Raw genomic sequence first — 60,948 nt, forward strand, 5'->3', positions numbered from 1 at the left:
TTAATTCTATACTCATTTTACCTATTTTCAGTCGACAGCATTCTAAAGCCCACTGACGGCTGATGTCACTCAGCTGGTCCAGGCTCTGGATCAATCCCAACTTTACAATTGAGATCCACCCAGATGCCTGTACTGGCAGCTGGCTCAGCCTCTCAGCAAGCCACTGAGAGCCTGAGCCAGCCCTTCCTGCCCCCTCCACAGCCTGGTGCTCCAGTGAGCACCGGAGGAGCAGAGCAGAGAGCTTATGACTGACAGTCACCACTCTCTGCTAACTGAACACTGAGAACCAAATGATCATCGGTCTTTGATCACTCAGTTCTCAGTCTAAGAAGCAGCAGGGAACAGCTGCAGCATTGGACTGATGCTGCATCCACCTAAGTGCGTATGATTGCTTTTTTTTTTTTTTTTTTAAAACAAACCCTATTTAATTTATTAAAAAGCTGAATTCTCTGCATATTTGCAAGACATAATTAATGCAGCTTTGTTGTGATTAATAGATCATCAGCTGTTTTTTTTTAAATGCTAGTATCTGAATTTCACTTAGGGTTCCTGTAGCATAGAGTTGGAGTATGAGAGGAAAATGCAGAAACAAGCTGCTTATCCTTTCACGGTCCAATGACCGTCTGGGGAGCATCCAATACCCCTTGGGCTCAGTGCAGATGGGTTCAATGATACTTGCCATCAAACTGATGAAATCTAGTGGAAGAAGAAAAGTACTGCAGCAAAAAACGTTTGATCAAAGTTGAATAATGCAGCAAAAGCTTGTTTATTTTATCTTTTAATAAGCTATTCAGTGTTATCTTGTATGTTTAGAGAAGTATAGAATTCTTTTTTTTCCTTTGCACATGATTGGGAGTTCAAAATGAACAGAGGTTCTCTCGGATATGTGAAAAATGTCCTTCTTTAGGCAGTTGCAAACTCCAACACTACTCAGAAGTGTCAGAGCTTTGTCTGTGATTCATCTGTAAAACAGGGTACTAGATGCCGATGCACTTCTTGGTGTCTGCACTTTACACATGCAGCAGTTTTTTTTCAATCAAAGAGCCTTCTTATTCTTAAGTATATTCTTACACATGGAATTTGCCTTTAATGTACAATCTTTTTACTATATTGTAAGCCAATAAAACAAATACTAATAAATGTATAATACTTCTAATCAGGGGCGGACTGACCATTTGGAAACTTGGGCACTGCCCAAGGGCCCGGGGTCAGTAGGGGGCTCCATGAGATGCCCCTGGTACCTTTTTCATAGGCTTTTTTGAGTTTGGGCAAGGACATAGGGGCCCCATGATCCCCTATTGCCCAGGGGCCCCATGAGTTGTCAGTCCACCCCTGCTTCCAATGTCTTTTTCACACATTGTAACACAATTTATTTTTTCATTTACCATGGCTCATTCAAACAATTGAAGCTCTAAACATCACTGCAAAGGGCCAAGGGGCAAATTAGTTTTTCTTAGAAGGACTGTAGGAGGTGCTGACTTGAAATGCTGTGTTAAAAAAAGGAAAACAGGGTTCAAAGATTTTCATGCAATATCTCTCTCCCTATGCCAAGGATATCACTTTATCTATACCTACACAACGTAGAAATAACATTGCCCACTAGAGGTCCTCATTGTATAATTGTAGAATGCAAATGTTCAGTAGATCTAAACATTACAGATTGTGTCAACTCTTATTCCTATATTTTTATAGGTAAATGTGCTTTGTAGGAAATTCACTTTTACATTGCAAATACAGCATAAAAAAGGAATACTTAGCTCAGCTGTGTATGAGCATACTAAAAGATGGTGTACATTTTAAATTATTGTATTTAATTATTTTTACATAGTTACATAGTCTGGCTGAAAAAAGACAAAAGTCCATCCAGTTCAATCATTAAAAAAAAAAAAAATTATAATCCTACACCCACAGTTGATTCAGAGGAAGGCAAAAAAAATTCAGGAAAGCACGATCCAATTTGCTCCTGCTGGGAAAAAAACCCAATCCTGATCCCCTGAGAGGTAATTGGATATTCTCTGGATCAACTTTATCTATAAATGTTAGTATCCAGTTACAGTTGCAAGAAAAAGTATGTGAACCCCTTGGGATTACGTGGAGTTTTGCATGAATTGGGCATAAAATGTGCTCTGAGCGTCATCTAAGTCACAACAATAGAAGAACACAGTCTGCTGAACATAATACTACACAAACATTAGATGTTGCCATGGTTTAATTGCACATAACATGTAAACATTCACAGTGCAGGGAGGAAAAAGTATGTGAACCTTTGGACTTAATAACTGGTCGACCCTCCTTTGGCAGCAATAACCTCAACCAAACGTTTCCTGTAGTTGCAGATCAGACCTGCACAATGATCCTGGAGTAATTTTGGACCACTCCTCCTCACAAAACTGTTTCAGTGTAGCAATATTCTTGGGATGTCTGGTGTGAATCGCTCTCTTAAGGTCATGCCACAGCATTTCAATCAGGTTGAGGTCAGGACTCTGACTGGGCCACTCCAGAAGGCATATTCTGTGCTGTTGCCGCCATTGTTTTGTTGAATTACTTGTATGCTTTGGGTCATTGTCCTGTTGCATCACCCATCCTCTGCGGAGCTTCAGTTGGCAGATAGATGGTCGTACGTTTTCCTGCAAAATGTCTTGATAAACTCTGGAATTCATCTTCCCATCAATGACAACAATCCGTCCAGGCCCTGAGGCAGCAAAGCAGCCCCAAACCATGATGCTCCCTCCGCCATGTTTTACAGTGGGGATGAGGTTTTGATGTTGGTGTGCTGTGCCTTTTTTTCTCCACACATAGTGTTGTGTGTTCTTCCCAAACAGCTCAATCTTGGTTTCATCTGTCCACAGTATATTTTGCCAGTAGTGCTGTGGAACATCCAGGTGCTCTTTTGCAAACTTCAAACGTGCTGCAATATTCTTTTTGGACAGCAATGGCTTCTTCCGTGGTGTCCTCCCATGTACTCCATTCTTGTTTAATGTTTTCCTTATTGTAGATGTGTCAACAAAAATGTTAGCATGTGCCAGAGATTTCTGTAGGTCTTTAGCTGACACTCTGGGATTCTTCTTTACCTCATGCAGCATTCTGCGCTGTGTTCTTGCAGTCATTTTTACAGGACGACCACGCCTAGGGAGAGTAGCAACAGTGCTAAACTTTCTCCATTTGTAGACAGTCTGTCTTACCGTGGACACATGAACATCAAGGCTTTTGGAGATACTTTTGTAACCCTTTCCAGCTTCATGCAAGTCAACAATTCTTGATCGTAGGTCTTCTGAGAGCTCTTTTCTGCGAGGCATGGTTTACATCAGACAGTGCTTCTTGAAACCAGTAAACCCAAAACAGGTGTGTGTTTTTTAAGGGCAGGACAGCTGTCAGCAACACATCCAATATCATCACAATGATTGGAGTCAAGGTTGGCTCACTCCTGGCTCCAATTAGCTCTGGGAGAAGTCATTAAGCTAGGGCCTCACATACTTTTTCCTCCCTGCTCTGTGAATGTTTACATGTTATGTGCAATTAAACCATGGCAACATCTAATGTTTGTGTAGTATTATGTTCAGCAGACTGTGTTCTTCTATTGTTGTGACTTAGATGACGTTCAGAGCACATTTTATGCCCAATTCATGCAAAACTCCACGTAATCCCAAGGGGTTCACATACTTTTTCTTGCAACTGTATATTCTGTGTTTCAAGGAAAGAATCCAGGCCTTTTTTAAAGCAATCCACTGAGCTGGCCAGAACCAACTCTTGAGAGAGTCTATTCCACATTTTCACAGCTCTTACTGTGAAGAAACCTTTCCCTGTTTAGAGATTACATTTCTTTTCCTCCAGATGTAAAGAGTGCTCCCTTGTCCTCTGTGATGATCTCAGGGTGAATAACTCTATACCGAGTTCACTATATGAACCACTGATGTATTTATACAGGTTGATCATATCCCCCCTTAATCTCCTCTTCTCAAGAAAGAATACATTCAGTTCCTGTAATCTTTCCTCATAGCTGATCTCCACCATGCCTCTAATCAGTTTGGTTGCCCTTCTTTGTACTTTCTCCACTTCCCCAATGTTCTTTTTGTGAATTGGTGCCCAAAACCGAACTGCATATTCCAGATGAGGTGTTACTAATGATTTGTACAGGGGTAGAATGATATCTCTCTCTCTGGAGTCTATACCTCTTTTAATACAAGAGAGGATTTTGCTCGCTTTAGAAACCGCAGCTTGGCATTGCATGCCGTTATTAAGCTTGTGATCCCAGACCCTAAATTGTTTATAAATATATTAAAAAGTAAGGGTCCCAACACTGAACCTTGGGGTACACCGTTGACAACCCTAGACCATTCAGAGTATGAATCATTAACCACTACTCTCTAAATACGATCTTTTAGCCAGTTTTCTATCCATTTACATACAGATATTTCCAAGCCTGTAGACTTTACCTTACACATTAGCCGTGTGTGGGGAACTGTGTCAAACGCTTTTGCAAAATCCAAGGTTTTGCTCACCTCCTCAAAAAAAGAAATCAGATTTGTTTGACAACTTCTGTCTTTCATGAATCCATGCTGTCTGTTGATTTTTTCCAGCAAAAACTCATCTATGTGGTCTTTTATTAAGCTCTCCATCAGGGGCGGACTGACAACTCATGGGGACCCCGGGCAATAGGGGTTCATGGGGCCCCTGTGTCCTTGCTCAAACTCAAAAAAGCCTATGAAAAAGGTACCAGGGGCATCTCATGGGGCCCCCTACTGACCCCGGGCCCTCGGGCAATGCCCGAGTTTCCAAATGGTCAGCCCACCCCTGCTCTCCATTATCTTCCCAACTATAGAAGTTAAACTAACAGGTCTATAATTACTTGGTAAAGATTTTGACCCATTTTTAAATATTGGCACCACATTGGCCTTATGCCAATCCAGTGGTACTATGCCAGTCATTAAAGATTAAAAATTAGAAACAATGGCTTTGAAATGACAGAGCTCAATTCTTTAAGGACCCGTGGGTGTATGCCATCCAGTCCAGGTGCTTTATTCACCTTTATTCTGTCTAAATATTTTTGGAACATATCAGTTGTGAGCCAATGTGTATCGTCTGGGGCTGTGGCAATACCATGCCCATTGTGGACAAGAGCTCCCCCATACTCCTTTGTATACACAGAGCTGAAGAAGGTATTAAATAAATTTGCCTTCTCTTTGCCCCCAGTCACCCACCCTAGATTATTTTGTAAAGAGCCTACATGCTCGGACCGGATCTTTTTACTATTAATATATTTGAAGAATTTTTGGGGGTTGGTCCTGCTATCTTTTGCAATCTGTCACTCGTTTTCAATTTTGCAGCCTTTATTTAATTTTTGCATATTCTGTTATATTCTTTGTAATGCTTAAACGATGATAGCGTTCCTTAATTTTTATATTTAATAAAAGCTCTTTTCTTATTATCTATAGCTTTTTTAACTTTGACCGCAAGTCACATAGGTTTGATTTTTAGCCTTTTAAACTTGTTGCCCATGGGAATATATTTTGCAGTGTGTTCACATACAGTCTTTTTTAAGAACTCCCATTTGTGTGTTGTGTTCATTGATCTCCAAGCCTAAGTCTTGGAGAGTAGCTCTCAGCCTTGAAAAATTAGTTCTCTTAAAGTTGAACGTTTTTATTTTTCCAGCATGTGCTTGCTGTTTACAGCTAACAATAAATGAAATCATGTTATGGTCATTGCTACCCAGATGTTCTTTTATATGGACATTTGTAATAAGCTCAGCATGGTTTGTTAAATAGAGTTTGTGGTGTTGGGTTGCTGTCTAGTAAGTGATTTTTCTTCACTTTTAACTGCATTACTTGGTTTTAAGTTGTTGGGAGAAATTGGCATAGTACATTGAATTAGGCACACACAACAGATCCAATGCAGTAACCGGCTATTGCCAAGTTAGAAATATAGGGCATTGTCAACAGCTTTTAAATACTGTTAAATTTGGGGAATGTAATATATATGTGGATAGTTCCATAAGTAATGTGGTTGAAAAAAGAAAAAAGTCCATACAGTTCAACCCACAATAAAACACACACTCCTATATCCACAGTTGATCCAGAGAAAGGAAAAAAACATAAAGCATGATCCAATTTGCTGTAGTGGAGAAAAAAATCCTTCCTGATCCCCTGTATCAACTTTAATATTAGAATCCAGGTATATTTTGTAAATTTAGGAAAGATTCCAAGCCTTTAAAAAAAAACAAAACTACTGAGATGGCCAGAACCAGCTCTTCAGTCTATTCTATATTTTCACAGCTCTTACTGAGAAGAAGCCTTTCCATATTTGGAGATTAAATCTCTTTTCCTCCAGATGTAAAGAGTGACCCCTTGTCCTCTGTGATGACCTTAAAGTGAATAGTTCTAAACCAAGTTCACTTTATAGACCATGTATTTTTTTATACATGTGGATCATATTCCCCCTTAATCTCCTCTTCTCAAGAGATAATAAATTCAGTTCCTCTAATCTTTCCTCATAGCTGAGCTCCTCTATGCCTCTTATCAGTTTGGTTAAAAGCAGCCAATGAAGTTCATGAAGTAACATAATTACTTGTGTGGAACTGCAAGCCCCATAAAGAGTCTCTCTTTCTCTTTGCCTCCCTCCCTCTCTTACTCTCTGCACTCTTACTTTCTAACACTCTCTCTTTTCTCTTTCTCTCCTTCCTTCTCTCTCTTTCTTCATTCCTCTCTCTTTCTCTTCTCTCTCTCTCTCCCCCCTCCTTTTTGTTTTTTCTGTCTCTCCCCTCTTTCTCTCTTTTTATTTTTCTCCTTTTTGCTTATCTTTCTCCCTCTCTCTCCACTCTTTCCTTTTCTCTATTTCCCGTTCTCTCTCTATCTCTCTCCCTCTTTCTCTCTCCCCCCTCCCTCTTTCTCCTTCTCTCTCTCTATCTCTCCACCTCTCTCCTTCTCTCTCATTCTCTCTCTCTCCTCCCCCCTCTTCTCTCTCTCCCTCTCTCTCCTTTTCTCTATTTCCTGTTCTCTCTCTCTATCTCTCTCCCTCTTTCTCTCACCCCCCCCTTTCTCCTTCCCACTCTCTCTTTCCACCTCTCTCCCTCTCTTTCTCATTCTTTCTCTCACCCCCTCTCTCATGCTGCAATCTAAAGAAATTCAAGAACAGATGAGAAACTAAGTAATTGACATGTATCAGTCTGGAAAGGGTTACAAAGCCATTTCTAAGGCTTTGGGACTCCAGCGTACCATGGTGAGGACCATTATCCACAAATGGAGAAAACCTGGAATAATGGTGAACCTTCGCAGGAGTGGCCGGCCTACCAAAATTATTCCAAGAACACAACGACGACTCATCCAGGATGTCATCAAAGAACCCAGAACATTATCTAAAGAACTGCAGGCCTTGCTTTCCTCAGTTAAGGTCAGTGTTCATGGTTCAGCAATAAGAGACTGAGCACAAATTTAATTCATGGGAGAGTGCCAAAGCTAAATCCACTGCTGACCAAAAAGAATACAAAGGATCATCTCACATTTGCCAAAAAAAATCTTAATTATCCCCAAGCATTTTTCTGTGATGAGACAAAAATTTAACTTTTTGGAAGGTGTGCATCCTGTTACATCTGGCGTAAAACTAACACAGTATTTCATAAAAAGAAGATCATACCAATAGTCAAACATGGTGGTGGCAGTGTGTTGGACTGGGACTGCTGCTCCATAATTGGTGGAACCATGAATTCTGCGCTCTACCAGAAAATATTGAGGGAGAATGTCTGGCCATCAGTTTGTGATCTCAAGCTCAAGTGCAGTTGGGTTATACAGCAGGACAATGATCCGAAACACACCAGCAAGTCTACCTCTGAATGGCTCACAAAAAAACAAAATTAAGATTTTGGAGTGGCCTACTAAAAGCCATGACTTAAATCCGATTGAGATGCTGTGGCAGGACCTTAAATAGGACATTCATGCTTGAAAATCCTCCAGTGTGGCTGAATTAAAACAATTCCTTAAGAAGATAGGACCAAAATGCCTCCACAGTGATGTGAAAGACTCATTGCCAGTTATCGCAAACGCTTGATTGCAGTTGTTGCTGCCAAGGGTTTAGACTAGGTTTAGAGGGCAAATACTTTTTCACACAGGGTCAGGTAGGTTTGGATAGCTGTGTTCCCTTGATAAACGAAATCATCATTTAAAATTTTAATTTTATATTTAATTGGGTTATCTTTGTGTAATATTACAATTTTGTTTGATGATCAGAGTCATTTAAGTATGACAAATATATAAAATATTAAAAAGTCTGGAAGGGGGCAAATACTTTTTCACAGCACTGTATGTCCTGAACACCAGCCACTTTCGGATTACTTATTGCAGATGTGGTAAAACTTATTTGTAAAAGGCATGTACAGGATTGCATTGTCTGTGTCAGCCAAGGGTTCCTCCTGAAGTTTCTAGGGGTTCCTTGAGCAATGAGCAACTTCTGTCTTTTAGATGAGAAACCATGGACACCAAATTATCTTTTTTAGCTATCTGTAAGGAGGATTTCTTTCCAATGACCTCAAATATATGAAGCATTCTCCCCAATGACCATTGCACTTTGAGCTGTAGATATAGAAATAGAAGCAGGGGTTCCCTGAACTCAGAAGGTTGTTTCAAGGGTTCTTTCATGCTAAAAAGGTTGAGAAAGGCTGGTCTATGTAGTGGTTGCTTGTCATTGTTACATTATTAGCGTGCAGGCCCTATATTGTCTACCATATAAGCTCATTACTATGTAAAGATGTGGTAGAAGAGTCTTTCTTCTATATCCCTAGGTTCTTATTGTTACATGCAAAAAAAAGGGATAAAACATTTCCTTTGTATCCCCACTTGGTAAGACATCCCACAATGGGAGTGTGCAAGGGTTTCTTTTTTACATAGTAGCCTTTTCAGTGTATTGCGACACATGTATTAATGCATGAGTAAGGTGGAATATTACATACCTTAGCCCATAGTTGAGCATACAGTCCCCAAAACACAGAACTTTGTATGTGTTTAAAAAAAAAAAATCAAAGCTCATATTAAAGTGGAACTACTCTGCATCTGAGCACCACAAAGAAAAAAACACTATTTAATTCATTTTTAATATTTAAAGCAAACTCACCCATCCACACATCTCCCCGTGCTTTATTTTGCTGAGATATCACTTTGAAAAACACTCCCCTGTCATTTCTGGCTGTGGTCAATTTGAGTAAGGGCAGATGATTAATGTAGCATCTACTTCCTGCAATCCATCTGCCCGTAGCTCAGGCAGAAGGGTGTGCTAAGCTGAGAAAGCTCTTCCTCCTCTCCTGAAGCCTCCTGGGATGTATGACATCATTTGCCTAAGCAAGAAATCAGGAAGTAAGAGTAGAAATTTTAAAAAGAAAGTTCAAAACAAGTAAATACACTGTACTTTCCTATCTATTTACTAATGCTAGGAGCATAAGGATGAAAAATATTTAATATTGATTGAGAGAGTGAAGTTCCACTTTAACTATGTTTCTAGATGAAAATTGGCTAAATCACTCAGATACTGCTAAAGTGGGTTGTGTAATATTAGCCATGTAGGTTTGAGGTGTATCAGTAAAAAGGAACTTTGTCATACACATCTAACATCTTAAAGGCATCTGTGACTGCCTAGATCTTTTGTTTTGTGGATGACTCAGCTGTGCACACATACCCTCTAGATCAGAATCTGTAAAGAACAGGTGAAGTGGTGTCACAATGAAGATAATCCATGCTTTACTTCTAGAAATGTTATTCTGGGGTATGGTCTCTAATCATTGGCAAATTAGAAGGTTATATCACAATGTAACTGCAGAAATAATTTGACATTGTGTGTTTTTATAGATTTTACCACAGGTCAAACAGTGACCCAATCGACAAATGATTTACTTAGTAAAGAAGGAGAATCAGTGACCTTCAATTGCACTTACAGTGGGGGGTATCCATCTCTTATGTGGTACCTCCAAGAGCCAGGCAAATCCATTATATTTATACAACATGACCAGTCTACGCCTGATGACTTGATGCCTAGGTTCAGACATCGATTCCTCGCAACTTTCTTACGACAGGAAAGATTATTCTCCCTAACAATATCACCAGTTACAGCAGAAGACTCAGGCGTTTATTACTGTGTCCTAAGACACACAGTGTTCAAATGCAATGAAACAGGTGTACAAGAACCTTAGATAGGAAGGCCAGTCACTGACACAGATGTTATTTAGCAGTGAATTGTAGGCAGGTAGGGACAGGCTTAGTCTGCTGTGTTGAGTGTTCCGTATGCAATCCTATGTCTGTTATTTCAAATGTAGATAAGGTAGTTTATACTGCAAAGAAAGTGGTTTAGATTTTAAAACCTATGTGTTAAAGGGAAGCTGTGGTTACTGACTTATTTGTGGCTGTGAAAAGTCGAGTACCGACATCCTCATCCTTGCTTCACTACTTATTGGAACATCAACCCAAAACAAGTATACTGGTCAGGGGTTGTGGGTAGTTGTGCTTATTAATAACTTCAGTCCCAGAGCTTTTGTGTCAATTTTGGGCCAATTAGCTTTTCACTGTTATAGTCCAGCGGTGTCCCCATCAACATGGGAACAAGGTGCTTTGGGGGGGAGCCCCCTCCACTCCAAAGCACCCCCCCCCACATTTTGAGGACATGTGGTGTGGTATGGTTCAGGAGGGGGGGCTCGCACGTCCCCCCCTTTCCTGATGTCACATACCTGGTTGGGGAGCCTGACGTGGAGAGAAGGCGTCCTCTTATGACTCCCGCTCGGAGCCCCTGATAGTGGGAACAGAGGGCGCAGAGCCAGGTGTGGCACGAGTGCCGGGTAGATCTGGAGCTAGCTAGGTGCAGCAGCAGGTAAGTATGGCGGTGACCAGGATGCAGGCCAGGTGCAGGACCGTGGGTGCAGCAGCAGGTAAGTATGGCAGTGACCAGGATGCAGGCCAGATGCAGGACCGTGGGTGCAGCAGCAAGTAAGTATGGCAGCCGACAGGATGCAAGCCAGGTGCAGGTACAGGTAAGTAGGTGCAGTAGAGTCAGACAAGCCGGGTCAGTATTAAGCGAGCAGATCAAGTACAAGGAAGCAGGCAAACGGATGGTCAGGGATAGCTAGGGTCGGTGCAGGCGGAGTTCTTTCTTAGTCAGGTCAGATCAGGATACAGGCAACAGAATCAGGTTATAAGTGCAGGGACGTTGTAGACCAGAAGGCATTGATTTTACTGTTCTTCAGGTTTAAATAGCCCACCTAGCGGTGACGTGTACGCTACTGCGCATGCGCGCACTTCCGCGCTTTTGCGCATGCGCTCCCGCACGCTCCCGCGCATGCGCACTCGCACCGCCATGGACCGAGGGGACCGTCGCACGGTGACAGGACCCCTGACACCTGTCCTGCCGGACTGCATGCTCAGATAAGGGTTTTGGATGGATTTTGGGGGGACCCCCACACCATTTTTTTTTAATTTTGGTGTGGGGGTTCCCCTCGAAATCCATACCAGACCCAAAGGGCTTGGTATGGATGAAGGGAAGACCCCACACAGTTTTTTAAATAATTTTTTTTAATTGCCAGCAATTCTTTCTTTTACATTCAGCTGTCAGTGGGAAACTCCGCTGAGAGCTGAAACATTAACGCATGGTTCTCACTACTAAAATACTGCATGACTTGATAAAATAACTCATGCGGTATTTTAGTAGTTTTTTTTGGTGAATTCAAACGTTTTTTTTTTTAACCACTAGCCTACAAGGAACTTAAACCCCCTTCCTGCCCAGGGCAATTTTCTGCTTTCAGCCCTGTCGTACTTTGAATTGAACGGTCATGCAACATTGTACTCATATGAAATTTTTACCATTTTTATGAGACAGAGATTTCTTTTGGTGGTATTTAATCACCTCTGGGTTTTTTATTTTTTGCTAAACAAACCAAAAACAACTGAAAATTTTGAAAAAAAAATGTTTTTTCTTAGTTTTTGTTTTAAAACCTAAAATAAACTGTAAATAAGTGATTTTTCTCTTTCACTGATGTGCGCTAATGAGGCTGCAGTGATGGGCACTGATAGACTGCACTGATGGGCACTGATAGGTGGCACTGATAGGCACTGATGAGGAGGCACTGGTAGGTGGCACTGGTAGGTGGCACTGATGGGCATTGACAGGCATCACTGATGGGCACTGAAAGGCAGCACTCATATATGGCACTGATAGGCAGCACTGATAAGTGGCACTGATAGGCGATACTGACTGCCACTGATAGGCGGCACTGACTGGCACTGATAGGTGGCACTGACTGGCACTGATAGGTGACACTTAAAGGCAGCTCAGATGGGCACTGATATGTGGCATTGATGTGCACTGGTAGGCACTGATATGTGGCATTGATGCGGCACTGATGGGCACTGACAGGTGGAACTGATGAGCACTGACAGCTGGCATTGATGGACACTGACAGGTGGCACTGATGGGGCTACACTGATCATCAGGACACACTGATCATCAGTGCCCTGATGATCAGTGTACATGTCCCCTCTGAGGAATGCCGATTACCGGCTCTCCTCTCCTCTCAAGCTGTCAGCATGACAGCTCGTGAGGAGAGAAATGCTGATAACCGGCATTTCCCTATTTACATGTGATCAGCTGTGATTGGACACAGCTGATCACATGACCGAGCCGACTGATCAATGCTCTTTCTGTTGATCAGTGATCCGCTGTGTCCGAGGGACACAGCTCACCACTGATCGCAGCACTGAGCGCTCCCAGAGCCGCGCACACGCAGTTAGAGTGGGAGGACGTCATATGACATCCTCCGAGAACAAGAGAACCGCCTTGTGCCCATCATTACCTTATATGGTGATCAGGAGGCGGTTAAATGCTATGTAGTATCCTACCTCATATTCGGATGTGGTAAGATACTGCTTAGTGAATTGTGCCTAATGAGCCTCTCACCAGGCCCCCTACTGACCTCGGGCCCTCGGGCAATGCCCGAATGGTCAGTTCGCCCCTGGTCCAGCCTAACTTATAATAATGAGTAGAACAAACTAAAATGCTTTGTATAAGTGTAATTCAACACTTCATAGCTGCATATACTCCTGAGGAGAATTTTCTGTGCAAAATGCTTTCAGGAGTTTGCAAATGCCTAAAATCCTCCTCCTATATTAAGGGAGGTGTAGCATATGACTAAAGAGCGCAAGAACCAGGTTTGACAGGTGTTGTGGGAAAAACCTTAGAGTGCAACAGGTGAGGTGCAGTGTTGAGATGCAGAAGTTACTGTGGTTGGCCAGAAATAGCTAGAATACAATTATAAAAGAGTTATGGCCCCCATACTTGTGAGCACCATGGAAAGGTGCTTTAATGATCCATAAACTGTTGAAGCAGATCCAGGCCATACCTTTCTATCACATTCATCATAAAACAGGAAGCATAAATGTCATTCCCAGTGACTTAGTTTTCTTCTAGTTCTGCCAAAGTCTCAACCTGTACCTTTAACCACTTGCCCTCCAGAGGATTTACCCCCCTTCCTGACCAGGCCATTTTTTGCGATACGGTGCTGCGTTATTTTAACTAACAATTGCGTGGTCATGCAACCCTGTACATAAATGAAATTTATGTCATTTTTTCCAACAAATAAAGCTTTCTTTCTGTGGTATTTAATTACCTGTGCCTTTTTTATTTTTTGCTCTATAAACAAAAAACACCGACAATTTTGAAAAAAAAAATATTTTTTACTTTTTGCTATAAAACTTATCCAGTAAAAAATTTAAAAAATCAATGTCTTTGCTAAAAAAATCCCAATACATGTAAATTAATTGGTTTACGTGAAAGTTATATCAACTACAAAAGGCGGTATATATACTGGAATATTTTTTTTATATACTACTAATGGCGATGATCAATGAGTTATACTGGGACTGTGGGACTACAGTGGGCATTCTGACACTGGGAGGGAACTGACTAACTGCCACTGACATCCCCAGTGACACCAATACAGTGATCAGTGCTAATAAAAAGCACTGACGCTGTACTAATGACACTGAGCAGGAGGGGTTAACATTTGGGGCAATCAAATGGTTAACTGTGTGCTGTTTTACTGTGTGTGCTGTGTGTGTTTTACATGGGAAACATGCTCCTTTGTATTTCTCTGCTGCTCCCATTCACATCCAAACTCCTCGAGCACTTAGTCTATACTCGCCTAAGCTCTCACCTCAATGACAACAACCTCCTCGATCCCCTACAGTCCGGCTTCCGTCCCATACACTCTACCGAAAATTGCCTTACTCAAACTCTTCAACGACCTTCTAACCACCAAAGCTAATGGCCACTATTCAGTGCTCCTACTCCTTGACCTCTCCGTGGCCTTCGACACAGTCGACCACCCCCTCCTCCTCAAAAAACTACACTCCCTCGGCCTCAGAGATTCCGCTCTCTCCTGGCTCTCATCCTACCTGTCACAACACTCTTTCAGTGTTACCTATAACGCTACCACCTCCCCCTCACTCCCCCTCTCTGTTGGGGTCCCTCAAGGCTCCGTCCTCGGGCCCCTTCTCTTCTCCATCTACACCTCCTCCCTTGGCCAACTCATACACTCTCACGGCTTAAACTACCACCTCTATGCCGACGACATGCAAATCTATCTCTCAACCCCCCACCTCACCCCCTCAGTCTCCGCCCGAATCACAAAGCTACTGAACGACATATCAGACTGGATGTCGCTCCACTTCCTTAAACTGAACCTCTCCAAAACCTAGCTCCTAGTCTTCTCCCCAGCCCGCACACCACCCCCCATTGACTTCTCCACCATGTCCAACAATGCCACTATCAGACCCGCCCCGCAGGGCAGAGTACTTGGTGTCATTCTGGACTCCAACCTATCCTTCCAGCCCCAAGTCCAATCATTAACAAACTCATGCAGACTCCACCTCCGCAACATCGCCAAAATCTGCACGTTCCTAACCCCAGAAACCACTAAACAGCTCATCCACTCCCTCATCATATCTCGACTCGATTACTGCAACTCCCTCCTCACTGGCCTGCCTCGCCACAGGCTATCCCCGCTTCAGTCGATCCTGAATATGGCAGCCAGACTCATTCACCTTTCCAACTGCTCCATTTCCTCCACCCCCCTCTGCCAATCCCTCCACTGGCTTCCGATTGCGCAACAGATCAAATTCAAAATCCTAACACTGACATACAAAGCTGTCCACCATACTGCCCCAAATTACATCACCGACCTAATATCCAAGTACCACCCAACACGCACACTCCGCTCCTCACAAGACCTACTTCTCTCTAGTTCCCTGGTCTCCTCCTCCCATGCCCGCCTCCAGGACTTCTCCAGGGTGTCACCCATCCTCTGGAACTCCCTTCCCCAACCCATCAGATTATCACCTACTCTCCTCTCCTTTAGGCGCACCCTGAAAACCCATCTCTTCAGGGAAGCCTACCTCACCCCCTGCTAACTTGCTGACCTCCTCCACTCTTCCTACCACTCCATCCCCCACAGCTATCTCCTCCTGTACCACTATCCCCTCCCTCCTAGATTGTAAGCTCGAAAAAGCAGGGCCCTCGAACCCCTCGTGTTTTGCATTGTATTGTTACTGTACTGTCGCATGTTCTGTCCCCCTTTGTAATGTACAGCGCTGAGTGAACTGTTGGCGCTTTATAAATACTGTATAATAATAATAATAATACTAATAATGTTATTGGTGGCAGGAGAGAGACCTGTGCTGTTTACACACAGGTCTCCCCCCTGTCACTGTTTCTCGGTGATCGCCGGGTGCCGGCGGGGAATCTCTGGCCGAAACCCGGTGATTGACATCTGTAGCCGCCGATGGCGGCATGGGTAGGGCTGAACGCGCGCGCCCCCTACCCGGAATTGGAAATCACGTATATATATGTGATTTTGTGCAGCCCTGCTGCCCCGTAGCAGTACTTCTGCAATCGGGCAGAGGGGAAGCGGTTAAAGAAGAACTCCAGTCAAAAATAAATAAAAAACATCATAAAGATAAAATAAAAGAGCAGCTTATGCTGCAGTAATCCTTTAATCCTGAGCTTTCCTCAGCGGTAAGCCTTTCCTGCCTCAAGATGATCTCAGTCTTCCAAGTTGAATGATGGAAAGTATCATTTACCCACTTCCTCCAGGCTGTCTTGAATCCACCCCCAACTTGTGACTGGACAGTGAAAGGAGAAGCAGCACTGTAATTAACTCATCTCTCTTTAACTCTGTTTTCTCTTCCTATTAGCATGCTATATGTTAATACATAAGCTGGTTGGCTTCCTGTGCTGCTTCTTCTTTTCCCACTCTGATCTTTACAGTACAGAGACTGTACAAGACTGATTCCATATCAGTTTCAAGTACTTACACTACTTCTGTTTTAAAAATACATTTAATAATGTACTATTGAATACAAAGCTTTAGTAATTTGTCTCTGTTATGTGGGCCTAGCATTCAGTTTGAATCCCTTCATGACCAGAGGTAAAACAAACCTCAATGCCCAGACCCAATTTTGCAACTTTGACATGCGTTAGTAAACTGTGCATAGAATCGCAACTACTTTGTGTATCCAGGTGGATACCTTGCCTTTTTAAGGACAAATTGTGCTTTCTATGGAAGGTAAATGGTAATGGATATCTCCTTTTTTTTATTATCAAAGGATAACTGACCCAAAATAGTAACTTTATTTTTAATTTAGCTGTATTTTTCTTGCTATTATCATAACTTACTACCAAAGAACTCAGAACAGATTCTCCTTCTCCTGATGATCATAGTGGTGCTACATATTCTAGTTGTTTGTACCTGTAGTAGGGCCCAGAAACAAAGCATTTTGCTTTTATATCCTACCTAAAACACACTGACACTGACACTAACTTAGACTGGTACTAATTTTTAAAATTTATTTTTTAAAATATTACCTAAAATATGCTGACCCTGTGTCAAGGTCCTACCTTTTCCCTGAGGTTATGTTACTCCATGTGCTGGCGTCCATCTTGGATTCTGCTGTGCATGATGGGAATCCTTTTTATGCCTTCAGGTCTCTGAGGTCCACCCCCCAGAGGGGCGTGGCTGATGACATATAAGCCTGTGGCCCGCACATGCTCTTTGCACTTGTGTCTTGTGTCTTTGTGTTACTATTACTCTGTTCTGACTCTCGTGACTCTCCTGGTATTCTGATTCGGCTTGTGACTTGACTATTCTTTGTATTCTCCTTTGATCTGACCCTCTGTTGCTGAACCCGGCTTGTGACCTGTGATTCTCGTCTGCTGTCCTGTACTGTTTTGTCCTGTTGTTGTTGACCCCGGCTTGTCTGACTACTCTTTTGTTTCTTCCACCAGCTACACGCCATTGGCGGCGGCCATTACCGCAGCTGAGGTGTCTCGGGGGCCGCGACCTGGTTCCTGGCTGCGTCAAGTCCATCCCCACCATCAGGGGCCCTGGTAAAGGGCAGCCTGGGACTTAGACTGCGCGGCCTGAGGGACTTCGGTCTGTGGGTGGTGGTTGTCGTCAGCCAGTGCGTTACATTGTTAGGCCTGCCTGTCCATTCCTCGGCTCCTGCCCTGACACCCTGACCTTTGTCCCATACCTTGACATTTGACCCTAGCCTTCACCATAACCAAACCCTGACACTGACCTAGATCAAACCTTGATCTAGCTATTTTTTTCTTTATTTTTTGCTTTATTATTTACACACTTTTGATTGTTTCTCTCCTGCAGGGACAGAAAGATACAATGTATCTTTCTCTCTATTCAGAAGAGAAAGAAAAAGCACGTGTGGGCTGCACAGTGACTGATGATTTATCAGATCCTGCTCTATAAGTTTACAAAGGACTGTGCGTATGAATCATTTGTTTTCTTGCATTGACTGTATATATTATTCATGAAGGAGTATCCTTTACTATAGAAACTTCTGTCTGTAAGTGCTATCATAGGGATCTGCTAATGAAGCTGCATAATATATAGTATCTGTAATCCTTTTGAGGTTTATAATAATCATTAAAAATCTGCTTCAACCAATCATGGTGTAAATAATAAATATAGTAGAACTATTAAAAGATAGCATTTCAATTGAAATTAAAATCAGTCTAGATTTTCTGCTGCTTTGTTTTGGAATTCTGGTATATCCTGGAAATGGTGTTATGTATGTGATAGTAATGTATATGGGCTTCAATCGGCCTTGTTTGAATAAAACAGGAAAAAAATAACTGCAGTCTATGTATGGAACTTAGCCTACAAAAATGTTATTATTGTAATGCAGGGAATGCAAATTGATCAACACCTGATGAATCAGTGCAAAACATGTCCCTTCACTGACAGTATTTACCCACTTGTCAAACACATCATACATCACTTATACACACTGCTTATAAGCTGTATTTGTGATCCTCATGTAGCCTCATCAGTATATTCTTGTTATCATCCATTATACTGAATCTTTCTGCTCAGAGATTCAGAAATTACTATTCTGCATCTTCACAGACAGAGGAAGGCTGGCATTTGAAAACTGCTGTCTCAGATCCATAGCTCCCAACTGTCTCTAATTTCGAGGGACTATCCTTGATTTGGAACAAAGTCCCTCTGTCCCACTTTCCTCCTCATTTGTCCCTCATTTTGGTCTGATCTATAAAGTTGTATATAAAATACACTGGTTATCTTTCAGAAAGTGTTTCCCAATGCTAAACCATTCATCCAGTTTTTAAATTTCTGCATTGGTAAATTTCAAATCCAGTATAAAGGAACAGCAGTGGTAAAAAAAAATCATTTGTGGGTTTAACTAATAATTTTTTTTGTATAATTCTCCTTTAAGGGGGCGAGACAGGGGGTGTGTCCTATGCATACATATTTTTGCTAACAGGTGTTCCTTGTTCCTATCGCAAAACATTGGGAGATATGCAGATCTAGGCCTGATGGATATTTGGCTCTTTTCTACAAAAAATTATCAGAAGTCCTTTCCCTGTATCTGTCAACAGTCTTTAATAATATAAAATAGGGAAAGGGTTTGGGGGCAGAGATCTTACAGGCCAATGTGGTATTGTTACTCAAGCCCAGTAAGAACCCATAAGTATAAGCAAACTTTCGCCCAGTATCTCCTTTAAACATAGATGTCAAGCTCCCAGCCAAAATTCTTGCTGCACGCCTTAACGCTTAATCAGGGGCAGACTGACAACTCATGGGGCCCCCGGGCAATAGGGGATCATGGGGCCCCTGTGTCCTTGCCCAAACTCAAAAAAGCCTATGAAAAAGGTACCAGGGGCATCTCATGGGGCCCCCTACTGACTCCGGGCCCTCGGGCAGTGCCCGAGTTTCCAAATGGTCAGTCCGCCCCTGCACTTAATACATTGGAACCAAGAGTTATTCATGTGAAATCATCAAACGGGCGATAATGTATGCATAACATGACAGTAATTAGTTCTTGGAGTCAGGAACACCAGGGCATCCTTATTCTTTAAACATTATCAGTCTCTGACACAAATTAGATTCAAGTCTATCTCTGTCTGGACAAATTCTATACTCCCCCTAGACATGATAAATACAGGAATGCATCTCCTATATACAACCTTTCAGCTGAATCCCAAACAGCCTGTATCAGTAGAAAGATAGAACACTGCAGAACTTCTTAACAATTACTCTTTTTATTGATCAAATCATAAATCCTAGTAGTAGGGATTGAGGATGTACATACTTTAGCAACAATTAAGTTTCTCCCCCTCTCCCTTCCTTCAGCTTTCTGCCGCAGGAGGGAGAGACAGACTTGGCTGGATTGATGGGGTTCCCTGTTGTTCCTGAGCTCCTTTCCTCACCCTCCTAGACAGATTACTAGGTAATAGGAAAATGTAGTTTTTGGCTGGACGGTAGTCAGTACAAAAAATGGCCACTGCCCCAGTCTATAACTGGCCTTCACAGCTCCAGTTATAGACTGGGGCAGTGGCCATTTTTTGTACTGTTGAATTGTTGGTCAAGGGGGCACACTGGACACTTTAACTGCCATTGTGCTACATGCTGGGTGTCCAGTGCACTCCTGTAACTTTAAGGAGGGGTGGGCTCCCTCAGGTCCATCTGCCCTTGGTCTATCCATTAAATACATGTGCCTCTATTATGGGGGCTCTTCAAATTGGAGAGTTAGGAACTACAGAATACTGGGGTGCCGTGATGAGGCTCTGTAGCTTATGCATGTATTTGCAAATGTGTGCTAACTAAACCCCTGTTTTTAACGCATACTGTTAGAGAGGTTAGTTCGGTTTGTTTGCAGGCTGGATGGCAAAGTTAGAGCTGGGAATTTTTATTTTTTGTTGTCTGGATGGTAGTCAGCCTAGTTTTGATTTATATAGTTGTGCACCTGGTTTCTCCCTAAGCTCAGTGGGTTGTAATCTCTCACTGTAGGTGTCACTGGCTATAGTATGGGATTATCCTGCCAGGCTGATTTATAAACATTTATACTTCCCCCAGCTATCCCAGTAGGAGTATGAAGCCACTGGGACATAATGAGTTAGGGTATAAATATTTGGGGAAACCATGTGCTAGCTTTCTTGCCTCTTCTCAGGCTGAGGCCTGAGACGTTGCTACTGGACGGTCTATGCACAGGGCTGTGTCTACCGCGAGGCAAACAAGGCATTTGCCTAGGGTGACAAATTTTAGGGGAGTGTGTATCTCTCCCCCGAGCAGCTGAAAGCTTGTTTCTCTCCCTCTCCCTCCCTTCGGCTTCCTGCTGCTGGAGGGAGAGACAGACTTGGCTGGATTGATGGGGTGCCTTGTTGTTCCTGAATGGCCACTCTCCACTGAGCTCCTTTCCCTGCCTGCACTCAGAGCTTGGACCAGGGGAAAGCCTGGAGCAGGGAGGAGAAGTGGCGGGCGGAGAGGAAAGAGCCAGGAGGAGGTGAGCTGTGTTGTGTTCTCTGGGCTCTCTCTCCTGTCGTCCATCCAGCACATGATACATGATCACTGATAGATCAGAAAGAGAAATAGAAGAAAGGGAAAATAGAGATAAGAGAGAGAGAAGAGAGAGAGGGGGAAGAGAGAGAGAAAGAGAAGAGAAAGAGGGGGAGAGTGAGATACGGAAGAGAGAGAGGGAAGAGAGAGTGAAAAGTGAGAGAGAATCATATTTTCACACACACACTCATTGAACTCTTTCATTCATTTCAATTTTTGTGTTGCCTAGGGCAGCACAAAACCTAAATACACCACTGTCTATGCTGCTAGGCCAAAAACCAATTAGGTGCCTAGCATGTGCTGGTATACAACCCTACACATCTGGCCTAGGAGATTTATCAGCTGGGGAAGCTGCCATCTCTGAAGACCTTTTTTCTGATCTAAATTGATGCTCATCAGGGTCTCAGCTGTGACAGAGCACGGGGGCCCATATCTGCAACTGCAAAGACACCCTTGAGGATCCATTCTACTAACACTCCATTAGAAGTCAACAGGAAGCTACAGTTGTGCATGTGGTGCACATATGCTGTTGTAAGGATATAAGGGTCAGTGTAGCATTGCAGGGTACAGCCCTTACAGTGTCCACTGATTTAGCCATTCCTTTGAGTCTCAAGGGTCAAGAAGTGCAACCTACAAGACAGTGAAGTTAGTGTCTTCTTCTTTAGAAGTTGCGCCTATTGAAGTATCCCATGCCCTATACCAATCAGCTTCTAACTTCAGCTTGCTCAATTAAACTTTGACAAAAAAAATGGAAGCTGATTGATTTCTAGGCACATCTGCACCCGATTTTGCACTCTCCAGTTTTAGTAAATCAACCCCATAGAATCAATAGGAATGACCCAAATGCTCAGGAGGACTCAGAATTCCTAACACTGCAAAATGCTATATGACTGTTCAGATAGCCTCTTTAACCTGCCTATAGATGGCAGAAGGGAAGCAGCGCTGATGCAGGCTACTGTACCTGTACGTCAGCCCGCATCAGAGGCTCTCTTGTGGCTCACAGAGCACACACCCGGGAGCCTGGTGATCCGTGTGTCACCCGGACACAGCGGATAACATTATCACTGTGTCCAGGTGGTCACATGGTATTGTACCATGTGATTGCTGTGTCCAATCATAGCAATCACATAGTAAACAATACGAAGTAAAAGTAAGCATCAGTTATGTCTGCTCTCAGTGTGAGAGAAGCAATGCTGCAGCTTGTGAGTGTACAGCAGCCTGTCAGGCTTAGTGTCCTGATCACTGCCATAATGTCCCTAATCACTGCCCCATATTAAAAAATGCATCTGTCACCTGTCCCAGTGCTCACAAAAACACTGCCATACAGAATAGCATGTCCTGATCACCACCATACCAGTATCCTGATCACCATCATACCCATACCAGCTCCATGATCACCCCAATACCAGCATTCTGATCACCCCATGTGTTATATCAGTGTCCGGATCACTGCCATATACCATACCATCGTCCTGATCAAGGCTATACCCCATGCAAGCGTCCTGATCACCACCATACCAGCATCCTGATCACCACCATACCTCATGCCAATGTCCTGATCACCGCCATACCAGTATCCTGATCACCATCATACCCATACCAGCACCATGATCACCGAAATACCCAATACCAGCATTCTGATCACCCCATGTGTTATACCAGTGTCCGGATCACTGCTATATACCATACCATCATCCTGATCAAGGCCATACCCCATGCCAGTGTCCTGATTGTCACGATCGCATGGTCGCCCCCACCAACATGCGACAATCGCACGACTGCGACTAACAGTAATACGTCACGCCCATGGCGTCAGACCCCAGACCTTCTCACCAAACTCGTGACCGAAGGACCGGCCGATCTAAAACCACGGTGTAACAAGGCCCCACCCAGCTGCACCCTGCACAGCGATTGTCCAGCTAATGGGCTACAATCGGTGCCTGCAACCTGAATGCGCTTGTTACTGGGTTGGGTTAATTACGCAACTAACCCTTCATACTGCCACCACCGTCCTTTTATTGTACAGAGAAGACGGACTCTGTAGGAATACACTATAACGATTGAAAAGTCACCTGTCCAATATGGTCAATTGGGCAGGGAGTAAACAAACACAGTAGCGTCTCTTCAAAAGCAGGAATTTGTGAATTGCAGGTAAGCGCTTAAAAACAGTTCAACACTTTCAGAAAGAAAGATTTATTACTAAAAGAGTCAAACAGGTGCAATAAAATATTTACAAAGAGATGTCACAAATATATGTATATATGTATATAAAGACACAGCAAAGATAATAGGAAGGAAATTACAGGGTTAAGTTACTTGCCCTTGGCTTGGTTTGCAGATCCAAGTTGCAGAGCAGGATGATTCTTTGCTCTCCTCGTTCCGGTGTTAAGCTGAGGAGATCCGTTAAAACTCAACTTCCAGGCTTGCTAGCCTGTCTCTACTTTTAAAATCCCCCACTGAGGGGAGGGGGGCTCTGACTACACATTTTGGGAGTGGTCAGTAGGAAACTCTGAATTAAACTAATAGCTTCATACCCCATGAAATGAAACATACAGTTGACCTGAGGAATGTTCAATTCTCTTTCAAGTCCAGGAGAGAGCTATCTTATCTTGATTACGATGGGGGAGAAAGTACACTTTCACAGACGGCTGGCACCAAACTAGGGATGCTTAACCTGGGCTGACCCACACCACCTGTCAGGAGATAACGTTTGCCTCTCAGGACTGGAGGGGGTAGGGTGTGTGAGGAATACTTTCCCTAAAAGAAAAGAAAAAGGGGAACTCCGCGTCCAACTCTGATGAGCTAGTTTGCTACACTGATCACCGCCATACCAGCATCCTGATCAGCACCATACCTCATACCTCATGCCAATGTCCTGATCACCGTCATACGCCATGCCAATGTCCTGATCACTGCCATACGTCATACCAGCGTACGGCAATTGTCATTCAAAGTGCAATAGTGTTCTAAGCTGAAAATTGGCCTGGACTGGAAGGGAATGAAAGTGTCCAGACTTGAAGTAGTTAACTCTTTTAGACATAGTGGATAGGCATCGAACTAACATTCACATTTACTCACATCGCTATTGTAGATCCCATGGGCCCCACATCCACATTTACTATCCCCGATACTCCAACACCCTTTGAAAATCTGGATGTAAGTATGGTATTCCAGTAATGTTATGTCTTAATATCTACCCTTAGAAGATCTGATGGGATGTTGCTCTTACCCGTGGCATATGATGATCCTCAATCATTTCAGTAGGAATATTAAGGGTCTGACTACCTTTATGTCAATCTTGTCAAGTGACTTGATTATTTCCTTTTCGCCCTTAAAGTGTTACTAAACCCACAACAGTAAAATCAGTCTGTATATGCAGTAAAGCCTGCTTATTATACTCACTGTGAAAGCTAAGGGGTTAATCCTCTGCATTGTGTAAAAAGGCTGTTTGATCCTGACTTCTCTGATCCTCCCCTTCTTCCAATGTTCTCCTCTTATCTCCTGATAAGACATATAGTGTGGAGTCATTCTGTACATGCTCAGTTTGGTGTGTATTTCTAGAGAGGTTTTTTTTTTTTGTCTTGGGAGGATGCATTTGATCAGCACAGGGCCAATCAGCACTGTCCAGACAGAGGTCAGGGGTTCTGCATCCTCCTAGAGCAGAATAAAAACTCCTCCTACAAGCTTTAACGTGCTCTGCTGGATACTAATAGAAGTCACAATGCTCTAACTGCTGATGAGAAAAGGTATTTATTAGATTATATTTACTAAAGTAATTGCACTTCTATGTTCTGTGTACTGTGGGAGACCAGATATAGTGAATGCAGGGTCCTGGGTTTAGTAACACTTTAAGTGAATTCTATAAAGCTCTAGCAGGTGATATTTTTAGATATCTTCATTTAAAACATTAAATCTCCTTGATTCCTAATCTGAAATAAATCCAATCACCATTTCTACTACCTTTGAATGCTCCTGGCAGCAAACCCCTCATGGGCGTGTCCTTATCTCGCAGTTGTACCAGTCTCTGCACAATGTCTCACAATCCAATAAGCTTATTTACTGTACATGTTAAGATGGGAGGAGGAAATGAGTTAGACTTTATCACTGGAGAATTGAAAATAGACAAAGAGATGAGCATGACAAGGTAGTGAAGGAAATGCAGTGGAAAGTAAAGAGTAAGAGAAAGCAGGGAGACAAGATTGTGGAGCAGGAGAGAAATCAGCTAGACTGGATTGTGGAAAGATTCTGGAAAGTAGAAAACAGTGAGCATGCAGGGGCGGACTGACCATTTGGAAACTCGTGCACTGCCCGAGGGCCCGGGGTTAGTAGGGGGCCCCATGAGATGCCCCTGGTACCTTTTTCATAGGCTTTTTTGAGTTTGGGCAAGGACACAGGGGCCCCATGATCCCCTATTGCCCGGGGGCCCCATGAGTTGTCAGTCCGCCCCTGTGAGCATGGATTGTGAAGTGGTGGAGAAAGACCATGGATTGTCTAGGAGGCAGGAAGTGAAGGCAGTGAAATCTAATTGTAGAAGAGAGTTGGAGAGAACCATTAAGATCAGACTGGAAAAAGAGAAGAGAGGAGACTGTGAGACTGGCTAGTGGAGAGGAAGGAGAAAAGAACAATGAGAATGGATTGGCAGGAGGCAGCAGGAAAAGATTGTGTAGGAGAGAGAGGGTCATAAGATGGTTTCTAGCTCCACAAGACTTTAAAATTAAGGAAATGCTGATGGGCTGTCATGTGTCCACTGTATTTTGGCAAAATGTACCTCTTTCCACAGGTCTGAACAGAAGGGAGAGGGTGTGTGAAACACTGACCAGAAGGAGTTTGGATGGTATAATTGTCGCCAAGAATTCTTACATACACATCGTAAGGGGCTCTGTCTCTTTCTCAGAATCTTAATATGTTCTGTTATGGGTCCTGGAGCCCAGGGGCTTTGAAGAGCTTTGTGGTGGATAAAGCCTCTTTTTCCTACGTCCACATTTTACCTTGTAGCCAGACCTCCTTAGTCTCAGCTGTGCCTTTTTGTATGTGAGCTAACTGATGCACAGGGTCTCTGTGTGTTAGGGGTCCCAATAAGGGCACCTTGTTAGCAAGGAACTGGTGTGTGTTTAGCTAGTGGCTTGGATGAGCTGATGCTTTCTTGCATTAACTTAATATAATTGCAGGATAAACTTTCCCTGGGATGTTCCTTGGCTTGCCTACAAGGGTCACCACTGCCAAGTGAATATTGTGGCATCTCCTGCTCTGTTCTACCCCAAAATCCACATTTCCCAGAACAAATAACTTCCATTGCTTTATTTAATATTTTCTTTATTTCATTACACAAGATTTTGGCTATATCACACAGCCTTTATTAAGCGCAGTTGATAAAGGCTAAGGTAAACAGCTTAAAACTTGTGTAGCACAGACCTCTGACAGGCCCTGCTGGTTTGCCCCAGGTTCTCTTCCCAAGTGGGCGCACTAGCAGCCAGGCACAGAGCAATTCAGACAGTCTCACAACTTAACGGCCAGGCACAAAATGTATTTTTGTAGTTTAATGCTTGTTGAACTTGGATGGGGTGCAGGGTAAGCTTTGGGATACTCTGAATTTTAGTGCACAAAATAACCAGAGGACACTCTTTGCCCCTTCTACTCTCTTCAGGGTAACTCTTTTTTGGCAAAGAACAGGAGAGCAGCAGCCCTGGGACTTCAAGCAAAGGAAAAGTCCAGTCCCAATTCAGCAACACTAGAGCTGACACTCAAGGGGTTAGAACAACAGACAGTCACAAGGATCCCACATCTAGGCCTATACTCACAATGTCCTCGTATACTTGGATGCCTCTGTCCAATGTCAGCCCGACCAGTCTCATTTGAAACTCCAGGCCAGGTTGTCAGTGAGTCTCTTTGATTTGGCTCCAACTACCTCCATCAATTATACTCCCCCGTTCTCACTGAGCTGGGACCCCTTTTAACACCTGCATATTTAATCTACACTGCCCAGCAGGGTCACAGCCCTCCAGGCTGGGATCTACTCCTTCTGGACAAGAACCCTGTTGCTCTAGGTCCCAATCTATTTACGCATTCCTCAACCATCTACTTGGCATTCTTCCCCCCCCCCCAGGGATTGCCTGATACTACATAAATATTCAGGCCAAGGCTCTGCCTCTTTCAATCCTCTACATTTTATAATCCACTAGAAGGCAGGAGGAAGTAGTCAAGCCTGCAGCCAGTGAAACCCTGTACAGCCAAAAATAATCACACACCACTCCAATGATTACGGAGGAGCTAAATTTACCTGACCCACTCTAGTAACCTATTCTAGGAGGGCACTACACTTGTATAAAGAGCATAAAAGAAAGGCATGCTATACATATTATAATGCTTTGCCTTCCTTGTGCAGACCTGTTTCAGAGTGGGACTTTCTCCTCGAGCTGATGAATATAAGTTTTGCATAATTGAACTAGACTTTTGTTATCTGGTCCCTTTAAATTACTGCCACAAAGATGCCCTGCTGATATGAAGAGGGCAGTGTGATGCAGCAAGACAGCCAGAGCTCTACACCACTAAGGCTATGACTCCACCAATGATAGAAACTCCATCCCAGTGCTGGATACTCAAATTCATGAAAGAGCCCTAAATGATATCTGTGTTTACATTATAAGTTGATAATCTTCACATGGCCAAAGAAAAGCTGTCCATATTAATGTGCATGCAACATGTACACGTCCACATTTTCCTACAAATTATTCAAAGACCTGCTGGTCTAATTGATGCAAATATTTAGTAATTATTGTAAATATTGATTGAAGTATTAATCTGTATCGTTTTGGCTATATTTGTTATTTTGTCCAGTTATTAAGCAATATTCTGAATGTGAATTTCGTAATATCATTATTGTTGTATGAATATAGATATACAATGTTACTTATATACATTGGGTTGTCTATTAATTCCATATTGCTTTGCCTTGTTCTTTTAACAAAGCTGTAATGCATTGTGCATGTGGGAGGGCCATATACAGGATCTTTGCTATTTGGATCAGGTACCAGACTGACAGTGGAACCAGGTGAGAAAATACCTATATTATATATGTGTGTATTTTAAACAATATTTGTGTTACTGTGCTATATGTACAATCTAATATCATATACAGTTCATATACTATAGATGCAGTCAATACAATTTAATGCTGTATATTTTAAACTATTATATTAAAATATATGTTACTACCTATTTTAAACGGGTGCTACCTGTATCTGTAGCAGTAGGGAAATTACAGGTTTAGAGTGAATAGGGTTAACATTTGAGTTTTTGGTGGGTGATGTGCAGCTGTGTGAGGGAGACGGTAGCTCTAACCTTTGGAAAAGGCACAAAGCTCACAATTCAGCCAGGTAAGTGTTTTTTTATTCATGTTTATTGCATATGTTTGAATGACCAACATAAATTCATGTAAAATACCACTATAATATATAAATATAACATTACTATAATATTCTAGACCTCTTACTACACATAGTTCATGCTTATGAAGCTACAGAGTGCCTAGTGTGGAAGTTTGCACATATGCTGTATTTTAAGAGTTTAGCGTTTAGTTGAAGTTTAGAGGCGTACATGTTGTAATATTTTAGAATTTTCCTTACATTGTAAAAAAAAAAGTTTATCTTATACCTAAGCAGCCAGTTTTATGACTATAAAGAGAGTAATATTTATTAAAATGAACTTACTGAATATTAAAACTAGCATTCTTAAAAGGGAAAAGTAAGGAACTGTGAGAAGCAGATTCAATTGTTTTATTCAAGCTTGGTGGAATGTCAGATGTGGGTAAAAATAGACAAATATAGAAAATAATAACCTCCTTGTCACTTTGTTCAAGATGTCAAGACTACCAAAGCTCCATCAGTGTTTATGTTGATGCCTAAAGAGGAATTCCCTTCTTCAGCCTGCTTGGTGGTGGATTACTACCCAAGTGGCATAGAATTTAGTAATAGTACTAACCTACAAAAGGAAATTCCTTCAGTCCTTACCAAGAAGGGACTTTACAGCACAGTCCTTGTTGAAGCCACTGAATCAAGCAACTTTCAATGCAAGGTCAAACACCTTGAAAAATGGGTGACCAATCTGGACCTGAAAGGTGACAATTCAATAATTGTATTTATCTGCTATGTGATATACAGGTTATTAGAACTATAAAGAGTATTAATAAAACAAACCCGAATGTGTATTCAGATGTAAACAAAGTCAGCAAGAGGTCCTTTTGCAGAAATTATTTTTTTAACACTTAAATGCCTATTTCAGGCAAAACAATCCACATCTGGACAACATTATAACTGTAGATTGAACATTTTAGGAGAAAATAGTAAAAAAAAAAATCATCTCTCTTAGTTAATTATATCACCCAGTAAAAACACATTATACTATATCATGTCATTAAAGTAAATAAAGTAAATAATGATGGCTGCAAGTACATAAGATACTGTAATAACAAAACAGCAACTGTAAATTACATCACATCAGTACAGGACATTGTATCACCCATCAAGAACATATTTGATTGCAGTATTATATTATCTCTCCAGCAAAACATGATGCAAAAGCATTTTAAGATAAATAAGAACATCTAATTATATAACACCGCAACAGCATCATATATGACAGAGCAGTTTATCCTGCCTTTATTATCTATCCCCATTTCCCCTCATATTCCGTCACCACCACCTTTCACCTAGTTTAAAAACCCTCGTAATGCGCAGCACCATCAAACTCTACCCATCCTAATATGCAACTCCATTCAGAAGTTTTTTTGGACTGTAATGTGAAGCTCCCTCATGTACAGTAGAAACAAATAACCTTCCTAATGTGCAGCCACATATTCTGCCACCATCATCATCTGTCACCTTTAATGTAATGACCCCTCCCGACCAGGGATGGACTAACAACTCATGGGGCCCCCGGGCAATAGGGGATCATGGGGCCCCTGTGTCCTTGCCCAAACTCAAAAAAAGCCCATGCAAAATGTACCAGGGGCATCTCATGGGGCCCCTACTGACCCCGGGCCCTCGGGTAGTGCCCGAGTTTCCAAATGGTCAGTCCTCCCCTGCTCCCGACTTTATCCAACAAATTCGGCCCTCACCCCCAAAAAAGTTCTCTGTTTTTGTTGGTAAGTATAACTGCTCTTTTTGCATCGTTGATCAGTATAAACACTCCCAATACACTTGTTCCATTGTTTTTCAACTACAGGCGTAACTCGGTTTACGAGTTTAATGCGTTCTGCGGGACTTTCCGTATTGTGAAAAATTCATAAACCGAAACGCGGTTTCCCATAGGAATGCATTGAAAATCAATTAGTTCCGGAGGTCAGAAAAAAGTCAAAACAAGTATTTTATCTGTTCAAAACTCTTTATAAAGTGCACTTTAAAGGCATAAATACTGTACAGGGACATGATTAAAAATTAATTTGTAAATGCATTGAAAACCAATTAATCCGTTCTGGAGGTCAAAAAGAAGTAAAAAAAAGTCTTATCTGTTGAAAACTCTTTATAAAGTACATTTTAAAGGCATAAATACTGTACAGGGACATGATTAAAAAAACATTTGTAATTGCATTGAAAACCAATTAATCCGTTCCTGAGGTCAGAAAAAAGTAAAAAAAAGTCTTATCTGTTGAAAACTCTTTATAAGTGTAGTTTAAAGGCATAGTACTGTACAGGCAAATGATTAAAAAAATTTGTAAATGTATTGAAAACCAATTAATCCATTAATTTCAATGGATTTTCATTTGTAAACCAAAAATTACATTAACCGAGGCGTTCGTAAACCGAGGTACGCCTGTAATTGTGGTTACGCACTAGAGATTTCAGTAGCGCTAATGACCTATCAGATTTTGCCTGTGTAGCTAAAAAAAGGAATTTTGCCTTTACAAAATTTTGCGTTCATTTTTGACAGATGATTACAAACAGTTTGGTGGGGAACAGGCTTCAGAAGTCACAGAGTGTGAGGAGACAAGTGACACCTCTGGTTAGTATTACTTTTTCACTCATTACATTTATGTTAGAAAAATTAATGAAGAAAATCAAATGTTGTTTCATGTTTCAAATTAGTGTCAGGGTGGGGGCATTACTTGTGCAAAAGCCTCTTTTTGAGGGAATCTAAGCCTCTCACATTACATGCCAGGGTGGAGAACCAAAAGCCAGCAGGGAGATTAAAGTGATTTTAAAGGCTGGAGGTTTGTTATTTGGGTTTTTTTTACCTTAATGTATTTTCCGGTGCTCATCCGAAGCAACTACTATACAATTTCCTTACAGAATGTTACTCTTACTACGCTTTTTGCATTCCAAATTAAAGCTTGAGCAGCTTCCAACTCAGTACTTTTAGGATTCATTATACTCCTAATAAAATGTTTCTATTATGCCAGAAAAAATGTCTTACACCTCATGGTGGTACTCAGAGGGTTCAATAAAACCGTCTACATCTATTCTATGTACTGTATGTTGCTGATTTTGTCCCAGCAGGTACACCAACAATTTGAATTGAAATTACAATCACTATACTCATTAGGCATTTTTCTTTTCTTCCAGCTCAGAGCACTGAAAGGGTTAATGTGCGCTCTATAACGGTGCTGGTGATGAGAGTGCTGTTTGCTAAAACTGTGGTCTTCAACCTGATCTTGAGTTTAAACGTTTTCTTCACGTAAGGTGAGGTTTCCGTTACTAGCTAATTAAATTATCTGCCTTGTTCCACAATGAGGTAAATGCCCAAAGCCACAGGGTGCAAGTATGCAAGTATATGTATAAAATGAGAACAATTGCTAGCAGGTATTCTCACTGTTAATCATAATACAGAGATGACATAATTGCAGGCATAGCCTGAGAGTACAACAAATGGGTACTTCAAGCAAAATTACACTCTGTAAACATATTTACACTGCTGCAATATAGAAATGTATAAATACATTTATTAGAAAATAATAATGTTATATAATAAAACACAACAGTACAAACAGGCACACTGACAATGTTAAAAGCGTACACATATTACTTGGGAAGCAGTTTTTTCGCTATTCCACATTTTGTTACATGTGCAATCTCATGCTGCGGTGATTTCTGGTACTTATGGAATGTCTATCCTGAATTATTTTTTTCTCTGTAAAACTTGATTATTTATTTTTAAATAAACAGTTAAAAAAATCACACACATATGACCCCATCTACAGTTCATAATCAGCCAAGTATTGCAGCTGCCTAGAGACTCAATAAGATTTCTATACTGTATTGACCCCAGTCAATTCATACATTTTAAAGCAAATTTTCACTCAGTAGATGGACTAATCATCATTGCACTCCTCCCCTCCTCTAAAACGGCATTTTGATTTGTTTAATTTTTTAAATAAAATCACCTAGGAGAGAATGACATCTTCTCTCTGAAGCCTCCTGGAATATCCCCATCATATATCCCTAGAGACTGCAGGGGCACCCAGTGGTGGGTGATACGCATCATCAAGGGGGCAGTTGCCTGAACCCAGTAGAGACATTGAGTTCCCAATGATGTCAGAGAAGATGATGGCAGTGCAGGACCCAGGCTGTAGCACCTAAGCAGCGGATCAAAGCAAGACAACGCTAGTTTTCCTGGGAGGGTGAGAAAATTAATCTAAGAGAAACCAATGTAGCACACTCTAGCTAAGCTAACCTTCATAGGGGCTGCGAGTTCCTAGCCCATAAGGAGCTGTTGCTACTGTTCCGCAATGACTGACAGCTTTCAAGCAAAAGAACAGACCAGGATCTGTTTCTGTAAATAGGAAGGCATTTGTCCCTGTGCATTAATTCAGTCAAGTTGGGCATCTCATAATCTCTATTACCGGCATAATTTAGGGGGATCTAGAAGCACAGAAGCCCTCAAGAGGGTAGTGCAACATCAGCATGACAGATAAGGGGTCTTTGTAAGTGCACTATCACATAAAAGGAACCACTGCAACAAAATATTACAAATAGATCATATAATCTGCAGTCAGAGTCACTAAATATACCAAAGATTTGTTCAAGATACATGGTGGAAAAGTTGGTCTGTCATTAACAGAATTGGTGAAGTGACAGACTTCACCGTATCACGGCTGTACGTTGCTTTGTTAAGTGTGGAGGATCAACTGAGAAATTTAGTGTTTAAAAACCCAGTTGCTCATATGCCTGAATGATCACTCACCGTCCTGCAATGTAGTGGAGGTGGATGGGTGAGCAATTGTATTCCAAATGATGGAAGCAAGTAGACAGGCATAAACATTGCAAAGAGCAAAACTGAACATTAGCAGTTACAAAAGAGAAGGCAAGCACCAATCAGTGGAAGAACCACCCAACAAGATAATATGGATCTATATTATAACAAAGTTGAAGCAAGTGGGAACAACAGCAACTCAGCCACGAAGTGGTAGGCCATGTAAAATGACAGTGTGGGGTCAGCGCATGCGGAAGAGCACAGTGCGCAGAAGTCGCCAACTGTCTGCAGAGTCAATAGCTAAAGACCTCCAAACTTTGTGGGGCCTTCAGATTAGCACAACAGTGCATAGAGAGCTTCATGCAATGGGTTTCCATGGCCAAGCAGCTACATCCAAGCCTTACATCACCAAGTGCAATGGAAAGCGTCGGATGCAGTGGTGTGAAGCACGCCACCACTGGACTCTTGAGCAGTGGAGACATGTTCTCTGGAGTGAAGAAACAAGCTTCTCTGTCTGGCAATCCAATGGACGTCTTCTGGGTTTGGTGGTTACCAGGAGAACAGTACTTGCCTGATTACATTGTGCGAAGTGTAAAGTTTGGTGGAGGGGGGATAATGGTGTGGGGTTGTTTTTCAGGGGTTGAACTTGGCCCCTTAGTTGCAGTGAAAGGAACTCTTAAGGCATCAGCATACCAAGTCATTTTGCACAATTTCATGCTCCCAACTTTGTGGAAGCAGTTTGGGGATGGTCACTAGTGCACACAGCAAGTCAATAAAGAAATGGATGAGCAAGTTTGGAGGAACTTGACTAGCATGCACAGAGTCCTGACCTCAACCCAATAGAACACCTTTGGGATAACTTAGAGCAGAGACTGTGAGCCAGGCCTTCATCAGTGCTTGACCTCACAAATGCGTTTCTGGAAGAATGGTCAAATATTCCCATAGACACCCTCCTAAACCTTGTGGACAGCCTTCCCAGAAGAGTTGAAGCTGTTATAGCTGCAAAGGGTGGGCCAACTCAATATTGAACCCTACGGACTAAGACTGGGATGCAATTAAGGTTCATGTGCATGTAAAGGCAGGCGTCCCAATACGTTTGGCAATATAGTGTATACAGTACTGAGAGATATTAAGAACCACCAACATTACTGTATTTGTACTTGAATCGCCACTGTTTCTGAGTTCAGGTTCAAGAGTATTTAGAACCATTCCTGCAAGTATGCCACAGTTCCTATCGCCATTGTACTAGTACTAGTGCTTGCATATTGCATATTGATTGTTCATTTACAGCCAAAAATACAAAAATCATTTAACCCTTTCCTGGACTCTGTGTGCTGTTCCTCCAACTTGAGTACCCAGTTCCTAGCACACCATGGCTCCCTTAATAGCGTCCCTAGCACTAGTACCAAAGTTCAACAGCTCAGCAGTTATAGAAATGGTTAGAGAAAAAGGACCACCAGGGATGTGCTGATATAGGCACTCTGGGCAAACTGGTTCCAGACCAGTTCATTGGTTGGGTGAATGTGGGCCCACTACACCCAGTGGCCAAAATGTAGTAGAGTTATCTGAAATACCTCAGTGAGAAAATATACTGCATTTTTGCCACTAGATGGACTAGAAGAAGTCCCTCCTCACAGGCCTACCACTTTGCAGGCAATCCCCTCTTCAGTCTATCATGAATGCTGCTGCCAGACTCATCCACTTTGCCAACCGTTCAGTGTCCGCCACCCCTCTCTGCCAATCCCTCCACTGGCTTCCCATTGTCAACGAATAAAATTCAAAACATTAACAATAACATACAAAGCCATTTACAACTTTGGCCCGAGCTACATCACTGATCTTGTCTCCAAATATTACCCAAAACCTTCCTCTTGCTCCTCCCAAGACCTCCTGCTCTCTAGTTCCCTTGTCCCCTACTCCCATGCATGTCTCCAGGACTTCTCCAGAGCCTCTCCCATCCTCTGGAACTCCCTACCCCAATCTGTTCCGCTATCTCCTACTCTGTCCACTTTTAGACAATCCCTGAAATAAGATGGAGCTAGGGGCGTACTGACAACTCATGGGGCCCCCAGGCAATAGGGGATCATGGGGCCTATGAAAAAGGTACCAGGGGCATCTCATGGGGCCCCCTACTGACCCCGGGCCCTCGGACAGTGCCCGAGTTTCCAAATGGTCAGTCCGCCCCTGGATTGAGCTGGCAATCATGGGAAATAATCTATTACAGAAAGTATGGGGAAATTTGTCCAGCCTGCATAAATGTGTGTGCCATTTATCCAACTTATGTTTTATAAATAGACCCCATAGACCAACTCGTAAAAAAAGAAGATACTATATATACCTTTCCAGCAGACGTAACATTTTGAGGTATTGCAGATCTCTAGCCATTGCTGGTATCTGACATATTTCGGTGTATCCATTACCTGATCCCCCTATGCACACTGCTGTTTCTTAGGGATCAGCTGGAAGAATCACTGAGAGAAAGATCAAGTATTGGATAAACCCAGAAGCATTGGATACCAGTAGATCTGCAATACAGTGAAGTGTTAGGCTACTGTCTGCCAGAAAGGTATTTATTTTTTCTTTTTCAGGTTGATCTCAGTGTCATTATGCTAAGATAGTCACATGGTCACCTCAAGGGATATGTGTACTTTTTTCAATATACACAACCTTTTTCTCTAGCTTCCAGGGTGAATGAGACCCACGCTCAGTCACCACAGATCCATCCTTACCTTAGTATCACCACAATGTCCTTTAACCAGTTCCCTACCGCACTATAGGTGAATGACGGCTACAGCGTGGTCGTCCAGTTCTGGGGGGACGTCATATGCCGTCCTCCCAGAAAGCGCCCTCCGTGAGCCCCCTGCATCCTGTGGACACAGCTGATCACATGACCTGGTAAAAGGCCAATCACAGTGGCCTTTTGCTATGTGATCAGCTGTGTCCAATCACAGCCGGCCACCATGTAAATACACTTGCCGGTTATTAGCAGTACTTTCCTTACGCTGTCACAGCGCGAGATAAGTACTGCTGATAACCGGCAACTGTCAAAGGAGACATCTGCACTGATAATCAGTGCCCTGATTATCAGTGCAGCCCTATAAGTGCTTATCAGTGTCCAACAGTGCTGCCCATCAGTGGCCAGCAGTACTGCCCATCAGTACCCAACATTCTGCCCAGCAGTGCTGTTAATCTGTGTCCGTCAGTGCCGCCAGTCAGTGCTATTCAGTGCTACCTATTAGTGCCCATCATTGCCGCCTATCAGTGCCCATCAGTGCCGCATATCAGTGCAGCATCATCAGGGCCTCCTCATCAATGCCCACCAATGCCGCCTCATCAGTGTCACCTCATCAGTGCAGCCTATCAGTGCCCATCAGTGCTGCCTCATCAATGCACATCAGTGAAGGAGAAAAATTACCTGTTTGCAAAATTTTGTAACAGAAACTAAGAAAACCTTTTTTTTTCAAAATGTGCGCTTTTTTTTGTTTATAGTTCAAAAAATAAAACACTCAGTGGTGATTAAATACCACCAAAAGAAAGCGCTATTTGTGTGAAACAAAATTCTAAAAATTTCATATGGGTACAGTATTGCATGACTGCGCAATTGTCATTTAAAGTGCGATAGCGCTGAAAGATGAAAATTGGCTGGGCAGGAAGAGGGTGAAAGAGCCTGGTAGGCAAGTGTTTAAAGCCATGTTATGCTAATTGAGGTGTACAATAGTGTTTTGATTTTGTTTTTTTTTACTGTTGAGTGGGGGGACATTCAACTTTTTGCTGTGGGGCCCTGTGATTCCAAGTTATGTCCCTGCATCAGGCATCAAAAAGCTTATAGCTCCAGATTTGTATGAGAGCAGTATGATGGCATCAAACAGGGGATTCCATCTGACAGGAAACAATGGCAAAATATCAAGAATGGACACTTCCAAAATGCAGGGTTGAGGAAATTTGATTATTCCAGGCAGGATACCACCCCTTCTAGCAGTATAAATTTGATTATATGAAGCAGCATTTCAAAAATGTAAAAAGTAAAGTTGTCAAAATGTAATGAAACACTTCAACAAGTGAATATCACTCATATCTTGCATGGGTCTTTGTTTTATTTTTGGGGACTCTGCTTGCATATTAAAGTACAGTATATGTCCCATTTGTTCTATTTAGCTGCATAAGTTCCTATCACGTTAATGTGCACTTAACCCTGATCAATAATGTGTAAAAAACTTACTGAAGCTCTAAGCAGTTGTAATACTTGGCTGAATATGAAGTGGTGGATGGGATCATATGTGAGTTTTTATGTGCTTTAATTTTGTGTTGGTGTGGCTGTTTGTACTATTGTGATTCAATATATGGCATAAACCTAATTATATATTTCCATTTATCTGGTACAGATACAGTATGTTTACAGAGAGTAATTATGCTTGAAGTACTCGCTTGTGTATCAAGAGCATCTGTATATTATTACCATAGTATGAGAAAAATGGATTATCAGTAGTTTCAGCAGACAAATAAATAATCTGATTGGGCAGCACAGTGGCTAAATGGTTAGCACTTTGGCCTGGCAGTACTAGGGTTGCTGGTTTGTATCCCAACCCCGGCACCACCTGCCTGGAGTTTGCATGTTCTCCCTGTGACTGCATGGGTTTCCTCAGGGTACTCCGGTTTCCTCCCACACTCCAAAGACATGCTGGTAGGTTAGTTGGCTCCTGTCTAAATTGGCCCTAGTATGTATATGTATGAATGTGAGTTAGGGATTTTAGACTGTACGCCCCTTGAGGGTTAGGGACTGATGTGAATGTATAATATATGTATGTAAAGTGCTGTGTAAATTGATGGCGCTATATAAGTACCTCAAATAAAAAAAATAAATAAATAATAATATCCACCAGAGGGGCACAAGGGAGGTTGCAGTGTGGGCCCCACTTAGGAATGGTTCAAATGCATCTATAGCTCCTTTGTACAATGGTAACTTCTTCCCGGTAAAAGCCAGAGAACTCTAAAACTCATGACTATTGTATTCTCTTTGCAGTTTCTGGCAGATAAGATTTAATACACCTGCTTGAACATCGCTGACTTCTGCCCAGCCTCAGAAGCCAATTCTATTGAATACCTTACCTATATAAACTGCAAATTCTTTACTTTAACTATATAAACTTCTTCACAGTTATTCTACTCAACTTTTTTTTTCTGGAAAACTGTTTATCTTTCTTAATCCCAGTATAAATCTTATTGGACAATGTGGTTGATGTACTGCAACTGGAGGGTGCAAAATCTGGTGCAGTTCCGCATAGAAACCAGATTTTGCACCCTCTAGTTTTAGTAAATCAACTCCAATGTATCTTATGTGGCTTGCTTTTGTTATTATGTAGAATGCTTCCTATGTGTTTTGTATGTCTAAAGAGCATACTTAATTGTTTATTCCAAGTATAATGATGGATAATCTAATAAATTACACATCAATCATGTTGTCAGTATTTCTTTAATAACCCAAATTTACAGAATTTTTTTTTTTACATACTGAGAAATCTGTATGTGAATTTAGGTATCTACTACACTTCCCTTGATATGAGCACACTCATATAAAACATGCTACTGCTATCAAAAAGCAGTGTTCATATATCTATTTGGCTCTCCAGTGGCATAACTAAAACTATACAGGAATAATGCAGTTATATACTACATCTTCACTCCTCATTGGAGTGTATTAATCCCAGCACTGGTTTAGACCCTGTTGGAGCGGAGGCGTAACTGTGGGGGATAGAAAATCAAGGAAATGGATGGATCATGTTCTGTCTCTTTAATCAATGTTTCTAGTAACTTGAATCTCCTAGTTCCAAAAACAAAATACACCTCTAAAAAACAATATTTTCTCCAGAGTTATTATGTGTGCCAAGCTAAATCAATAAGAAAGCACAAATTAAATCCCCAAATATGCTGTATATACAGGGGCGGACGACAACACATAGGGCATCCGGGCAATAGGGGATCATGGGGCCCCTGTGTCCTTGCCCAAACTCAAAAAAGGTACCAGGGGAATCTCATGGAGCCCCCTACTGACCCTGGGCCCTCAGGCAGTGCCCGAGTTTCCAAATGGTCAGTCCGCCCCTGTGTATATATCAAATACTCAGCACTATAAATAATAAATACAGTATGTGTATGTTTGTATCCTTGCTACATGTTTCCTTGTATGTAAATCAACATGCAGCTAAACCCTCCTATTCTGCAATAAACCAGACTGAATGTAATCTTGAAGCTTTATTAACAAAACAGGGTGGGTGAAACTATTGAAAAAACAGATAATAATATATATAGTCAATATATGAAGTATACAAACACAATTAAATAATTAGGCTGCAGATGGCAATAAATTCATGCTCACCAGCGATGCTCTCTGTAGGGAATGTAAGCTCTGTCCACAACATGCTGCAAAGAATTATGGCTGGTTCTTTTCCCTCAGGTCTTAAAATGGAGTCTGACCTCCCAGGATGCACTTGTTTCCTCTTAGAATGAAGGATGATGGGAGTTTTTATTATAAGAGAAGTATGCTTCAGCCGGCTGTCGGCTGAAAATGGATCACAGGAGTGCAGAATGAACTGCACCCCTGTGGTCCACAGGAGAAATACAGCCAAAAGAACTTTGGCTGTACTTCTCCGTTAACTAAACAGTTTCTAGTTTCTACAAAACAGTAAGTTTATTCCAGGCACCATCTTGTGGCCAAATTCAATAATGCAGAAAGAACACATATTACATTTCCCTACTGAAGGCAGAACAGTGTACGTGTCACATCAAAGAGTTACAAAAGAGCAGTAAGGACACTGCGAGGCGCGCGTTGTGTACCCGCATTAAATGCACAAAAACCCCCGGGATCGATGACGTAGATATCCCAGGATTCAAGGGGCAAGGTTGATGATGCAATTGCCTAGGCGGCCCCAACCAGAAGTCGCGGGGAACATTACTAAAAAAAGGTACTTTCTGCGGGAAAGTTCTACATTTCAGTATCCATATCTTGATTCACTAGCGGTGTACATTGCAATGTGGGTATTTCCTAAAAATTACTGGAACTCCGCTTTAAAAATTAGAGATCAGGTCTGGTGTGGTGTTTTAAGAAATACCCAAACAGGCCATAGAAAGTACATCTTACACTTTATATTTGTATGTATTTTACATTTGGTGCCACACACCTCGCCATGTCAACATTGGTAGCAATTGATTTTTCTCTTGTGGGCTTCACTAAGGCTGCATCACGAATGGAGGCTGGAACACTTCCTATGTAAGGACTGCTTTCTTTTCCAGTGTGGCACTGCTGCATATAGCCTTGTAGCTATACCTCATTTATAGCATTTTTATAAATAATGCTTATTTCCATGATGTATAAAGTGCATCCTTAATTTATAAAGTTTTTTTTAATTTTATTTTATTTTTACCAGTAACGCAATAAATATTAGATCTTTCTAGAGCTTTTAGTTCTAGGTGTTTACCACAGGAAAAGCAGATGACTATATTTAGATGGAGGTCACCATAGAAACATTAGTATAAAAGTCAGTGATATGCTGCAGGCGTTGTGTTGAGGTTTTCTGCTGAACAAGTTCAGCACTGAGCTGTGGTTTGACTATATGCTTGATTTTAGGTAAGTCAAACCTAGTAAAACTTGAGGGTGGCCAAGTTCTTCGCTCTCACTTAGCAAAGGCAGAAATGTCAAACCCGTTCACAAGTGACATGTTTGTACTTTGAGTTAATACATGCCAAAAAAACAACCATCAAGGGGTGTCGTTTGCCTAACATGCATCAGTGTTCTTGCTAAGAATTTAAAGAGGAACTACACTGCATCTGAGCATCACAAACCAAAACACTATTTAATCATTTTTAATATTCAAAGCAAACTCCCCCATCCACCCATGTCTCTATGCTTTATTTTGCTGAAAAATCACTTTGAAAAATAACCCTCTAGCATTTCTGGCCGTAGCCATCTTGAGTAATGGCAGATGAGTTCACTTCCCGGAATCTGCAATCCATCTGCCTTAGCTAAGAAAGCCACTTCTCCCTTCCTGAAGACTCCCAAGATGTATGACATCATTTGACTAGGCATGGGAGCCATGAAGTAACTGAAAACATTTAAAAATGAGTTTAAAACAAGCAAATATAATATACTTTCCTATCTATTTACTAATGCTAGCAGCATAAGGATTAAAAATAGTCACTTTTGATTGAGAGAGTGACGTTTCGCATTAAAGCCTAAGTTCACCTTTTTCCAGAAAATAGCCTATGCAGTCAAAAAAAAACCCAGTAGGTATTAAAAAACCTGTACATCTTTGTAAAATGTTCATTATTGTTATTGTCATACTTCTATGCCATTTGAACCTCCCTGGAAGCTTGTCTGAAAAACGCTCAGTTAACAAATTCCACGTCCTGCCTTGTTGCTAGGGCAAGAAAACCATTGGTCTTTACTCTTGCAAAACTGGTGAGCATCTAACTGTCCAAGGTAGCTAAGATTCCAATGGCCATTACTCCATACCTTTACCCCTTGACCTTTCCGCTGCCTTTGACACAGTCGACCACCTGCTCCTCCTCAGTAAACTCCACTCCATCGGCCTCTGTGACTCTGCTCTTTCCTGGTTCTCCTCTTACCTTTCTCAGTGCACTTTCAGTGTCACATACAACTCCTCCTCCTCCGCTCCTCTTCCTCTTTCTGTCTGGGTACTCCAAGGTTCCGTCCTTGGGCCTCTCCTTTTCTCTCTCTACACCACCTCCCTGGGCCAACAGATAACCTTTCATGGCTTCCAATACCACTGTTGACACCCAGATCTATCTCTCGACTCCCCAGCTCACCCCCTCAATCTCTTCACGTATCACAAATCTACTAAGCGACATATCAGCATGGATGTCACACCACTGCTTTAAACTCAATCTTTCCAAAACCAAGCTTGTAATATTTCCTCCTCCCCGATCCCCCACTCATGACTTTATCATTAAGATCAACAGCACAACCATTGGTCCTTCCCCTCATGCCAAGGTGCTAGGCGTAATCCTAGACTTTGACCTCTTCTTTGGGCCCCACATCCAATCACTGGCTAAATCCTGACGCCTCAACCTCCGGGACATTTCCAAAATCCTCCCCTTTCTGACCAATGACACCACAAAACAACTTATCCACGCCTTGGGTATATCCCGCCTTGAATACTGCAACTCCCTCCTCACTGGTCTACCGTTACACAGGCTATCCTCCCTTCAGTCTATTATGAATGCTGCTGCTAGACTCATGCACCTTGCCAACCGATCAGCGACTGCTGCCCCTCTCTGCCACTCCCTTCACTGGCTTCCACTAACCCAACGTATAAAATTCAAAATACTAACCACAGCTTACAAAGCCATCCACAACACTGCCCCTAGCTACATCGCCAACCTCATCCGCAGATACCGCCCAAATCGCCCACTCCGCTCCTCCCAAGATATCTTCCTCTATAGCTCCCTTATCACCTCCTCCCACGCTCACCTCCAGGACTTCTCCAGAGCCTCCCCCATCCTCTGGAACTCCCTACCACAGTGTGTCCGGTCAGCCCCCACCCTGTCTGCCTTCAGGCGATCTTTGAAAACTCACTTATTCAGGGAAGCCTACCCCACCTCCACTTAAGAACTGTACTTGAATCACCTCCACCAGATCATCCCCCACAGCTATCACCTTTGCATCACCTCCCCCTTCCTTTAGATTGTAAGCTCCATGGGCAGGGCCCTCCTATTCCTTCTGTACTGAAATGTATTGTAATTGTACTGTCTCCCTTATATTGTAAAGCGCTGGGAAATCTGTTGGCGCTATAAAAATCCTGTATAATAATAACAATAATTCAATCAGGGTAATGTGTTTGCATAGTATAGCCTTTATAAGACTGTATAGCAACAAATAGTCTACCTGGGAATTACTACTTTAGTAGTCAGTCGTAGTTACAACGGGAGCATCGATACAGCTAAACAAGCCTATCTAAACAGTAGGACCGTTTCTTCTTTTTTCTTCTCGACGGTAACACGATCTGTTCCTACCTGCCCCCATATACGACTGCGAAGCATTTTGAAAAAGTATTACTGAGCAAGTACTTAAATCCACCAGCTTGTCTCACCACTTAATTCCACACTTTTAGACATGTTTCATCCTTGGGTATGCAGAGGATGTCACCATACTTCAGTTTGCAAGACCTTGCAGACCATGACACCAGGCTCAGTCCCTAGGCCAGGCTCTGTAATGATACAGGCTCCAATATGAGGTCGCGGCCCAGCCGCTAAGTGGGAAGCATAAAGTACTAAGTTGTTCCCCCACCATCATGACTCCATCACCTGCCACCATCACTGCTTTCACTGTCTGCTGGCTGCTTCTCCTTCTCCAAACTCTCAAGTTGACTAAATGACACTTGTTACTGTACCAACCATTCTTCCTAATAACCCAGAGTCACCTGTAGCTTCACTCCCAATTCCTAGTTCTTTGTAATACAATATGACTACATAATATTATTCTCTTCATCTGTGCTTCCCAGTAAATACATACAACTTCTCCTTTCAAAGAATCCTTTTGCAATTTACAATAGAGATGGATCACTTCTGTGCATAACCTCTTCTTCACTTTTATGGATGTAATATACATAGGACAGGCTATGAATGAAGTACAGGTGCATAGATTGTTATAGTGTCTTGAGCGGTGCAGCCCATACCTTTACCAAATAGAAATCCTTGCAACCACTCCATACAAGTGGATGCCTTAAAGAATGGGTCCCATTGAAGGGGAATGCGGTCTGGAAGTAGGTCACATGATACACTGGTACTCACCTTGCATCTCCCATACCAGACTCCTTACTATATGGCTAGTTTCCCTGTATATATGACCCTAGTAAACAGGAAGTGACACACATGCAGGGTAAAACATGTCATGAAGCACAATTACCCCCTAAATGCATCAGCCCAACATTTAAAGGTGCACATATGGCAATACAAATATGCAAAATAAAGTAGAACAAAGTAGGCACCTGCCTACAAGTAAAGCATTTCAGAACATAAACTGCTACTTGCAAGAATCCCCATAAAACCACATCTCTTTTAATGAAGTCCATGGTAGCTCTGCTAACACAACTAGAGGGATCCCAGGATAAAAGAGCAACCCCACAAAAACTGCATTACTGTGGTAGAAATTGGAGATGGTCTCCCCACAACATATGGGTCCTCCAGAGAAGCTGCATGCTATTAGGCTCCTGCCTGGATTTCTGCAGAGCGGATGTGACAGTGGAAGGCTGCTCACCTGGTTGTGGATCATTTTCCTAGCCCCTCATTCATCAAGTGTGGCCTCTCTGAGCTCCTAAGAGAAGGAAGCTGAGGACAGACAAATCTGAAATAAAATCATCATGAATAATACGCAACTTGTAGCCCTCCCACTGATAAGCCCCAGACACTTTGCCAGTATGTTTTTGGACTGTGGGAAGAAACCCTCACACACAAGAAGAACATTCAAACCCTGTGCACATATATTTTCCTTGGGGGACAATGAAGCCAGGACTCCAGCACTGAAGGAGAATAAAAATAAAAGTTGAAATGTATGACTGGTTAATGTGGAAATTGGGGGCTGAGCTGCTGCATTAACTAGAGCAACAGTATCAACCCTAATCTGTAATTGGCAGTCTTAGACAGTAAGGCAGAGAAGAACTGGTGAGAAATCTTGTGTAGTGGTTTTTTATGAACTTCATAGTGAAGAAAATATTTCACATACAGTATGTTTGCACTTCCAGACATCATCGTCATGCTTTGTTCAAAATTGCATACTGTAGGTTTGGAAAGCGTTCATTTGATAGAAGTTTGAAAACACTCTGAACTTTTTGTTTTTATGTACATGCATATTCAGTAGATATACATTTAATTACTGCTAAAGGATTAATACCGAATACGTCTCCAACAATATAGGTTAATTTGAGTAAATTATATCCAGTTATTGGTCATTTTCTGAAGGAATGGATCAGCTTGCACAAGACATAACTCAAGTTGAAGTTAGATTTGTTCATTGATGTCAACACCAAAATGATTGTTGAATAGTATGGTGCTGTTTTTCAGTCTCACAATTTTTGAAACCATCTGTAAAGCTAAACTCATTAGGCTCATTCATGATATTTTGGATATTACCACTTATTTAAGAAAATATTTCTTCATTTCATAATCATTTTTAAAGATGTTTATGTAAGTTTTGAATAAGATACATGTAAAAAAAGACAAAAAAAGGTCCAATAGTACTCAATGAGCCTTATAATACATACACAGTACATGGGAATATTTATAACAGAGTACTTGCTATATGGAACCCATTAACATTGGGTGTGGGTTATTATAGCATTACCTTGATACAAAACAAACACATGTGGGGAATTAGGAGTTAGCATCCAGAGTAGGCTCTTCCAAATATGATGGCATAGGGGAATCCAGCCACAAATTCCAGATTATATTAAAATTTTCGAGACGACATGCTCTACCATCACATGTGATCTTGCATTTGGGCAAATCTGCATTAACCAGACAAAATACTATTTCTTAATCATATAGTATTACAGCCCTAAAGTAAATGGTCTTGAATGAGAAAGAGGCCTGGAAGAGCTGATCAAGGAAAAGGGAAGGTGAAAAAAGGATATAACCATGGAACGAGGGGAGAGAATTCAGTGGAATTTGATCATAGTCAAGTGTGATCTGGTCATGGACAAGAAAATAAGCAGTGTGGAACTGATCATGGACAAGGAAATAAGCAGTGTGGGGCTGATCATGGACAAGAGAATAAGCAGTGTGGAACTGATCATGGACAAGAGAATAGGCAGAGTGGGGCTGATCATGGACAAGAGAATAAGCAGAGTGGGGCTGATCATGGACAAGAGAATAAGCAGAGTGGGGCTGATCATGGACAAGAGAATAAGCAGAGTGGCTCTGATCATGGACAAGGGAATAAGCAGAGTGGGGCTGATCATGGACAAGAGAATAAGCAGAGTTGGGCTGATCATGGACAAGGGAATAAGCAGTGTGGAACTGATCATGGACAAGAGAATAAGCAGAGTGGGGCTGATCATGGACAAGAGAATAGGCAGAGTGGGGCTGATCATGGACAAGAGAATAAGCAGAGTGGGGCTGATCATGGACAAGAGAATAGGCAGAGTGGGGCTGATCATGGACAAGAGAATAAGCAGAGTGGGGCTGATCATGGACAAGAGAATAAGCAGAGTGGGGCTGATCATGGACAAGAGAATAAGCAGAGTGGGGCTGATCATGGACAAGAGAATAAGCAGAGTGGCTCTGATCATGGACAAGGGAATAAGCAGAGTGGGGCTGATCATGGACAAGAGAATAAGCAGAGTTGGGCTGATCATGGACAAGGGAATAAGCAGTGTGGAACTGATCATTGACAAGAGAATAGGCAGAGTGGGGCTGATCATGGACAAGAGAATAGGCAGAGTGGGGCTGATCATGGACAAGAGAATAAGCAGAGTGGGGCTGATCATGGACAAGAGAATAAGCAGAGTGGGGCTGATCATGGACAAGAGAATAAGTAAAGTGGGGCTGATCATGGACAAGAGAATAAGTAAAGTGGGGCTGATCATGGACAAGAGAATAGCAAAGTGGGGCTGATCATGGACAAGGAAATAAGCAGAGTGGGGCTGATCATGGACAAGAGAATAAGTAAAGTGGGGCTGATCATGGACAAGAGAATAAGCAGAGTGGGGCTGATCATGGACAAGAGAATAAGCAGAGTGGAACTGATCATGGACAAGAGAATAAGCAGAGTGGGGCTGATCATGGACAAGAGAATAAGCAGAGTGAGGCTGATCATGGACAAGAGAATAAGCAGAGTGGGGCTGATCATGGACAAGAGAATAAGCAGAGTGGGGCTGATCATGGACAAGAGAATAAGCAGAGTGGGGCTGATCATGGACAAGAGAATAAGCAGAGTGGGGCTGATCATGGACAAGAGAATAAGTAAAGTGGGGCTGATCATGGACAAGAGAATAAGTAAAGTGGGGCTGATCATGGACAAGAGAATAAGTAAAGTGGGGCTGATCATGGACAAGAGAATAAGCAAAGTGGGGCTGATCATGGACAAGGAAATAAGCAGAGTGGGGCTGATCATGGACAAGAGAATAAGTAAAGTGGGGCTGATCATGGACAAGAGAATAAGTAAAGTGGGGCTGATCATGGACAAGAGAATAAGCAGAGTGGGGCTGATCATGGACAAGAGAATAAGCAGAGTGGAACTGATCATGGACAAGAGAATAAGCAGAGTGGGGCTGATCATGGACAAGAGAATAAGCAGAGTGGGGCTGATCATGGACAAGAGAATAAGCAGAGTGGGGCTGATCATGGACAAGAGAATAAGTAGAGTGGGGCTGATCATGGACAAGAGAATAAGCAGAGTGGGGCTGATCATGGACAAGAGAATAAGCAGAGTGGGGCTGATCATGGACAAGAGAATAAGTAAAGTGGGGCTGATCATGGACAAGAGAATAAGTAAAGTGGGGCTGATCATGGACAAGAGAATAAGTAAAGTGGGGCTGATCATGGACAAGAGAATAAGTAAAGTGGGGCTGATAATGGACAAGAGAATAAGTAGAGTTGGGCTGATCATGGACAAGAGAATAAGTAGAGTTGGGCTGATCATAGACCAGAGAATAAGCAGAGTGGGGCTGATCATGGACAAGAGAATAAGCAGAGTGGGGCTGATCATGGACAAGAGAATAAGCAGAGTGGGGCTGATCATGGACAAGAGAATAAGCAGAGTGGGGCTGATCATGGACAAGAGAATAAGCAGAGTTGGGCTGATCATGGACAAGAGAATAAGCAGAGTGGGGCTAAGTAAAGTGGGGCTGATCATGGACAAGAGAATAAGTAAAGTGGGGCTGATCATGGACAAGAGAATAAGTAAAGTGGGGCTGATCATGGACAAGAGAATAAGTAAAGTGGGGCTGATCATGGACAAGAGAATAAGTAAAGTGGGGCTGATCATGGACAAGAGAATAAGCAGAGTGGGGCTGATCATGGACAAGAGAATAAGTAAAGTGGGGCTGATCATGGACAAGAGAATAAGTAGAGTTGGGCTGATCATGGACCAGAGAATAAGCAGAGTGGGACTGATCATGGACAAGAGAATAAGTAAAGTGGGACTGATCATGGCTGGGGGGGGGGGGGGGCGAGAGGAAGATGAATGGCTGGGGAGAGCTACACAGAACAGGAACTGATCATAGACGAGCTAGACTGGAGGCAGTTCATGAAATGCTTGTGAGGAGTAGAGGGCAGAGAGAAGTAGTAGCTGATCATGTTTCACAAGGAGAGAATGCAATGCAGAACCCAATCTGAATGGTGAAAAGAGAGGAGGCAGAGAAGTAACTGATCAGGGAGTGTAGTGCATGTACCTTACGCTCTTTCTACTAATTTGTGAAGTTCTGGTGCAGTTCTTTGCACCATTCCTGATACACCTCTGACAAGGAGTGGCATATATGCTCAATAGAGAACAAGTTGTTTTTGTGATCATGCCTAGGCTAGGCATAAAGGAATAGAAATTATGTGGTGCTGCGCTAATAAATGAATAAATCACATATTCAAGAAATGAAAAAAACAAAAAAACACACAAATTGAACATATAAAATAGAATCTTCAAAAAATATAGAATAGAATGCACATGAAAAATACAAAATCATAGATAACAGTGAAATACTCCCAAAATGATGAATCTAAGGTGTAATCTAGGTACACCATAAATGAAAAATAGGTGGCTATAAGTGACAATCCTTAGTAACCATAAATGGTGCCAACATAAATGATGATAATTCCACAAATGGGATCCCACCACGTAAGTGCTAGGTTTGCACTAAAATAGTACTGTGATGTGAGAATATACCTTCAGCTATACTGCGTGCCAACTAATAGTGGCTATAAAGCTAGCAGACGAAAACACATCTAGTGCACATAGTGAAAATAAAAACTTATAAAAAAGTGGTTAATGATGAAAACCACAAAGCTGATATAATGCAATGCAGTTGCTGAACATTGAATCAGCCAAAAATCCAACAGAAATAGAAACTGTTATGATTAAGGTGAACCATATAACAGTGACCCCTATAGGGGATAAAGTGAAAAAATGAGTGACTAAGTGACACTAATACAATGCTGTATATGGTGAAAAATAATAAGCCACAAAGCCTATAACCGTAAAAAAAAAGTATAAATAAAGTGAACTAGTTATTCGTGACCCCAAATTCGGGGATAAATAATGGAATAAGTGACACAAACGTAAATCCGTTACACATAATGTAATAGAAAAAAAGGTCCAAAACCCTATATAAATCATCCAACATATACTGAGTCTCATCAGTTTATAATGATTCACACGAACTAAAAAGTCCAAAACCACCTAAATTGGTGAAGGTTTTCTATAGTTCTTAAATGATGTTGGTATATGAAAGGTTATACATAGAAGGAGATCCGACACTGGGTGAAATGCCCCCTCACCTCCATGGAGCGACCCCACAGGGTCAAAGCGCTTGTTCAAGCAATACCACACCAACCGGGATCCCGGACCCCTCCTGAAGGTATAGGGTCCAACGCTGAATCAATCCCCCTCACTGATGGACAAGGCACTGCAGGCTGCCTCCTCAGAAATATCCCAGGATCAGCCAATCTTTCTGCCCTCTGGCTCCCTCACAGCATTCCACAATGTGATGCATCAATAGTCAACAAAAAGGGCATATGTTGTGTCATGGTGGGATCCGATATGTGGAATTATCATCATTATTATGTTGCACCATTTATGGTTACTAAGGATTGTCACTTATAGCCACCTATTTTTCATTTATGGTGTACCTAGATTACACCTTAGATTCATCATTTTGGGGGTATTTCACTGTTATCTATGATTTTGGATTTTTCATGTGCATTCTATTCTATATATTTTTAAGATTCTATTTTATATGTTCGATTTGTGAATTTTTTAGTTTTTTGGGCTTTTTGATTTCTTGAATATGTGATTTATTAATTTATTAGCGCAGCACCACATAATTTCTATTTAACAATTTTCCATTGTGGTATGTGGTGGCAGCTGTGTATAGAGACTGGCCATTTAGAGCGCGGGAGGATTATATAGATATAATAGGCATAAAAGAAGCTTGGTTCTTTATATCAAACAATGCCGATGATGCCATCATGTTGCACAATTGAAGGAGGATGGTGAGCTGGAGTGTTTACATGTGTAATGCAAAACTGGCATCTTCTTCTAGGTGCTTGTCTTTGACCATCTTCATTGGCTGGTGCAGGATGACATCACTGCACAGGAGTTAGTCATCCTGTTACACAGGGACCATGCCGGCTGAGCTGCACATGCACTGCTCAGTGTATATGCTAGAGAACACTGACAGCAGGCAGGTAAGTGTATTTTATTGCAGAAGAGCTATTGCATGTGTCTTCTGCAATAAAGAGCCTTCCTGCTCGCAGTTTTTGATGAGAGAACTTTAATTCTACTTATGCATATCAGCTACTGTAAGGAAAGAAGCACAATGGATTCATCCAATCATAGGTTACATAATTTGGAATAACATCCTCTGTTAGGGCAACTATAAGGACCTGCATGTTCTTCCTTTTAAACAAAAATTCTGATTTACAGATTCATGTTGGATATCTAATCTGAAAAATGGAAGAAAGATAAATTGCAATGTGGTCATGCAAACATCAAGCATAGGATGATGGTAATCAGTATGCAGCATTTGCTGCCATCTAGTGGAGAAGAAACTGATTACATGTACATCTTTAGATTTAGATACATATATTTTATTTCCAACGTTTTTTTTTTATTATTATTATTATTATTATTATTATTATAATACAGGATTTATATAGCATCAATAGATTGCACAGCACTTTACAATATAAGGGAGACAGTACAAGTACAATACATTTCAGTACAGAAGGAATAGGAGGGCCCTGCTCGTGGAGCTTACAATCTTGGAAGAGATTGTGAACAGGTTGGAGAAAAATGCATTTTTCTGTACTTCATACATGTAACATATACATACTTTGTGCACTCCAGATGATGATTAAAAAAATCAAAGTGTGACTTTTATATAATGTAGTAAAATGTTAAAGCTAAAAACAAACCTTTCTGTTTTACTTTGAAGACCTTTGTTCCCTTTTCAACAGAAAAAAAGAAAAAAATCGGTATATGTATTGAGTATATATATATATATATATATATATATATATATATATTGTAGAAGGCTTCAAGGATACGTCGTGGAGGGACATTATTTTTGTTTCTTTTGAGAGGTCCTCAGCCCTAGCTGAGAGATTTCAGGGAAATGCTAACAAGAGGGGAAATTGGGTAGCAGTTTCTCCTGTATCTTTAGTTTGTTATGGGTCCTCTGGAGACTTTAAGAGTTAATAGGAGGAATGAGTCTCCAACCTCTCACCCTGGGAGCCGAAGGGTTAATGGCCTCATCTGGGAGGAGAGGTGTGTTAAGGGCAGAGCCCTCACCTAGCAGGGGGACTGTGTGAGCTGTGTGTGGGAAAACGCATGGCTGAAAAACAGTGTCTGCTCCTAAACTGCTGAGCTATTTTTGTTGGAGTTCCTGTGTTCGACCCTCAGAGAAAGGCGAGGACACCTAGGATAGGATTACCTATTCTGTGGATAGTGGTAAACCACAAAGATTATTTTAGGTAAAGGACTTTTTGCTGCCAAAAACTGTTTTTGTTTTCTTTATTTGAAAAATAAAGACTGAGCTTGATTTTACATGGCACCAATGTGAGCGTAATCCACCAGGATATCAATATATATATATATATATATATATGTTATACACAGTGTCTTTTACCTGCAGAAATATTCACAGAGCTGCAGTATAATTTTTTTTTTACATGAAGGGCCCATTCACTCTGGTGCATTGCATTAAGACAGCCCAGCATTTCAGTGCGCTGCAAGGTAGGTGTGTTGGCAAAGTGCATTGAAGGGGATGTAGGAAGGAATGGCACTGCATTGCATCAGCATGTGTTCCAATTACTGGGACCCATTTACATTTGTGGCAGGTTACCCCACCAGTGTGAATTTGCCATAACCCCAAATCTGCAACTCCTTGTCACCTGCTAGTATGGCAGGGCCACACAAGTAATGGCGTGGCCCCATCAGATTGTGAGTCCTGGCATCTCTTGTTACAGTTAAAGGATAAGCTCACCTTTTGGACAAAAATAATAACTGCACATTTTTTTTGCAGGTAAAAAAACTGTATTTAATATTTTTGTCCAAAGGAGCTTGGAAAGCATTGCACCAGTGATCAGTAGATGTCTGATGCCATGCAGGTCTCCTGCAAACCTGTCAGAATACGCTTGCTGTACGAGATGTACGGACAAGCAGATATACTGACAGGAAGCTTCAATGAACTACCACAGTGCTCCACAGCACCATGGTAGTTCATTGAAAACTACAAGCCGACAGCCGCTAAGAACTCTGTGAATGAGTGACGTGACCATAACTTGACCCACAGGGCTGCACTATTTTTAAATCTGACAGATAGTATGGCAACGTAACAACATATATGAGAAATATAAGATGTTTTGGTCAGTCTGGCTCCATTTCTCTTCCTCACTGGCCCTTCAGGCATTGTTGTCACCCTTAGCTCCTCCCTAGGCCTCATTCACATGGATTATTGGGCTCGCAGTTGCTTGTCCATGGGTTGGCTCCTCTGTCCTCTGCATGCCCAATTAATGTCTTTCCCCTGATATTTGTATGGGGTGTCCATGCGCATACTCCTCCGATATTCTATCTCATGCGGTATGTACACGTTTCAGTCCTGCTTCCCGTATTTTCCCAGCTTCCTTCTGCTCTGTCTTCCTTCCTGCTCTTGTCTTTCTTCTTTTCCATGTCTTTTCCTTTCTACTAAATTATGTGATGTTCTCTGTCTAGAGATGAATATTGACGCTCCCTGTGGCTTCCCTTATAGTGTGTCCCTGTGCTTTATTTTTGTCTTCTTTTTGTTGAATTTTGGTACTCTTCTTGTTCTATCATTTGAGGTGTACGGTTGGTCACTGTCTTCATTGATTATCTCACTGCTTGTCGCCCGTGGCCTGATCCCTCATATCTGTACTCCACTGTTTTTATGCCTTGTTACCAAACTAATAAAGACAAATTTGCCTCTAAAGGTGAACTTATCCTTTAAATAAAGCTTGTTTAGCTGTTACTAAGGTCATATGTTGCTAAGCAGTTTTTCGAATCTCATTTTTATTTATTTCAGGTTCCCCTTTCCTGTATCCAGACAGACTTTCAGCTAATAGCTGTCACTAAGCAGATCAGCTTGTTGCATCTTGCTTTAGGATTGATTAGGGAGTTTCGGAAGGAAAAACAACATCCAATTGGGACTTTCACCTACCTATATAATGTATGTCATCTGAGGGGATTTTCAGCAATTAGATCTTCAGTCAAGACCAGCTGTCCCACCTACCCTGCCCTTTGTCGTCCTTTCTTGTGGTTATTTAAATACATTTAAAGGAAGTTTATAAAAAAAATTCATTTATGAGCTTTTAACCCCAATAAAGGGCCACGCTCTAATATTTTCTAAAGATATTTGTGTTTGTTGTTTCATCTATTTAACACCTTTTATTTCAGAAGATTTATTATTGCCTGTTGAAAAGGGGAGCTTATGGGGTCTGTAATCCCATGAGTGAGGCTCATAGATAAGTTCCCACTGCTTGAGATGGAAAGGAGAGTCGCCTGAAAGATGGGGATGAGCCTCACTCATAATATTTGTCTGTAGAAGATGCTCACTCACCACACTCCAGAAATCAGGTAAAATCTGTACTACCAAAACAGGGTCTATATTCAGGAGACTGAAGTTATTGAAACATCCACAAGATGTACATGGAGAAAAAATCTCACTTATCCAGAAGAAATTGTCACCCCTAACAATATGCTCAGATGTTTTTCTGTGCAGAGGACTTCAAGTCCCCTTGTAGGGCCCTACGCTTTTGTCACGGCCTCTATATTGCCTTAACAAAGCGTGTGCTATATATGAAAAGGCTCTTCTCTGCCATTATTACAGTATTACAGTGTTTTGGATTTTCAAAGCTGCAGTGGCAAATATGTCACTCATTGTATGACTTTAATATCAACAGGAGATAAAAGGGACATGTGAGACTTGTGAGGAATACCTCTTTACTGTTTCACAGGAAAATTCTACTGCTATAATTCCCTTTTGAACTGATGGCTCTCATTTACAAACCTAGCAAACAAGCTCCAAACTACATTACAATATTTGTATTACTTCTTTATAAAAACAGGTTTTAGACAAGATTATACAGTATGTTAAACCTAGATGGCTAAATACTAACATAAAAAGGCATATTAACCACTTGCCCTCCTGAGGATTTACCCCCCTTAATGACCAGGCCTATTTTTGCTACTCGGCGCTGCACTAATTCAACTGATAATTGCGCGATCATGCAACGCTGCACCCAAACAAAATTTAAGTCCTTTTTTCACACAAATAGAGCTTTCTTTCGGTGGTATTTGATCACCTGTGCGCTTTTTATTTTTCACGCAATAAACAAAAAAAGACCAAAAATTTTGAAGAAAAATGATATTTTTTACTTTCAGGTATAAAAAATTTATAGTAAACTCAAAATTAGTTATAAATTTAGGCCAAAATGTATTCTGCTACATGTTTTTGGTAAAAAAAAAATCGCAATAAGTGTATATTGATTGCTTTGTGTGAAAGTTATAGCGTCTACAAACTATGGTATAGATACTGCAATTTACGCCATTTTTTTGCTATACAGCGCTGCGCTAGTTTAACGGACAATTGCGCGGTCATGCAATACGGTACATAAATGAAATTTATGTCCTTTTTATCACACAAATAGAGCTTTCTTTCGGTGATATTTGATCGCCTGTGCGTTTTTTTATTTTTTGCGCCATAAAAAAAAAGGCTGACAATTTTGAGAAAAAAAAACAATATTTTGTACTTTTTGCTATAAAACATGTCCAGTAAAAAAAAATTTTAAAATTTAAATTTTGGCCAAAATGCATTCTGCGACATGTCTTTGCTAAAACAAAACACAATACGTGTAAATTAATTGGTTTACGTGAAAGTTATAGCGTTTACAAATGGCGGGAAAGATACTCGGATTTAAAAAATTTTTTATACTAATAATGGCGGCGATCAGCGACTTATGGTGGCGATCAGTGACTTATGGCGGCGAGCAGCGACTTAGGGCAGGACTGCGGGACTGCAGTGGACATTCTGACACTGGGGGGGAACTGATTTAGGGTCACTGACATCCCCAGTGACACCAATACAGTGATCAGTGCAAAAAAAAAAACCACTGACACTGTACTAATGGCACTGGGGAGGAAGGGATTAACTTTTTTGCACTGAAAGGGTTAACTGTGTGAGGGGAGTGTTTTACTAGGGGGCGGGGGTGTGTACTGCAGGGAGACAAGCTGATCTGGACAGAGAAACTCTTTTCTCCTGGTCAGCTTGTCAGGAACTGTCAGGGAACTGACAGAAAGCAGAGCTACTGCAGCCCTGCTCTCTGTCACTGATTGCCGCTAATCGCCGGGACACAGCTGATAATAACCAACTGTGACCCGGCGACTGACACCCCTGGCTGAAATCGGCGGTGAAGGTAGGGCGGCAGCGCGCCTCGCCTGCGCCCCCTACCTGTTTTGAAACCGTACTTTTTAAAACGTGCTTTTGCCCAGCCGTGCCGCCCTGCCACCGTTTTTATACAGTGGCTGGGCGGCTAGTGGTTAATGAGAAAACGCTGTATTTAACCACTTCCTGTCTGCCATATAGCAGAAATACTGCTACAGAGTGGCACAGGTGTGCAAAATCATATATATTTATGTGTGATTTTGCATCTCCGGGTAGGGGGCTCGCGCGAGGCCTACCCGCGTCGCCATTCAGGGGCCGCCAATCACCAGGTCCCAGACAGTACTCGCCAGCGCTTGGTGATTTCCGAAGATCTCCGGGGAGGAGGACTGTTTTGTTTACTAACAGTCCTCTCTGTCAGCACGGGCACACTGCTCTGGATGGCTGTGCACATCACAGTCATCCAGAGCAGTGTGATTACAGTGACACAGAAACCACCCCCTGGTAAAAGACTCCCTGCACACAGTTGACCCTTTGATCGCCCCTCATGTTAACCCTTTCCTGCCCAGTACCATTAGTACAGTGTCAGTGCTTTTTTTAGCACTGATCACTGTATTGGTGTCACTGGGGATGTCAGTGACAGCTAGTCAGTTCCCCCCAGTGTCAGAATGTCCACCGCAGTCCTGCTATAAGTCACTGATCGCCGCCAATACTAGTAAAAATTAAAAACAAAATCCTAGTTTATATAAAGCCATTTGTAAACACTATACCTTTCACGTAAACCTATTAATTTACACGTATTGGGATTTTCTTTTAGCAAAAACATGTAGCAGAATATATTTTGGCCTAAATTTATGATGAAATTTGATTTTTTACATTTTTTTACTGGACATGTTTAACAGCAAAAAGTAAAAAATATTGTTTTTTTTCTCGAAATTGTCGGCCTTTTTTTTTTATAGCATAAACATTAAAAACCGCACAGGCAATCAAATACCACCAAAAGAAAACTAAATTTCTGGTACAATAAGGACGTAAATTTTATTTGGGTGCAGCATTGCATGACTGCGCAATTGTCACTTAAAGTAATGCCGTGTCGTAACGCAAACAATTGCCTGGTCAGGAAGGAGATTAACTCCTCAGGAGGGCAAGTGGTAAATATAAGGCTGAAGAGTAAACGTTGGCAATCCAAGAATGCAATAAGAAATGCAAGAATGCAATCAGACCAGCTAAAGTAGATTAGGGAAGACACATTGTTGAGGAGAGAAAAAAAAATCCCAAAAAGGTTTTTAAATATATTTATAGTGAAAAGGCAAGGCATGTTGGCCCCATAAAAGTTATGAATGGAGTGCCCCAGGATTCTGTCCTGTGGTCAATTCTGTTTCATTTAATTTTTTTTTCTCTTTAACCACAAGATTTTACCCCCTTCATGAACAGGGTTATTCAGCACCGCACTACTTTAACTGGCAACTGCGCAGTCATGCAATACTGTACGCTAATGAAATTTTTTTTTTCACACAAATAGAAACTTCCTTTGGTAGTATTCGATCACCACTGGTTTTTTTTATTTTTTGCGATATAGATGAAAAAAGACTGAACATTTTGAAAAAAACTACATTTTCTACTTTCTGTCATAAAACATATCAAATAAAATAAAAATTTGTCATAAATTTAGGCCAAAATGTATTCTGCTACATATCTTTGGTAAAAAAGAAGTGTATATAAATGGGTTTGTGTGAAAGCTATAGCGTCTACAAACTAAGGTATATATACATTTTGAAAATTTATTAATCCTAATGTACTGACAGCTCTCATTTCTTGAGGCCCTAAAATGTCAGGGCAGTACAAATTACCCTCAAATGATCTCTTTTTGGAAAGTAGATCTGGGGCATTTTGAAGTTGTAATTTTTTGTCACAATTTTTTTGAAAATGTAGAAATTGAATAAAATGTGTTTTTTATTTTCATAGGGTCACCAGTGCAGTACAGCATCATCATATGACTGGCTTGGTGGTGATCAGGGACACTGATCGATGACAGTGTGTTAAAAAAATAAATAAATAATTGTTTATTCAATTTTGTAACTTTTTTTTCATTTTATAACATTATTTTTATTCTTTACAATTTTTTTTACATACTTTCATCAGAGTAGTTCAGTGTCACCATAGTAACACTGTACTACTCTGAGGGGTGATCAGGGATTTGTTTTTTTGCACTTTTCTGTTACAATGAAGATCATTGTTGTCACGTACCTGACCAGAGGCTGCAATAGAGAGAGGGCTCCCCTTACGGCTAAGTGCAGTGCGCCCCTGGAGGTGGAAACAGGAGGTGCAGTGCCCGAAGAAGCACGGGTTGCCAGTGGTGTTGCTGCTTGGAAATGCCTGATGAGATGGAACCCGTGGGTGCTCCAGTTGCAGGAGGAGTTTCTCCAGAGAACACGTGGATCCCGGAGGATGGGTAGAGTAGTCGGTATCAATATGGAACAGCAGACAAGAGCAACATCAGGATCAACCCGGAGTCATACACAGAGTAGCAGCAGACAGGAGCAAGGTCAGAATCAAGCCGGGGTCATACACAGAGCAGCAGACAGGAGCAAGGTCAGGATCAAGCCAGGATCATACACAGAGCAGGAGACAGGAACAAGGTCAGGAGCAAGCCGGGGTCATACACAGAGCAGCAGACAGGAACAAGGTCAGAATCAAGCCAGGATCATACACAGAGCAGCGGACCGGAACAAGGTCAGGAACAAGCCGGGGTCATACACAGAGCAGCGGACAGGAACAAGGTCAGGAGCAAGCCGGGGTCATACACAGAGCAGCGGACAGGAACAAGGTCAGGAGCAAGCCGGGGTCATACACAGAGCAGCGGACAGGAACAAAGTCAGGAACAAGCCGGGGTCATACACAGAGCAGCGGACAGGAACAAGGTCAGGATCAAGCCGGGGTCACACACAGAGCAGCGGACAGGAACAAGGTCAGGAGCAAGCCGGGGTCACACACAAAGCAGCGGACAGGAACAAGGTCAGGAGCAAGCCGGGGTCACACACAGAGCAGCGGACAGGAACAAGGTCAGGAGCAAGCCGGGGTCACACACAGAGCAGCGGACAGGAACAAGGTCAGGAGCAAGCCGGGGTCACACACAGAGCAGCGGACAGGAACAAGGTCAGGAGCAAGCCAGAGTCATACACAGAGTAGCAGACAGGAACAAGATCAGGAGCAAGCCGGGGTCATACACAGAGCAGCAGACAGGAACAAGGTCAGAATCAAGCCGGGTCGGTAACAGGTAATCAGCAGGGAACACAGGAACGGGAGGGGCTGACGATAATCCAACAATCACTGAGCAGAGCTGCAGTCCTTATAAAGGCCACTGAGTGTCAGCAATTAGTGCACCCTGCGTGTGCTGGTGTGTTTTCGTGCACAGGAATGCTTTATTACGTGTCGCCCGCCTATGCACATGCGCACTTCTTTGCGCAAATTGGAGTGGCCATATTTACCCGGGCTTCCTCGTCTTTTCCTCTGACAATTGTAAAAGAAAAGTTTCCAACTGTTATAAATGGGTTCTATTCATGACAGCTGTGATCACTAGTGATCTGTGATTTGCTACAGCTAATCACATGATACAGGGTGCTGTGATTGGCCCAGGTACCATGTGATAGCTGTGAACCAATCACAGCATAGGAAAAACAAATGTTATGTATGATTTCATTCATAACAGCTTTGTTGACATTGTGATCATGTGTTCGCATCGGATCCTCAATCCTATCTCCGGACAATGCGGTTGTGGGGGCAGAGCACCCCTCAACCGGAGTAGGCAAAAGCATGTACATGTATGTGATTTTGCCTGCACGTGATTTTGCCTGCAATGGACTTGCACAGAGCAGCCCCGATCCTCCTCTTCACAGGTCCTCCACAGAGATCTGTGAGCTGGTCACATTATATTTCAAAATGTAATTAATTTTGCAGAAAAATGTGAGCGTGCGCATTCTGTGGTGCAGCTTACAGGAACAATGACAACATTATGTAAATTCCCAATGAGAACCTCTGTTTTCACAAATGCTGTCAAACACTGGATTTCCTTTCACTTGCTGTTCCATCTGTGGGGCAGGAAGTGAGGGAGAATCTCTTTAACAGAAGCACAAAGAATAAAAACCGGACAGAGGTTCTAAACCTTCCTCATCTCTATGCAAAACTAGGGAAAGTTTTTGCTCGTATTTCCCTTTGCTATCTGCTTCATGACCTTCAAGACTTTCCTCTATTTTTATTTATTTTGCTATAATGCTGTAGCCAGGGGCGGACTGACTATTGGGGAACTACGGCACTGCCCGAGGGCCCGGGGTCAGTAGGGGGCCCCATGAGATGTCCCTGGTACCTTTCATAGGCTTTTTTGGGTGTGGTTTGAGTGTGGGCAAGGACACAGGGGCCCCATGATCCCCTATTGCCCGGGGGCCCCATGAGTTGTCAGTCCACCCCTGGATGCAGCTATGTGCATTAAGCTAAATTCTGTAGAACTCTGCTTCAGGACATATCTATGATATACAGTATACAATATCTGGCTCTTTTTTGTTTACACTTTTATTGTACATTTACATTTTACTATTGTAGCACTACCCCCTTAAGGGTTGATTAGTAATTTTTGGGTTCCCTGTCAATATGGACCTCTTTCTGAAAGCCCAACCTGTGCTGAAACCACCGCACTCTTGTGAGCTGAATAAGTCACCACTGTAAAAGGGACACACAAATTAAATAGTTACTCTAGCTGAAAAAATACAAAAGTCCATCCAGTTCAACCAGAAAAAAAAGTTATAATCCTATACTCACAGTTGATCCAGAGGAAGGCAAAAAAAAAACAGCAAAGCATGATGCAATTTGCTCCTGCAGGAAAAAAAATCCTTCCTGATCCCCCAAGAAGCTATTGGATATTCTCTGGATCAGCTTTACCTACAGTATAAATGTTAGTATCCAGTTATATTCTGTGTATCTGGGAAAGAATCCAGGCCTTTTTTAAAGCAATCCACTGAGCTGACCAGAACCAACTCTTGAGGGAGTCGATTCCACATTTTCACAGCTCTTACTGTGAAGAAACCTTTCCGTGTTTGGAGATTAAATTTCTTTTCCTCCAGACGTAAAGAGTGCCCCCTTGTCCTCTGTGATGAGCTCAGGGTGAATAGCTCTACACCGAGTTCACTATATGAACCACTGATGTATTTATACATGTTCATCATATCTCCCCTTAATCTCCTCTTCTCAACAGAGAATAAATTCAGTTCCTCT

At 42.0% G+C, this 60,948-nt stretch overlaps 1 gene segment (V, D, J or C); it reads left to right on the forward strand.

Annotated features, from left to right (window-relative positions):
* The first annotated feature begins 28,189 nt into the window (after nucleotides 1-28,189).
* Nucleotides 28,190-38,524, forward strand: LOC149454862 (T cell receptor delta constant-like). The segment is given in 5 exon segments: nucleotides 28,190-28,260; nucleotides 28,743-29,000; nucleotides 30,812-30,883; nucleotides 31,444-31,560; nucleotides 38,091-38,524. Coding segments are annotated over 4 exon segments (516 nt in total).
* The last annotated feature ends 22,424 nt before the right edge of the window (nucleotides 38,525-60,948 follow it).

Source organism: Staurois parvus, unplaced genomic scaffold, assembly GCF_062004578.1.
Source record: "Staurois parvus isolate SC_StPar_1 unplaced genomic scaffold, SC_StPar_1.0 ptg000415l, whole genome shotgun sequence".
Classification (NCBI taxonomy): Eukaryota; Metazoa; Chordata; class Amphibia; order Anura; family Ranidae; genus Staurois; species Staurois parvus.